The following is a 64,985-nucleotide window of genomic DNA, read 5'->3' as shown; positions in this document are numbered from 1 at the left end:
CCTCTGCCACTCCCTGCCATTCCTCCACCTTCAGTTTTTGGTATGACCAGAGAAGAATACAAGGCTAAGATATTTGAATGGCTTCGTGAACGGGACGGGAAGGCACCAGCTCAGGAAGCTTTTGACAAGCTATTTTCAGAGTACGGCTCAGCTCAGGTGTTTCCTTCATCCCAGAACAAGGCTTCTGGTTCAGGCAAAGGCAAAGGCAAAGGCAAAGCTCCAGTTCATGTTGATGACGATTCTGATTAGAGGACCCTTTTATGATGAAGGGGGAGAAATTATGAGATGTTTTTAAGACGTTTGTTGTTTTTAAGACGTTTGTTTCATTTTGGTTTCTTTGATGGGCGTTTTGTTTTTAAGACTATGGGTTGGTTGTGTTGTTTGGGTTTTTAAGACTTTGATTGTTGATTGTGTTGGTTTTGAACTTTGATTTTGGATGTGCTTTATGTGTTTAATCGTTATTCTGGATTCTGTTTAGATTGCAACTGGACATCCTGGTTTAGGGATGGGTTGTTATGTTTTAAGTATTTATTGATTGAGACTGTTTCTTTTATGCATATTGATCTCGTGTCTCATTCAGTCTTTAGTTGTCTCATTATCATATTGATTGCATGTATTATAAACTGCAATATATTCTGTTGGTTCTAACTTTGTTTTACAGGCCTTTAGTGTTTTATGTGCTTTATGTGTTTAATCGTTATTCTGGATTCTGTTTAGATTGCAACTGGACATCCTGGTTTAGGGATGGGTTGTTATGTTTTAAGTATTTATTGATTGAGACTGTTTCTTTTATACATATTGATCTCGTGTCTCATTCAGTCTTTAGTTGTCTCATTATCATATTGATTGCATGTATTATAAACTGTAATATATTCTGTTGGTTCTAACTTTGTTTTACAGGCCTTTAGTGTTTTTGATAGGGGGAGCATTTATGCTTTCTTTGTCATCATCATAAAAGGGGGAGAATGTTAATCTACGAGTTTATGATGATATTCAGATTGCAACATATCAGACAGCAGTTTAGAGTCCAGAGTTTGCAGTTTGTTCAGAAGTTCCAGCAGAGGCTATTTCTCAGGATTAGGTTTGTTAGGGTTTTGTGTAAATCTTGTTTATCTGGATAAACCTTATCTCAAACAAACTCATCACCTTATCTTATAAATCAAGTTTAAATCTCTCAAGCCTTATCTCTTTACTTGATTTATCTCTTTTTCAAACGTACTAACAGATTAGTTTCAAAGCTTCATTCAAATATTTTCAAACAAACTTATCTTCCAACCTTATCTTGTGTTTGAAAATAAATCTGTTAGAACTTTGCTTATAAATACAACTCTTCATTTCAGATTTGCAGCTAACACTTTCACGAGAATCCTTCATCATCTGAAATCATTTTCTTGTTTCATACCCGAGATATTCATATCCAGAAAAACAAGAAACTTAGTTTGAGTTGTAATCAATTTGTTTATTCTTGTAACTGAATAGTGTATTCATATCAACTTTGTGCCGGGTTGTGGCAAGCTTGATTTCAAAGTATAGCAAGGTAGCTAGAAGGCTAAGGAATAGCAGTGGGCTAGGTAGCAAGGTTGCTTGGGAAAGGGTTTCTTTCAGGTGCTATATTTGTAATCAAGGAAAAGACTGTAAGTTCTTTTATTAAAGTTGATATAATACATTCTCTATGCTAGTTGGCATGGGGACTTGGATGTAGGCCATAGACTAGGTGTAGGGGCCGAACCAAGTCAAAACTTATGGTGTTTTTACTTTTCAGTTTTCAGCATTCTGCATTTTATTTCTGTTATTTATTTTCTGCAGTGTAATTGAGACTGTTCCATACCCTGTCTCATTTGTAAAGGGACTGTCCCATTTGCATAAGAGACTGTCCCATTTGCCTTGACAGTTAGTATATTATTTTATCTATCGAGCCATCGAATTTCATTTGAATGGTAATCTACGAGTTTATGATGATATTCAGATTGCAACATATCAGACAGCAGTTTAGAGTCCAGAGTTTGCAGTTTGTTCAGAAGTTCCAGCAGAGGCTATTTCTCAGGATTAGGTTTGTTAGGGTTTTGTGTAAATCTTGTTTATCTGGATAAACCTTATCTCAAACAAACTCATCACCTTATCTTATAAATCAAGTTTAAATCTCTCAAGCCTTATCTCTTTACTTGATTTATCTCTTTTTCAAACGTACTAACAGATTAGTTTCAAAGCTTCATTCAAATATTTTCAAACAAACTTATCTTCCAACCTTATCTTGTGTTTGAAAATAAATCTGTTAGAACTTTGCTTATAAATACAACTCTTCATTTCAGATTTGCAGCTAACACTTTCATGAGAATCCTTCATCATCTGAAATCATTTTCTTGTTTCATACCCGAGATATTCATATCCAGAAAAACAAGAAACTTAGTTTGAGTTGTAATCAATTTGTTTATTCTTGTAACTGAATAGTGTATTCATATCAACTTTGTGACGGGTTGTGGCAAGCTTGATTTCAAAGTATAGCAAGGTAGCTAGAAGGCTAAGGAATAGCAGTGGGCTAGGTAGCAAGGTAGCTTGGGAAAGGGTTTCTTTCAGGTGCTATATTTGTAATCAAGGAAAAGACTGTAAGTTCTTTTATTAAAGTTGATATAATACATTCTCTATGCTAGTTGGCATGGGGACTTGGATGTAGGCCATAGACTAGGTGTAGGGGCCGAACCAAGTGAAAACTTATGGTGTTTTTACTTTTCAGTTTTCAGCATTCTGCATTTTATTTCTGTTATTTATTTTCTGCAGTGTAATTGAGACTGTCCCATACCCTGTCTCATTTGTAAAGGGACTGTCCCATTTGCATAAGAGACTGTCCCATTTGCCTTGACAGTTAGTATATTATTTTATCTATCGAGCTATCGAATACTATACTATAAATAATATACTAACTATAAATAATCCCCCTTTTATGATGATGACAAAGAAAGCATAAATGCTCCCCCTATCAAAAACACTAAAGGCCTGTAAAACAAAGTTAGAACCAACAGAATATATTGCAGTTTATAATACATGCAATCAATATGATAATGAGACAACTAAAGACTGAATGAGACACGATTAAGACGTTTGTTGTTTTTAAGACGTTTGTTTCATTTTGGTTTCTTTGATGGGCGTTTCGTTTTTAAGACTATGGTTTGGTTGTGTTGTTTGGGTTTTTAAGACTTTGATTGTTGATTGTGTTGGTTTTGAACTTTGATTTTGGATGTGCTTTATGTGTTTAATCGTTATTCTGGATTCTGTTTAGATTGCAACTGGACATCCTGGTTTAGGGATGGGTTGTTATGTTTTAAGTATTTATTGATTGAGACTGTTTCTTTTATGCATATTGATCTCGTGTCTCATTCAGTCTTTAGTTGTCTCATTATCATATTGATTGCATGTATTATAAACTGCAATATATTCTGTTGGTTCTAACTTTGTTTTACAGGCCTTTAGTATTTTTGATAGGGGGAGCATTTATGCTTTCTTTGTCATTATCATAAAAGGGGGAGAATGTTAATCTACGAGTTTATGATGATATTCAGATTGCAACATATCAGACAGCAGTTTAGAGTCCAGAGTTTGCAGTTTGTTCAGAAGTTCCAGCAGAGGCTATTTCTCAGGATTAGGTTTGTTAGGGTTTTGTGTAAATCTTGTTTATGTGGATAAACCTTATCTCAAACAAACTCATCACCTTATCTTATAAATCAAGTTTAAATCTCTCAAGCCTTATCTCTTTACTTGATTTATCTCTTTTTCAAACGTACTAACAGATTAGTTTCAAAGCTTCATTCAAATATTTTCAAACAAACTTATCTTCCAACCTTATCTTGTGTTTGAAAATAAATCTGTTAGAACTTTGCTTATAAATACAACTCTTCATTTCAGATTTGCAGCTAACACTTTCACGAGAATCCTTCATCATCTGAAATCATTTTCTTGTTTCATACCCGAGATATTCATATCCAGAAAAACAAGAAACTTAGTTTGAGTTGTAATCAATTTGTTTATTCTTGTAACTGAATAGTGTATTCATATCAACTTTGTGCCGGGTTGTGGCAAGCTTGATTTCAAAGTATAGCAAGGTAGCTAGAAGGCTAAGGAATAGCAGTGGGCTAGGTAGCAAGGTAGCTTGGGAAAGGGTTTCTTTCAGGTGCTATATTTGTAATCAAGGAAAAGACTGTAAGTTCTTTTATTAAAGTTGATATAATACATTCTCTATGCTAGTTGGCATGGGGACTTGGATGTAGGCCATAGACTAGGTGTAGGGGCCGAACCAAGTGAAAACTTATGGTGTTTTTACTTTTCAGTTTTCAGCATTCTGCATTTTATTTCTGTTATTTATTTTCTGCAGTGTAATTGAGACTGTCCCATACCCTGTCTCATTTGTAAAGGGACTGTCCCATTTGCATAAGAGACTGTCCCATTTTCCTTGACAGTTAGTATATTATTTTATCTATCGAGCCATCGAATTTCATTTGGTATCAGAGCAGGTGCATTTAATTCTCTTTTTAGTGTTTATTTTGCTAGTGATCCATGGCTCAACCAGATAGGTATTCAAACAATTATCCACCACTGCTTCATGGTGCTGAAAACTACAATGACTGGAAGTTTCGAATGAAAATCTTTCTCCAGCGTGATGCATTTGAATGGGATGCTGTAGAAAATGGTTTCACAATTCCTATGAAAGAAGGAAAGCCAAAATCTCTCAAGGATCTCTCTCCCGAAGAAGTGAACGCAATGAATTCCAATGCTAAAGCTATGAACTCACTTCTCAATGGCATGGTAGCTACAGAATTAAGAAAAGTTTCAGCATGTACTACTGCCAAGCAGATTTGGGATACGATCAAAGTCAGCCACGAAGGCACGTCTAAGGTACGTGAAGTAAAATTAAGTATGCTAATGAGTGACTATGAAGGTTTCAGGTTGGAAAGAGATGAAAGCATGCGAGATGCTCAAGGGAGGTTTCTGACATTGATGAATTCCATCTCACTTCTGGAAAGGATCATTCCTCAATCTGAGATAAATAGGAAAATCCTCAGAGCAATGCCAAAGAAGTTTGCTCCAAAGGTTACCATTCTGCAGGATTCAACACTGCTTTCGACTATGGATACTCTAACACTGTTCAGTGAATTGGAGGAATTCGAAAATCAGCTACGTAGATATGATGAAGAAGATGAAGCTCCTCGTAAGAAAACTCTTGCACTTAATGCAGATGCAGATGAGTCTCCTGACGATTCTGATGAAGATATTGCTCTTCTAACAAAGAAGTTTCATAAATTTCTTGCCAAACGGAATGCTTCCAAACGACCTATGAAGTCACAGTTTCCAAAGAAGGACTTCAAATCTAATCCGAGCAAGGAGAGCAAAACAAATCAAAGCAAGGATACCTGTTTTGAGTGTGGAAAGAAAGGGCACTTCAAAAAGGACTGCTACAAGCTGAAGAACAAAAAGAAGGCATTAATTACCTGGAGTGATGATGAATCTGATGTGGAGATCGATTCAGACGATGAAGTTGCTCAACTTTGCTTTGCTGGACTAGAGGACAACTCCAGTGATAATGATGAGGTACAGAATATTAAGTATAATTCAAATATATCTTCGTCTATTTTAAATTTGCAGGTCCAGATTAAGAAGTTGAAAGAAAATAATGCTTATTTAAAGCAAGCTTTAAGTGAAGTTCTTAGTGAAATGGATGACCCCATGAAGGAAGAAGCCCTAGTTGCTGAGAACAAATTATTGCTTGAAAGGATTTCAAAACTTACTGAAGAAAATCTATATCTCAAAAATGAGATTGAGATGAAAGATGTATGCCTTGAAGCCTTGAAGAAAGAGTCAATATCTGTTGATTCAGAAACCGTTAAAGAAGACAGTGTTCCTGATCCCCTGGTTCCTGAATTAAAGCAGAAAGTCGAACAGCTTGAAAAGGATTTAGCTAAATGTTTTCATGGAGAAGGAACTTTGAATGCTCTTCTTGGTGAACAAAAATCTTCTCTTGATAAAGGAGGTTTAGGATGTGAGTCAATCAAGAAACGTGCATTTCAAGGCGGTTATAAGCGAGCTCCTATGAAATATAAGATGCCTTATGAGAAATGTCGAGATTGTGGCAAAGCTGGCCATCCTACATCTGAATCTAGATTATGTGGTATCAAGGGCCACTCCTCTAACTCATCTTATAAATCTTCTACTAGATATAAATCTGCTAATACTTCTGTTAATATTGTTCAGATGTGGATTAAGAAATCAGATAGACATTTATATAAGATTTGTGATACTAACCAACCAGGACCCAAGGTTAAGTGGGTACCTAAGACATAAAGCAATTCTTGCAGGTTTGTTTGAAGGTCCATGTTCCGCGAAATAAATGGATCATCGACAGTGGCTGTTCACGTCACATGACAGGTGATAAATCCAAGTTTCTATCTCTAGTTGCCAAGGAAGGTGGCTTAGTTACTCTTGGAGATTCAAACACCGTCAGAATTATTGGAAAAGGCACCATTGGTAATGACAGGTTTGCCATTTCTAATGTTCGTTTAGTTGATGGTTTGAAATATAATCTCATTAGTGTAAGTCAACTTACTGATGCTGGTCATAAGGTTAAGTTCGATAAAGATGTATGCTATATTGGTACTCATTCTAACGAGTTTGCTTTAGTTGCCAAAAGAAAAGGAAATATTTTCGTGTTAGATTTTGATGAACAGCAGGAGGAAATTTGTCTTGCTACTGTTCAAGATCAACAGTATCTTTGGCATCGACGTCTTGGCCATGTTCACATGGATCTTCTTCGGAAGATATCTTCTCATGATCTGGTTCGAGGTCTACCAAAGCTGAAGTACAAGAAAATAGAACCTTGTTCAGCTTGCCAGCTTGGAAAACAGGTGAAAACTTCCTTTACTGCTAAGAATAAAGTATCAACTTCTGTTCCTTTGCAGCTCCTTCATCTAGATCTTTTTGGTCCAGAAAGGTATGTAAGCCTAGGAGGTAAGAATTATGCTTTTGTTATAGTTGATGATTATTCTCGTTTCACTTGGGTATTATTTTTACGAACTAAGGATGAAGCTTTTGTTGAGTTTAAGGATCTTATTACTAACCTTGAGACTAAGTATTCATTTAAGCTCAAGACTATTCGTAGTGATCATGGAGGTGAATTCGAAAAGGATTTTATAACCTTCTGTAAATCAAGAGGAATCACTCATGAATTCTCAGCTCCTCGAACTCCTCAGCAGAACGGAGTAGTAGAACGCAAGAACAGGACTCTACAGGAAACTGCCAGAACTCTACTGCATGAGAGTAAGCTTCCAAGAAAATTTTGGGCTGAAGCGGTACACACTTCCTGTTATGTTTTAAATAGAGTACTTATTCGTCCTATTTTGCTTAAAACTCCGTATGAATTGCTTAAGAAAAGGACTCCTAACATTAGTTATTTTCGAGTATTTGGTTCCAAGTGTTTTATTTTAGATACTCAAAATAATCGAGGCAAGTTCGATGCGAAATCTACGGAAGGAATCTTCTTGGGATATTCTACTACAAGCAAAGCTTATCGTGTTTATAATTCTGTCAAGAACAAAGTAGAAGAATCCATCAATATTACATTCAATGAATCCTCAAGGAATATATCTCAAATTGATGAAGACACTGCGGATCTATCGTCTCATTCCCAAATGAGACAGTCTCATTCTGAAAAGAGTCAGTCTCATTCTGACAAATCAAACAGTCAAGACTCTCCAGGTCCATCTCAGTCTTCTGATAATTCTGCAGGATCTACTCAAGCTTCAGATGAATCTTCTGGCTCTCCAAAGACTCCCGATAGTGTTTCAAATGTGAATTCTGTTACTCCTCCGGATAAATCTTCACAAGCGGAAATGAGGCAGTCTCTTTTGAATGAGACAACTCCTATTCATTTCCAGGCAGACAATTCTAATGAGGAAGAAATGAGTAATATTCAACTTCCTAAGTCTTCTAGGACTGTGAAGAATCATCCACCAGATAATCTTCTTACTGATTTAGATCAAGGGATTTCTACTCGAAGCAGACTTCATAATCTATGTGCATTCTGTGCTTTTGTTGCTGAATTCGAACCAAAGAATGCTCAAGAAGCAGTTGCAGACGAACACTGGTCTGTTGCAATGCAGGAGGAATTGAACCAGTTCGAGCGTTGTGATGTTTGGGAACTTGTCCCACTTCCTCAGGATGCCAAGATCATTGATACTCGCTGGGTTTTCAAGAATAAGAAGGATGAAGATGGCAACATTATTCGAAATAAAGCTCGTTTGGTTGCTCAGGGATACAACCAACAAGAAGGAATCGATTACGACGAGACATATGCTCCAGTAGCTCGTTTAGAAGCTATTCGAATCTTAATGGCTTTTGCAGCTCACAAGAAGTTCAAGCTCTATCAGATGGACGTCAAAAGCGCATTTCTAAATGGCTATCTCAAGGAAGAAGTCTACGTGAAGCAGCCTCCAGGTTTCATTCACGAGAAGTACCCTAACTATGTTTACAAGCTCAAGAAATCTGTCTATGGATTGAGACAGTCCCCTCGTTGTTGGTACGAGCGTCTCAGTCAGTTTCTTGTGAACAATGGTTTCATTCGTGGTACACTCGATCCAACTCTCTTTATTTTTCATAAACGTGATAACTTTCTTTTAGTACAAGTTTATGTTGATGATATAGTATTTGGATCTTCTAACGAATATTTGTGTAAATGGTTTTCTGATTGCATGCATAAGGAATTCGATATGAGTTTGATGGGTGAATTGCAGTACTTTCTAGGTTTGCAAATTAATCAGTCTAATGCAGGAATATTTATTCACCAAGGCAAGTACATAAAGGATCTACTCAAAAGATTTGCACTTGATCATGTCACACCTAAATCAACTCCGATGAGTACTTCAGTTAAGCTTACTAAGGATGAACAAGGTACACCTGTAGATGTCACTAAATTTCGAGGTATGATTGGTTCATTGTTATATTTAACTGCCTCACGACCTGACATTATGTATAGTGTATGCTTGTGTGCTCGTTTTCAATCTCAACCTAAAGAATCTCATTTGAATGCCGTTAAACGTATTTTTAAATATTTGAAAGGTACGAGTGACTTGGGATTATTTTATCCAAGCTCTTCTTCCTTTGACTTAATCGGTTTTTCAGATGCTGACTATGCAGGGTCACAGGTTGATAGAAAAAGCACAAGTGGTGCTTGTGAATTTTTAGGAGATTGTTTAGTTGCATGGCATAGTAAAAAGCAAACTTCAGTAGCTCTCTCTACAGCTGAAGGAGAGTACATTGCAGCTGGAAGTTGCTGTGCTCAAATTTTATGGATGCAACAAACATTGCAGGATTTTGGTATTTCTTACTCAAATATTCCTATTTATTGTGATAATACCTCTGCAATTAATGTCTCTAAAAATCCTGTTATGCATTCTCGTACTAAGCATATTGATGTTCGTCACCATTTTCTTCGAGATAATGTTTCTAAAGGTAATATTGAGCTTATTTATATTTCTACTGAGAAACAGCGTGCAGATATCTTCACTAAGCCTTTAGCTGAAGATAGATTTTGTAAAATGCGTCGTGAATTAGGTATGTGTTCTCTGTAATTTATTACGTGATTTTATGTAATTTATGTTATAATATTTGAATATTTGTTGTGTATTTATTAGGTTCCGTGTTAATTTCACCTTGCGTTTCTGTTTCTGAATTTGTGTTTTATTTTTTTTTATATTTTTTTTTCCGTGTGTTTATGCGTGTAAAGAGTGTTAGATTTTGTAAATCTTTTAATTAGACTTTTCATATCCGTGAAACTCGTGCATGTATTACTCTTTCAGTACATAACTTCTGTCATGCATCTCTTCGACTTCTTTTCAATCTCTATCTCTTCAATTCTCATTTTTTTTATTTAACCTAATCTTCTTAACCCTTTCAGTTTCCTATTCATCTTCTCTCTCTCAAACACAATCGAAAACCTTTCTCCATTTCTTTTCTATTTTCTCGCCTCTATCCATGGCACGTAAATCTACCCCTTTCACCCGTTCTCGATCTACCGCTCAACGTACCCCAACTGATGCGGCTTCAGGTTCCAAGCGTCAACGGGTCGGTAATTTTGAACCGGAAGTATCAAGCGGAATGTCTGATAGTTCTTTTGAGCGACATGCAAAGGAGACTACTTCGACGAAAGTGATGTCAAAGTTGATTCTGAAGGAATGCCTGTGTGATCTGGATCTTCTGAAGAAAATCGGTATTGCGGATTTGTTTGATTCAGTTGGTTGTTCGTCATTGTTGTCGCCCCCGGAGATTATTTATCCCGAGTTAGTGAAAGAATTCTACGCCAAGCTTCGTATTTTGGATGGAAATATTGTGTTCTCAGAAGTCCAAGGGAATCCTGTTTGTTTTAAAGCGGATCTTCTGGCACGACTTACTGGTGTTTCTGACAAGGGAGTTTGTCCGTCGACAACTCATCAAGCGTTTCAAGACATTCCTGGTCTCCAGTACGAGGAACAGCTCAAGGTCATTCTTGGTGACAATTTTGTTTCGGTGTCAGTCAAACCTTCGGTAAATGATTTAACCCCAGTTTCTCTTGTTTTGTTTCGTTTATTTCATACGAATGTTATGCCTCGTAAATCCGGTCGTGGTAGAGTCACTTTCCAAGATTGTATTCTTATGTCTGTTTTTGTTAAAAAGATTCAGTGCAATGTTGCTTCTTTGATTATATCCAATATGGGTCACTGTGCCAAGCATGGTTCTATGCACTTACCATACCCTGGCCTTTTGTCTCGAGTATTTGAATATTTTTGTGCCTTGACCCCTGCTTCTGTGTCTGATAAGATTTTCGTAATCTTTGACTTGTCAGTATTAACCTTAAATGGTTTAGTTGTTTCTGAGTCCAATGAGTTAGTTTTTGATGATGCTTCTAGGAATGTTGGTGGACTTCCTAAGTCTCCTAATTATGCCTCAGACCCCTTTGATCAGCCTACCAATACTCTTCTTAATTCTCTGTTGATCAAATTAAATGAAAATTCTGTTGCTTTGGCTAATCTTAATCAGCATTTTGCTTCTGTCAAAACTCTTGGATCACTAACTTCTGAAGTTAGTATTCTAAATGCTTCTTTTGAGTTGTTTAGAAAGTATGTTTGTTCGTCTTTGGATGATATCAATGCCAAACTCTCTGTATTGCATACTTCTGATGTCAAGTTGTCTAAGACCATAGATTTTGAGTTTGGGACTCTGCAGGAAGGGATGGTTTCTTCTGCTAAGGCATGGGAAAAGGAATTTGTTAAGTTATTTTTTAAGCTTGGGTCAGAGACTAAGTTTTTATCTCAGCAGTTGTCCGCCATGCAAGACAAGAGCAAGATGTATTGGCACAAGAAAAGAGACTGGATTGGAGATTGTACTTTAGAAGAAATCACTGCTCCTCTACCACTCCCTGCCATTCCTCCACCTTCAGTTTTTGGTATGACCAGAGAAGAATACAAGGCTAAGATATTTGAATGGCTTCGTGAACGGGACGGGAAGGCACCAGCTCAGGAAGCTTTTGACAAGCTATTTTCAGAGTACGGCTCAGCTCAGGTGTTTCCTTCATCCCAGAACAAGGCTTCTGGTTCAGGCAAAGGCAAAGGCAAAGGCAAAGCTCCAGTTCATGTTGATGACGATTCTGATTAGAGGACCCTTTTATGATGAAGGGGGAGAAATTATGAGATGTTTTTAAGACGTTTGTTGTTTTTAAGACGTTTGTTTCATTTTGGTTTCTTTGATGGGCGTTTCGTTTTTAAGACTATGGGTTGGTTGTGTTGTTTGGGTTTTTAAGACTTTGATTGTTGATTGTGTTGGTTTTGAACTTTGATTTTGGATGTGCTTTATGTGTTTAATCGTTATTCTGGATTCTGTTTAGATTGCAACTGGACATCCTGGTTTAGGGATGGGTTGTTATGTTTTAAGTATTTATTGATTGAGACTGTTTCTTTTATGCATATTGATCTCGTGTCTCATTCAGTCTTTAGTTGTCTCATTATCATATTGATTGCATGTATTATAAACTGCAATATATTCTGTTGGTTCTAACTTTGTTTTACAGGCCTTTAGTGTTTTTGATAGGGGGAGCATTTATGCTTTCTTTGTCATCATCATAAAAGGGGGAGAATGTTAATCTACGAGTTTATGATGATATTCAGATTGCAACATATCAGACAGCAGTTTAGAGTCCAGAGTTTGCAGTTTGTTCAGAAGTTCCAGCAGAGGCTATTTCTCAGGATTAGGTTTGTTAGGGTTTTGTGTAAATCTTGTTTATCTGGATAAACCTTATCTCAAACAAACTCATCACTTTATCTTATAAATCAAGTTTAAATCTCTCAAGCCTTATCTCTTTACTTGATTTATCTCTTTTTCAAACGTACTAACAGATTAGTTTCAAAGCTTCATTCAAATATTTTCAAACAAACTTATCTTCCAACCTTATCTTGTGTTTGAAAATAAATCTGTTAGAACTTTGCTTATAAATACAACTCTTCATTTCAGATTTGCAGCTAACACTTTTACGAGAATCCTTCATCATCTGAAATCATTTTCTTGTTTCATACCCGAGATATTCATATCCAGAAAAACAAGAAACTTAGTTTGAGTTGTAATCAATTTGTTTATTCTTGTAACTGAATAGTGTATTCATATCAACTTTGTGCCGGGTTGTGGCAAGCTTGATTTCAAAGTATAGCAAGGTAGCTAGAAGGCTAAGGAATAGCAGTGGGCTAGGTAGCAAGGTAGCTTGGGAAAGGGTTTCTTTCAGGTGCTATATTTGTAATCAAGGAAAAGACTGTAAGTTCTTTTATTAAAGTTGATATAATACATTCTCTATGCTAGTTGGCATGGGGACTTGGATGTAGGCCATAGACTAGGTGTAGGGGCCGAACCAAGTGAAAACTTATGATGTTTTTACTTTTCAGTTTTCAGCATTCTGCATTTTATTTCTGATATTTATTTTCTGCAGTGTAATTGAGACTGTCCCATACCCTGTCTCATTTGTAAAGGGACTGTCCCATTTGCATAAGAGACTGTCCCATTTGCCTTGACAGTTAGTATATTATTTTATCTATCGAGCCATCGAATTTCAGAACCTACAACTGGTTCTGTTGTTATTGATGGTATTGATATCTCATCTATTGGACTGCAAGATTTGAGATCAAGACTTAATATTATTCCTCAAGATCCAACCATGTTTCAAGGAACTATACGGAGCAATTTAGACCCACTTGAGCAGTACACCGATGCACAAATATGGGATGTGAGTGTCTGTCTTTTCCTTTTAGTTTGTGATTGAATGATAACATATACATGCTAACTCAAACATTTTACTCTTCACTCGACTTTGGATAAATGTCAACTTGGAGAGCAAGTCAGGAAGATGGAAAGGAAGTTGGATTCTAATGGTTTGTATATATTTTATTCCAAACTCACATCTATCTTTATTTATTTAAGGTTTTTTACTAATGTACATTATATTGATGTGAATGCCTGTTTTGTTAAAACTATGCATATAGTTCATGAGAATGGAGAAAACTGAATCATGGATCAAAGACAACTTGTTTGTCTTGGGCGAGTACTACTCAAGAAAAGTAAGGTGTTGATCCTTGATGAAGCAACCGCTTCAGTTGATACAGACACGGATAATCTTATTCAACAAACTCTTAAATGCCGCTTTTCTGATTGTACTGTTGTCACCATTGCACATCGTGTCACTTCTGTTCTTGACAGCGACATGTTCTTGCTTCTCAGTAATGGTATATTCAATTACTCTTCTTCACAAAAACGCAGACACGTTTATTTTCATATCTGCTTAACTTTAAACTTAGTTAATAAATCTTAATTCTTCCCTGCTATTGATGGTATTCACTATTTTTTTTGAAGGCCTCGTAGAGGAATATGATTCTCCTTCAAGGTTATTACAATGCAAGTCGTCTTCATTCTCAAAGTTAGTAGCAGAGTATACATCAAGGTCCTCTAAAGATTAGTTATCTTCTATGATGAACTGAGTTGTAATTTCTGGACCTTTCGTTTTCTTATAAATTTGTTCTTAGTTGTAATTTCAGGCTCTATACATGGTTAAACATAAAAGTATCTACATCTATACTCCTTTCAAGTAAAACTAAATTGCAAAAGTCTTTTCAGTCTTTCAGGATATGTAGGCAGTTCCTTTTTAGTGTTTTATTTTCTTAATTACTTGTAGTGTAAATGTTAATTAGTTCCTTCTGTTAAGGTTAATTTTCAGCTTATACTTGCATTTGATTATAACAGAATTTGTGCAATTCTGGTATTTGTACAAATTGCAGTTGATCAAATCCTGCAGTCAAGAAAACAGAATTTTAAGCCCCAACTCAAACTGCAGTCAGTTGATTGTCGGAAATGGCCATAATTTCAGTTCAACAATGCTCAAATCGCAAATTGGAAGCAAAAGAGTCGCATTATGAGTATGAAATTGTTTATTTCCGGTTACAGTTAGATTGTGCCATTTTCGGAGAAATCTTGATCAGTGTTAAAGTGTACTGTTTTACTCAACTGCATGTAGATTGTGGCTTAGCAGTACTAGTTGAATATAGGGTGTTACAATTTCATGTCTCTTAGTCTGGAAATTGAAGCCATGAGTAAGTAAAAACTACTTGGCATTTGCGCAAATATACTAAAGTCCTACTGTTACAAGTTACTGCTTCTAATTTCTTGTATGGAGATAGAGGTTATGCTTGATTAAAACAAAGTGTTTTACTACTGCAACCATTTCATCTGTCCAGATTCTACATTGCATACTATAACACATCTTGACGTAGTTACTTGAGTATCGTGTATACAAGGAAGATAGCAGCCAAAATTGATATATGTATTTTGAAATTGACATAGTCTTAGCTGATGCGAATTGAGGAAGGGGTGAATCCCTGGAAATGCGATTTCAGGCTATTTCTTAGATAGAGCAACAGCCACTCAATGCCATTTTTATTTCAACTTCTCGCGTCATCAGGGGTATATTTCCAGCTGACACTGGCTTCTCCTTCAGCAGCCAATCATCAAGGGTATTTTTCAAATTTATTTCGTTTTATAAAGAAGATGCCTTTAGTAATATATTTTGCGCGAGTGCAAACTGAAAATGGACCTTGCTATACTGATTAAACACACCTGGGCTGGTTATAATTAGTTTGATCATCATTCTGATTATAGCAATATGGTTGCTGCAAACCGAGAATGTTGCTTTTATCTTATCGGATTTTTTGTGGTGTGCCCATAGGCACACAATAAGAAGTGATGTGTCAAATTTTGATTGGTCTTTCCATCATAAATGTTGATGAACCCCCTGCATTTACATCAATTCCACCAATAAAAACACTCCAAATTCATAAAAGTGCTTAAGCACACACTAGCCAAACCCTTATCTTATTAGTCTGCTTGTATTCGTGAGAGTTGTGAGTCTAAAGAGTTGTAATATTCCGGAAGCTAGCACTGTAATGGCCGTAAGTTACAATATTTATTTTGTACAAAACATATTTCATAGGAGGTAGCTTACAATCTTTAAATATTTCCTGCACAGGATATTAGTTCCGGCAGAGAGTTGGGCAACCAAATAATATCATCAGTAGCGAGAAAATGACATACTGGAATTCCGGGTTTGGCTTTTAGAATGCGAAAAGAAATGTAGTGAGGATTACATGATGAGGTATCGATGTGGCAGATTGTGACGGCTTGTACTTCCACGCCATCCTCTCCAAGTAGTGAGACAATACGAGCTACGCTATGAGGAACACTGTGATACTCGTAAACGGCAAATTGTAGATAATAAGTTTTGTGGCATCCTACCATCTTTTGACCTAAAAACTTTGGCATATAAGTAATTGTACATTGCTGCCATTTTCCGGGCAAAGCAGAAACAGGTTTAATATTTTCCCCCAAGTGTTGGATCACAAATTTTATCATTGCGTGCTCGCCTGAAACAGCTGAACCGCATAATATCTGACTGTGATCTAAGAACATTGGTTGAATGTTTTTTACTAAAACAGCTGATGGAGACCCTAGATTAGTAAAAAGTAACGGCACCCTCTTGCCAACTTCATTAACATCTTCATACCAGTGGTACAATGTGAGATTAATATTATCATAGTTTATTTTTTCTAGCAGAGAATCAGATGCACGATCATATTTAGCTTTCCCGTTAATGTTATGATACACTTGACTAATGAGTTTTAAGCTTACCTCTTTCTCAAAGTTCTCTATTTCAGAAAGATACTGAATGAGTTGGCTCAAGCAAGTCAAGTATTTTAGCACGATATGGGCATTTCTGGAGTTTTGCTGAAGTCTGATCAAGAATTGCATCATAATTTTTTTCGAGATTAGACTGAGGAATGATAGTAGAGTTTCCGGAAAGGAAGTAGAAGGCAATCAGAAAAATTGATACATGATGAACAGGAGAGTGTTTTGAGATTTTGTGTTTTGAAATGGGATTGTAAGGGTATTTGTAGATGAATTTCATAATACTAGTTCATAGCCCATGCCATAAGCATGGTTTTTAGAAATTATTTTTTTTATTTTTTAAAATTTATTTTTATAACTTTTAATGTATAAATATATTGTTAATTATGATGTTGCAATATTTATTTTTATTTTTGATAGTTTATTGTAATATTATTGTAACAAATATGCAAATATTGATACAGATGTGTAATTGAATTATTATAGCTATATATAATAGAATATATAATCAAATTTTATCTACTGTTATATTATTGTATCATATTTTGGTGTTTGAATATTAGTAGAATAATTTAATATTTATGATTTGTTAAATCTCTAATCATATTATATTTAGGATTGTATTAGAATATTGCATCACAATTGGTGTTTAAATAGTAGTAGAATAATATAATTATTTTTCTATGATTGTATTAAGAATATATATTCTAAAAAGATGTAATTTTAATGGTCTATTTTTAATTATACAGATTATTTTCGTGAGACCACGATAATAAGTCCCTTTGCTTATTATGTATAAAGATATAATATTTGGTCACCATAACAACATTTTAGCCTTGTAACCTAAATGTACCCAGGGAGTCTCTATAATTTTTTTGGAAAATGCCTGGTGTACAGAATTATGTACAAAATTTTGTACATAATGATATGTGGTGGATTTTAATTGAAATGGGCCACTGCATTTATATCAACAACACCCATTAAAACATCCCACATCAAGTGTCATGCTATTCTATACAATTTTTTTGTACAAAATTGTGTACACCTGACACGACTCAATTTTTTTTTTCTGTTTTCTATATTTGATCAACCTTTACTCATGCAAATTACATGCAGAAAAGGTCATGCAAAAGAGCACATCTTTTTTGTCAGTAAATTCATTGATGAATTGTATAGATAATACAATAAATAAAGATAGAACATATCTTTCATTCAAAAGGTGCTTATCATCTAACTAAAAGTCATGCAAAGATGTCCCCGGAAAGTTAGATAATAATACCTTAATGTATGAAGAGATAACCTACAAAAAGACGCCGTTAAAATCTCCAAGAGTAAAACCAAATGGGAAAAAAGGCTCGGGGAGGAAAAAGAGTGCCCTCATCAAAGAACATTCTATACACAACTAATAAAAAACTAGTGTCCACAGCTAATAAAAAACTAGTGTCTTCCGATAGAGGTAAAAATCGCTCGTGTCATCAAAATTTATGGTTAAGTTGCATTGTACTCTGAATTCCTTGGATATATGAATGTGCTTTAAAATCTGGTACTCTTCCAATTATCGAGAAGAAAACCATATCATTAAAATTATAGCAAAGTTGTCTTGTACTGCGTGTTTCATTATAGCTAATCACTTTACAGTCTTAACAAATGCAGAAAACTTTCATTAACTTCAATATAATACAGTCGGGACAAACCCCCAACTGTCGATACAACCAGGTGGTAAAACAAATATCATACTAAAAATAATTAGATGATTTGTTTCCTGATCGTTTAACACATAGAATTTAAAAATTCTTGAAATTAAAAACAAAATCAAAGACATCCCGAGCAATACAAATTGTACCAACATCTCTGAAAATAGTGACATCGCAATTGACCATATCACATAAAAATCATTGTTAGCCCAATGTTCAAAAACACCAATCACTGAGATTGGAGAAACGACACCACAGCTATCTACTTGCCGGACACCGGCTATAGACATGCCGAAAACACCCCAGCTATCTACATGCCGGATACCAGCTATAGACATGCCGAAAGTGTAAACACGTGAAAGATGAACAATCTTTGGTTGTGAAAGGTGAGCTCTTGCAATAATCAACACCGCTCCAGATTCGACGCAGGCTTTGCAGATCACCAAGAATATCAATAAACTCGTTCTCAACCGATTCAACACGAAATAAACCCAACCATAATTAAACAAAAATATAACAAAGCACTCAAAAAGGAGAGACAAAACACACACTCCAAAAGGAGAGACACACAAACACCCAAAAAATTGGGTTTTATTGAAGGGAAATTAATAAGGACAAAAGAGAATGAAGGGTTGAGACTTTCCACCGGAGAAAACCTGTGGAAGCCCCTTGATTTACTTGAAAATAAACAAACCCTAGGAGAGGAGAGGAGGGAGGCGGCTAGGTTTTTAGTTGAATCCTTTACAGTCTTATAATAGAACACTCATTTATGTTTTTCTAAACATCCTGAAAATGAGAACAAAATAAATAAGAAGAATATTTTAGAATAAAAGAAAAAATAATATTTGCTCAAACGTATAATCTAACCAAAGAAAATCTTTAGTAAACACAAAAAGACAACAAATTGGCACACGATTGATTTTAAAGGCCAAAATTATGTCATCAATAAGTCACTCATAAAAGGTATAATAACAAACCATTAATGGCACAAAACCTCTTTAAGGTGGCAAAATCACTTTTTATGATCCTAGAAAGGTACACAAATAATTAAGAATAAAAGTTTTAAAAATATATTGCATAATTTTAAAATTTGAATTAAAGAATTAAAAGATATAATATAAAATCGTTTAAAATTTAAATTTTAACAATGGACAAAAAAAGATCAGCAATTATGACAATAATAAAAGACAATTAAAGTTCTTAGGATAGCACAAAATTATATAATCTAACTATTTATTAGTCATAAAAAGAAAATAGGCCATCAATCATAGCCTCCAAAAATGGTACAAATTTCCTTATAAATTAAGGCACAAAGTCATCAATCATAATCCCCAGTAATAATAAAATTATCTTAAACAAAAAGGTAACATAAAATTCAAATATCTATGTTAATATATTAGTGTAAACTATTAGTGTTGGTAAAATTTCGCTTGTTGAATTTTAATTGATTGCATTATAATATATTTTGGGTTAACTGTTTAAAATGATTTAGCTGCAGGTAATAGTTGTTCATGCCTATGCGGAGTTTTTCTGGTGCACTTGTTAGTGGTGGATAGAATTTTTGCTTCAACAACTATTAAATATCAATGAATTCCATGTGGATTTTTTGATTAATTTGTGGGTTTTGGTGAAAGTCATGGTCTCCTAATTGGAAAGTTGTGAAATTTGGATTGGTAAATTACATTTGTATTAATTTGAATTGATATATTTTGTAACGGCCGCATTAATGGTTGATTTGTGATTTATAAACTCCCTTGTACATTTTAAATATGAATTAATTGTGTCATCTTAGGATAAGTATTTTAAAATTTTCATGCTATTATTTGACTGTGAATTGATTATGATTAGCAGTTTTTTAGTAATTATTTTTCCTGTGATTTAGTTTTAAAAAAAGTATGTGATATGTTTTAAAATCAATATCTGATAGAATTATGTCGTTCTCTAATCATTTTAGGATTTCAGGTTTGTTCAATTTCAGAAGCTAGCACCGTAAGGGTGATTGCCCAAATGTCACTTTTGGGGCACAAATGGCCCACAATGTCACTTTCTGAATAATTGGCCCCAAATATCACTCCAAAACGAAGTTTTTTGTTTTTAATGAAAAATGGTGTTACGCCATTTTGATTTTTTTTTTTCAAAAAAAAAATTGAAAACGCAACTTCAATTCCTGTTTACGGGGGCAAAACGCAATCTCAGTTTTTCATATTAATTCATTTTGGATCTGCGTTTTTTTTGCATCCCGAGAAAAACTCGGTTAGAAACTGCGTTTTTACGAAAAACTCATTTTGAAACGCCGTTTTTATATATATAAACTCAAGACGAGACTGCGTTTTTTACCGAAACAATTTCTGAAATTGCGTTTTCAGCAAAAACTCGGTTTGAAACCACGTTTTTCAAGAAAAACACGAAACGAAGCTGTGTTTTTCTTTTATTTAAAGAAATATAAAAAAAATTGTTATAGAAAAACTCAACACGAGACTGCGTTTTTCGTCTATTTTTAAAACTTTCACCCAAAACGCCGTTTTCAAGTGACATTTGGGCCAAAAATTCAAAAAGTGACATTGAGGGTGATTTGACCCCAAATAGTGACATTTGGGGCCTTAATTCCACTGTAATGACCTTAAGTTACAATATTTATTTTGTACTAAACATATTTCATACGAGGTAGCTTACAATCTTTAAATATTTCCTGCACGGGATATTAGTTCCGGACAGGGAGTTGGGCAACCAAATTATATCATCAGTAGTGAGAAAATGACATACTGGAATTCCGGGTTTGGCTTTTAGAATGCGAAAAGAAATGTAGTGAGGATAACATTGATGGAGTGTTTTTTACTATAACTCCTGACGAAGGCCCTAGATTAGTAAAAAGTAACGTCATCCAAAAAATGAAGACCACTTAAAAAGAAAAGATATGAAACTAAAGTGCACAAGAATTGTACTGGAAGTGCACGAAAAAATCACGAAAAGAAAACAAATGAAATGTGCAGATAGCTATGTTGCTTGTCAATTGATTATTGATAAGAGTATATATGTTTTAAGTGTATGATATCATTTAACATGTCTGGTTTAGTGTTACTAATTGTCCCTTTTTTTCCTTTCTCTGTAAACCAACCATGATCCAGCTCAAATCTATACTGCCTTGAATTACCAAGCGAAAATCAGTTGCAGTCTTAACAGCAAGTCCGTTCAATTGTTTCAGGCACTCTGCTTCACCAAGCTGATACGAAGCTACGTCAATTGTTTTAGGCTAATACTTAAAGAAAACCTGAGATGAAACTGAATCACAAGAATGTACTCGTAATGACTAAAACAGAAAGAATAGCATGAACGCCAATTTTGCATGTCCTCGGCCTCCCTCTCGTCGAAGAAAAGGATTATGTAACAATCAGGTACAACTACACATGCACTAACTTAGCCAACTACACATGATCATGCTCTTTCTGTGAAAAATAATATCTAGGTATAGATCAGCTCCTTGTGTTGTGCAAATCAGCGATTTCAAGTGAGCGAGGCACTTCTGTTAGCTCTCCTTGGAAGCAATGATGGAATTTGTGTTGAATGTATAGATGGGAGAAAATGTTATGCCCGTGTTGGCTCTCCCGGAAAATGCAAACAGTGGTGGTACAAAGGATATTAGTCATCACTCATCAGGATGTCACAAAGTGAAATTTGCTCAATTTGCCATGTACAGGTGTCATAATATTCCCGGGACAATTGCTCGTATTATACCTCTACTGGGAGATGATAGCGTGAAACTAGAAGCAATCACAATCTGTCACATGAATACGTCTTTGTGGAATTCACGCTTTATTTCCTTTCTCCTTTTAAAGGCCAAGCCTGGAATTCCCGTATGCCATTTCCTCGCAACTGACAACATCGTTTGTCGTGTCGTTTAGCTGACTAATTCACGACAAACGATTTCGTCTGTTGCCAGGAAATGGCACACTGAAATCCAGGTTTGGCCTCTAAAAGGCGAAAGCAAAATAAAGTTTGAATTCCACAAAAACGTATCCATGTGACAAATGGTGATTGCTTCCATTTTCATGCCATCAACTCCCAGGTACAATACAATCAAATGTACCGTAAATATCATGAGACTTGTACATGTCAAATTGAGTAAATTTCACCTCGTCACATCTCAATACCTGATGACTAATATCCTTTGTTATACCAACTGTCTTGACCATATTCTGAAACGATGTTAATCATCCATCTTATGCAGCAATTTTATATGCCTGCATGAAGACAACTATCAACAATATGCTTTGCTTCCTTTGCAGCTAATTTTACAAGTGTTTATTTTATAAGTGAAGTAATTGCAGGGTTAGGTGACATATGGAAACTGTGAATCAACAACTCTCCAAATGCAGAAGACATGCTGCAAGGTCAGGCAAACAACACAGAGGGGGTGTTGCACATTCTCTAGATGCACGCATAACACATTACAAATGCTTATTAGATTAAAATTTTTGATCAAAATTTTTAAAATTAATATTTATGTTATTTAATAAAAAACAGTATTTTTTATAGTTACCTCGTATAGAAAAGTCACATATTCCAACTGTGAAATCATTTTTTCAATAGAACGTACGTGTCCCCCTAACTTATCCTTCTCATCTAGCCTAATTCTAACTAAGGAACGTGCCTCCCCTTCCGAAAATCCTGAAAGATGATTCATCCCTAGAAGTGAATAATACTCAAAAAAGGAAGAGATTGAAAGAATCAGACACAAAAACACACAGACAAAAATACCTGAGAAAAATCTCCTGATAATGGTTACGAGCGCTATGGTTTTGTAAGCAAGATTTCCCCGGCCATCTACTTGATACTTAAAATTATCTCTTTTGAAATTTCTTTTTATGAATGAAAATGTTAAATCGATACTTCAATTCACAATTAAAAGTAATACTTTAAAATATGCAGTCAAAACTCCTAAACTATGTCACCAAAAATCAAGCGTCAAATAAACAGAGGGACCAAGGGAAAAATGAGATCCTTGACGCTCTATAAACCTCTGTTTCATTTTGCTTCACAGATTCACTCAGTTGTATTTGCCTTTGCCATCATTTTCCAAGAGAATCGAACATTGACATTAATAATGCATCATAAGAAAGTTGGGGGAAAATATTTATGATTAGTAAAAAAAGCTCTATTGTACAAAATACACATGACACTTCAGAAGCTGGCAAAAGCAATAGGTCTCTCTCTTATTTTGGACATCCTACTAGGACCTGGGACTAAACCAGCATTGCCTTCAAACCCCGGCCCTGGCTCCTGCCCCCTGCCCCCGCAATTGATTATCATGATTCATGAAGAGGGCATTTTGCAAAGATATTCGATTCAACCTTTGAAACTACAACAAAGAAAAAAGGAAATGCAACAACAACGTATACATTTTACAAGGGCAGACCACAGGGCCGGCCTTGAGATTCCAGGGGCCCTAGTCGGAATTAGTTTATGGGGCCCTAATATACATATATGATGTAAAATTCATATATATTTTCTTAAAGGATTCATATATCATGTAAAATTCATATATATTTTCTTAAGGGATTCATATATATTTACGGGAGTTGAAATTTTTGGGGCCCTTAAGTGTAGAGGGTCCTAGTCGCAAGTCTTGCTCGCCTATAGTCGTCGCCACCCGTGACGGACCAACTCAACGTTAGAAATTTGCTGAATCACGGATGGCTTCACAAAGAGGCTATTCATCATAAAATATCAACCTTAACTTTTCAAACAAAGATTGAAGCAATGTACACAAGAAAATGAAACCTAAAATACAAACAAAAGTGATTCATTGAAACACTAAGTAAATAATAATTGATTTGTAACAAGTCACCTTCAATATGAACCAATTAGAATATCTCTGCCTTGTTCCCCGCTGCTCAAGCACACTTTCAAGTGACTTCTACTAGGATCTTGCATTTTTTGCCTTCTACAAGCTGTCTACGTGTACCACCCCTTTCAGCCTTGAACTTGACAGTGCCTTCAAAGATATGATTCTCATCTCCGGTCAGCAGGTGAATGTCCACAATAAGCTCAGTTTCTAAAGGCACGGCTACTATGGACCTGGACAACGGTAATAGCCTACGACGCCTTACTTTTATCTTGTCATCAGGTTTCTTCAAAAAGAGCATACTTATATGTTCAAAGCTATCCAATTTGGTTGTGCTAGCAGCAACAACTCCATAAACCTCCAAAGTAAAGTTATCATCTGCTAACAATTTAATCTCTAGTTGGGCTTCTATAGCATTATCGTATATTGCATATAGAATAACGATCTCTCCTCTACCATCTTTCGATATGATTCTTCTTTGTAAAGGGTAACATATCTTAACCGAATCATCATTGAGGATATCTTTAATATAAAACGTGTCCTTGTAAGCACCCCTAAAGAGATCAACATCGATAGTAAGGGAATTCTCAGTTGAGATTGATGATATACGAGGTCCGGTAAGCATAACCTCATCCATATGTCGAATTGATGGCTTACGCTTATCTGTTCTACCTACTTTGTACAAGTAATGCTCATTTAATTCATCGTTAACTTTGATGGTGCCAATCTGTCTATGCGGCGTTAACTCCTCATGTCCATGGTATACTACCTTGAACACCTCTGCTAGCCAGAGTCCCTGTTTCTTAGACAAAAATCACTGTCACCCTGTTAGCACAGTGGCATATCAATCTTTACCAAAACAAACCAACACCCACTAATTTAGTAACTTGGAACTCAAATATTCGGAGATCTTAACCTTAGACGAAATTACTTAAATCTTCCATAGGCACAAGCAAAAACAAATAGTGCAGGCAAAAAATAAAAAAACATAAGGGGTATTAAGCATCTAATGGTAGATATAAAGGTACTCCCTATATCCCACCATTTATCCCACCGGATGTAGCATTTTAAGGCTATAATAAAATATAGTTCTATAATATTTTTTCAAAATTTTCTTTTTCAGTATAAAAATTTAAACATTATATTTTTATGGGAAAATTAAATGATAGGTCCCTGAACTATTCCTGTTTTATTCGATAGGTCCCTCAACAAAAGATTTCGTAAATCAAGTCCTTTAACTTTCAATATTTTTTGAATCACGTCATTCCGTTAAAAAGATTCTGAGTTAACTTTAAAACACCGTGAGCTGACGTGTAAATTGACAGAAAAACGTAATTAAATAAAAAAAACATACTAGTTTATATACAGACTTTAACATAATCCACTATCCATATACATACACATAACATATTATCAGTGCGGGCTACTTTTAATATTAAGATTTTATTTTTATATAACATTTATTTTTTATTATGAAACAAATAAACTATAAAAGATAATAAAATACAATATATATAAATATTTATGAAGTTAATGACATGAATGGATTTCATACTATGAACTGGTTAAAAAATCTAGATAGTTATGATCTTAAATTGAAAATAAATCTGTATAATGCGTCTAATGATATATAATTATTTAAAATTTAATAATGATATAACACATCTATATTATATTATTAAAACAACGATTGGTAGGACGGTACTCATATTTTAATATTAATACTTTAGTTCGTTTGTTTTAAAAATAGAATTTTATTGTAATTTTTGGTTAATGGAAATTTGACACTTAACTGATTTATTAATCTTATTATAATTAAATGGATTTTAATTGTTTATTTAAAGATATCTCAATTTTGTAATACTATTTTTTCATTGAAATTATACATATCAATTCACTTATAATGATATAGTATTTGAATTTTAGATTATTGGAATAGATTTCACGCTGTATTTATGTTAGACCTAACATTTTAGTATAAATTAAATTAAATTAATTAATAAAAATAATAAATTTTTAGGTTAAAAAATTATATTGATTTTGACATTATATTGATTTTAAGTTACAAGATATCGTTTTAAAAGTCGTGCATGGCATGTAATGTTATTTTTTATGTCATTTTATTTTTTTGTGTCTAATTTCATTTTTTTTGTTGAATTTTAGTCAAATTCACTGCCACCTCAGCAAGATTATGACGGCGTCAGAATCTTTTTAACCGAAGGACCTGATCCAAAAAAAATTGAAAGTTAAAGGACCCGATTTACGGAATCTTTTATTCACGGACCTATCGAATAAAACAGGAATAGTTCAAGGACTTATCAATTTATTTTCCCTATTTTTATTTAAAAGAAAAAAATATTTAAAATTATTTAGGAAATAAGGGAACCATATTTTACGTGAGCCTTAAAATGCGTGCTGATCCCCCATCCCAGATTTAAATATCCCACTGGGACGGAGTGGGACGGAGGGAGTATACATTTAAGGTAGATGGTCTAGATCCGGATAAAACAATTGTTGCAGCATATCGTACTGTAAGGTATACAAGAAAAAGACACATTAAGTGTCTTCACATAGTAAAATTGATTTAGAGTTGCATCATCCTCAAACAAAACAAATATGCATAGACAGCAGGCGATTATTAGAAGATATAGAGACATAGAGAGAGTGAGTTTACCATTCTGTAGACTATCGATGGATTTGGCTTGTCAGGAGAGAATTTAGAGAGCCCAGAGAGCGGGGAGCCAATTTACCTAAATCAAAATATCTTTGTTCTAATAATCACCTTTTTTTTACAGACCCCATTAATCATTCTAATATGCTTAGCTAATTTGATTTTATAATCCGATTAATCACTGTACTTTTTTCTTAAATTTATATATTTAGTTTAATAAATTAATTATTTTTATATTTTATTAAATACATCTGATTAATCAATCGATTATCCGATTAATCATTGATAACTAAAATGTTGCTCAACCGAATAATTGTCGATTTCTGATTTTTAGAATAATACAAAATATCCCTTTGCATGACTTAGAGGTGTTTTAGTGTTTTTTACGTCTATTCTACCAACAACCTAATTTTTAACGTTTATTTTTTAATATAATTTTACAAAAAAAAAATTCGTATGTGTTACTCTGAGCAATTTTTTTTAATCTTTTACTTATGTTCAAACCCGCAATTAATTATATACAAAAATTAATTCAGAATTATTCGACAAAGTAGATGTTAAGAGCGTTATATTCAAAAATGGTCTTTAATTAAAGTTACTATTACTGTTACAACGTTGTGATAAAAATTGTCAAAATAACAAAGGAATTTTTTTTTACTATTTGAGCTAATTGAAAGAGCTAAAATTTGAGCAGGGCTAATTGGGCCGAAAGAATTAAATTTGGTTGGACCATTCTATTGGACCAACATAACAGGATACTTTCACATTGGACTGAATGAGACCATTCCATTTCTCATAAATCCAGATCCAGTCAGAAATTTTAAAGCCCTCTTAATTATTATTTTTTGACTAATACGAGTCTTATAAATAAGTATCTATTCTCAATTCTCGGGTGAGCGTGAGTCGAATCCAGGACCTGGGACGACAGAAGATAAGTTAAGAGGATAAACCCTCTTAATAATTAATCACACACGCACATGAGTCGAACTCGTGAACTCCCGTAAGGGGAACACGTGCTCAACCACTGCACCAACACTTTGTTGGCGATTTAACTTCTTCTTTACCATGGCTATTCATAATGTTGTCTTTCACAACAAAAACAGATCAACAAATTTCAGAAAGACCTCTAGAATCAAGAAAACTACACCAACTCTCATGAAGCTTTTAAAGGGTGTCAAAACTCGAAAGCACCGATTGTTCAATTTGCTTGGCTGATTACCAAGTTCAAGAAAAGTTTTCTTGCTCAACTGCAGCTTTTCTTGCTCAACTGCAGCCATACTTTTCGCAAAGTTGCACTGTCAGATGGTTTCATCAAGAAAATACACGTCCCTTCTCCCTTCTGCCACTGCAAATTTTACGACCACTGGAAACCTATTGCGGGTTGGCTTGCTCAGATAGCAACGGTAACAACAATTGCCTACAATCTACCATATGTCCAGGATTCGCCTAGGTTGCCCACAATTTTATGAATGCTCTTTTTGGCGCCAATATTGAACTAACTCTATTTCTAATACACAATGTATAATGTAAACAACTCAAGTTTTCAACTTGATTCACCCTCTAAAGATATTTTCAAACTTCCTCAACTCACAATCTGCAATGCACATAATAATGACAACTTCTAATACGTTCAGTGATTAATTTCAAACATATTTTGCTATTACTCATAGTGAACAGGAAAAATACTATAATAGAGAATCATAATACTATTCATATATTTATCTCATTCAGACATTCAGTTATGAATTCAAGATAATTTCTGTTATTTCGTTATTTCCTTGTAAAGGTACAACAAGTACTTTCTCAAGTATCAGCTAGCTAGCTATGTGGTCATCTTTTAATTCAAAGCTCAAACACAAAGGTGCGAACCTCTTTCCAAGCTTAATTGTAGCAGCTGAACCAAATCTCTCAGAAACTTCAGGTGCAGTTTCTCAGCTTTCTTCTCGGCCTTTGCAGTAACTTGATTGTGTCATCAATAATTCCGGTGCTAACCACGGAACACAGATTGAACATCGTCCAAACATTAATACTTGCTCGATGGAGATGCATTATTATTGTCATCATCGAGAATTAGTTTTACACCATTGTTCTTGAGAGCATTGACAATGCCCCATACCTTGGTACGACTCACCAACCCTTTCTTGGCAATTTCCTTGTTCACGTCAACATGAATCCCTCTTTCTTGTCCCTGATCAAGACCCTCAACCTTCAGTCTCATTGCCAACACTTCTCCAACAACCACCGCTGCTTTAGCATTACAAGATCGACCACATTCAAGATTTTCCTTGATAGAATGTTCTACTGTTGATGCTGATGCAACGATCCGTCCATTATTTCTATCCACAACATTTGCTGTGATGTACTTTAACGATATAAATAGTCTCAAAACATACCTCTTCAACACTGTCATCCTTCGAAATATCAATGCTGTACTCACTCTGAAAATTGATAAGGCTTCAAACATCAATTCTTCACTAAAAGGATTACAATTCAAAAACTTTGGTACTATTAAGGTGCGGAAATGTATCCAATTACATTTAGTAGCTAGCCAGAAACGACTAAATAATACTAATAATCTCCAATATCCTAATAACTTCCAATAAACGAAATGTCAAATGTTCCTACTTCTCCGGCACGAGAAATTCATCCCTTAAAACATTAAAATTAATAGATTGCGATAAAAACAAACTGCCGGACCAAACTATAGCTATCCATTACTAATTAAAAAACTAAAACAACAGCTGGAGCTGGATACAGAGCATCATTCTAAGCCTGGAGATTTAAAATCCACATTTTTTTGCTAATCGATTACACACGCACACGCAGGAGATTTAAAATCCACATTTTTTTGTTAATTGATTACACACGCACAAGCATGAGTCGAACTCTCCTGACCTCCTGCAAGGTGTACAAGAACTCAACCGCAGCACCAACACTTCTTTAACTCAAAATCCACATTTGTTTCGATATTTACGAGAGCTTTTCACAAAAATCTTATACCAAAACATTCACAACTATCAATCGGAATTAAAAAGAACTGCAACACAAGTACAATTTACATACAATATATAAGTGTATAATTATAAACCCTAAAATACAAACATGACTAACTGAATGAAATATACATACATATATAATAAGTGTATAATTATGAGTAATAATAAATTAGAATAAGTTACCTTTGAAGTTTGAACCAATTTGAAGCTTTGCAGATTGTTAAAGCAACGATGAGTATGAATTATGAACAGAGAATATGACTAAGGGTCTGTTTGGCTTGTAAATTTATTTTTCTTGATTTCATAATGATATTCGAAAGAGTTTGATATTCACAAGTTTTTTAATTTTAATGTAGTGGTACATATGTAACTATATACTTTAATTAAAAATTTATATAAATTCTATCATTAAATTACACTATGCACGTAGTTAATAAGGGAAATCTTTCTCTATTGAAATACATTAAAAGAAAAATAAAATTGATTTTTTTATGAGAGCTTAATGGACCTAAATACGTAAGAAATTTTATAATTTGAATATAGGAATATTTTTGTAATTAAGAATTTGAATAAAAAATTAAAACTCTACAATAAAAATATGTTATACTCTTAGGGACATTTTTTTCATTCTTATAATAATCTTCAGTTTCACGTATTCTTAGTTGCTTTTATAATGTTATCCTCCTAAATTTAGGAGCAAAGTAGTAAATGAGAAAAAAGATTGAAAGTAGCTGGTTTTAAAATTGTTACTCTAATTTAAATTTAGAATAAAATAAAACCCAAATCCAAGTCTAAAATAAATTAAATTCGTGTTTGATGCTTAAATAATAATTAAATCATTTGTTCAGTAATTCCTTTTAACAGAATCTATACTGCTAATAAATTTCTGCCACATAAAAAAATGTACACATCTATTTTATTTTATTTTATTTTTAAAGTTTTATTGCATCCCTTAAGCTTAAGATTGATGCTTGAGAATAATTCGCATAGGGCAGTATTTGGTACATTATAATTTATAAATTTTTTTAAGAAAACATTTAATTGCAGATTAATAATTTTATTACATGAATATAAAATTAAAAAGGAAAAAAATAAAAACAACAATTTTGTAATACAAATTACTAAAAACAACCAAGTTAAGTAACCATCATAATTCAGAAAAAAATAAGAAGTGGGCTCGGAGGAGAATGAAAATTAAAAACTGATTTTTAAGAATTGTCAATTTCAGAAAATGACCCAAAATCCAAAAAATATAATCGATCATTTATTCTACCAAAGACTTCACCCAAAAATGGAACGGAGTCTTTACTTATATAAGCTGTTTTTTTGAGTCCCCAAACAGCCACCTATACCCATAATTCATAAAGCTAATCTCTGGATAAATCATTATTGATTTCATGCCAACAAAGGCATTACCAAACCAAAATTTAAAACAGAGCAAAAATACAGCAGACATTTGAATAGAATTGCTTCTTCATCTGAAACTTTCAAAATAGGCAACTGTTCAGTCTGTTGTAGTTTATGTTCCTTTCTCCGAGAGGGTATGAGTGAAAATGTCAGGGTTTACGAGAAGCAGCACAAGAATTTGATTCCAATTAAGCCAGTAACATAACTGCAGCATCATGGTCTGTGAACCTTGAATCCAAATACTCTTGGGATGTAGCTTGTCAATCTCTTCTGCGGTTTAAGATGCTCGTAAGTCATTAAAAACAGGTGCGGAAATGTGGTCCCAAAATAGGCTCCATCGAGGTCTAGATACAGTTAAAGAAAATTTGTGGGAAAATATAACGAGTAATCATCGACTGATGTCTGTTCCAAGTCCCCAGAAATCTTGTGGTTAGCAAATATCAACTAACACAAGTGAGGAACTAATAAGTCTAACTGCAAAAACTAGCTACAGGTATCATATTAAACTGATAACGTGTGTTTCCTCCTGACGCAAATATGAACGGAGCAGGGATATTAAAAATATACTAAAACTAGTCAGTTTATAAGAACATTGAGGGATAAGTGTGAGTATATGTAAACCCAAGGATACTATCTTGATGTCTGGATCGAGGGGCATATATATCTTCGCACTTGGGACAATAAATCTTTACAGTGGACTGGCGAGGAATATCTGATTGGCCAACAGGTAAGCAGGGTTGTCCAGAGCAGCAAACTCTTGGGCATCGACCAAACTCGGCATTCTTGTACTTCTCTAGCTGAAATTAGCCAGACAATGCCTCATACTGATATATAATGTATTATAGTATAAATCAACTACTCTAAAATTTGGACATGATGCTTACCATAGCAGCCTGCCCTTTAGTTGTCAATACATATCTAACATGTATCAGACCATATAGCATCTCAGCTGCGGTTTCAACTAAATCATGTTGTTCCTCTGTAAAAAATTCACCTACATATTGCACAGCAATGATTTACATGTAAATACATCATCTACAAGCTACCTTACATGCGACACAGAAATAATTTATATGTATAGATGTTTTAAATTACATTGTCAATACAGTTGTCAAATATTTTAATTATATTTTCGATGCCCTAGTACCTAACCAAGCATAAAAGAACTGATTGCCAAAACAATTGTCTAATATGGAATGAATAATTTTGAAATAAGCTGTTGGAAGAAAATGTAAACAAAATTTATTCATGTACATGCATTGCAATCGATTAATAAATCTGTCTAGCTGGGAGTTACCAGGAGAGGACTCGAGATCTAAAATTAGATCAAGAGCATGATCATAGTATGGAACTTGGCTGCTTAATCCGCACAAATTAAAATCATCCTGAATGTAATCCTCATCAACTTCACAAAAGAATTCATTTCCTCGCAAATTGCAAAACCAAGAAATCCATGATGAGTCTACCCCAACAAAACCGCTAACATATGATTCCTCACTGTCAGTTTCAGATTCCTCTAATGTATATGCATATATAAAGAAAAAAGAATACTTTAATGATTGATGATATTTCTAAAATATCTAAGAAATGAAGAGGCTGCAAAACATACACACACATCATAACGATGAAAAAAATATTGATTTTTTTACTGTCTTGTCCTGAAAATTGAGAAGGCCACGGATACAACAATTAAAGCATTGTGCAAGGAACTTAATTGTAATGGAGTGCGAAATTAGATCCTTAACAAAAACATAGTAGAAGACAACAATAAACATGAAGTATCACATAACAGCTTGCATCATTTTTACAGTTAAATATCAAGCTAACAAAGTTTTCAGGCTAGTAAGTAATTGCAAAACAAAATGACACCTCTAGCTTTTATCAGTCTGTTAATTAGAAGCCACTAAGGAACCAACTTTATGATGCATCACATATTAGCAGCCACTCTATGACTATGAGCCAAGTCATGAGGACTCATAGTTATACGACAATAAGCAGATACATGTCACCTAATTTACTTTAAAAGTGCTTGCTTGTTTCAAACATATTGCATGCGTAAATTACAGGCATTGGTAGAAAATTACCTAGTACATTTGTTTTAAGGTGTCAACCGTCAACATTAGATAATGGACCTCGAAGTTATCTTAACAGTAAAAGCATCCTAGTAATCTCAAATTATATGCATCACATTTATCACTAGCATAAGAAAATCTCAAGCCTGCAGAATGTACACAAAATAATGGTATATATCCGAAATTCTAAACGGCACCTCCACCCAAAAAACCAAGGATTGACATTCAATTTATAACAAAATCAACAACTTAATAGCTTTCATTAGGTTTAACAGGACACCTGACAACAAATTGTGACTCAATAATCTCCATTCTCGAAAAATGTAGAGCAGATCAACATTATTATAGCAGACGCATTCCATTAAAATCATACATAAAAAGTCTAAGAACAGAGCTGACTCAACTCTTTCATGTCCACCCAAATTCAAGATTCAATTTAAACAGCAATCCAATTTAAATATCATTAAACACAAATACATGATTCACTAAAAATACAAATATGATTACCATATAATCCAAACACAGATCTAAAAACTGCACGTAACTACAGATCATCTTTATTTTCTTATAATGTATTTTTCATAATTAAATATAGTGTCATATAAGCTTTTTCTAACCGCGGATAGGGTTTTTCCCTTTCCACGGATATATAACATGCGTAATTTGAATTACAAAATTCATCAATTTAACCAAAATCAAATAAGTCAACTAAATTGGGACGGAGGCAAGATCACATATAATAAATAAATAAATAATTTACTTTCTGAAAAATTTACAGGCTAAAATAATTTGTAGTAGAACATAAACATAAAATTACCAATAAGCTTTTTCTGAAGCAAAGCCTTCTCGTTCTCGCTACCAGAAAACACCGAAAACCAATCCTTATTCTTTAAAACGAATCCTCCAGCTCCACCTCCGCCTCGAGATGAAGATCGCTCCAAATGTTTATCAAGAGCATCATTAATCTGTTTCATCCTGTTATCTTCCATCGTTTCCGCTTTCGATTCCCCACCACCTCCTCTCCTATGCATTTTACTTGGTTATCAATAACTAACCATCCAAAATCTAGTAATATGGATAGGTATCTATCCGTACATATACGTAGAGGTATATGTAAGTATAGATAAAAGGAGAAGAGGATTGGGGGAGAGTGATCGTTGGTGCCGGGGAGATTTGCATATGTATCTACTGGTGGCGTGGCGGGCACAAGTAGTAAGACTGTAACTAGGTTTTTACGACATCTCAAGAATCAAGATCTTTATCCAAGATTCTAGTTAATGTATCAAAATGATAATAATTACTAATATAATAAAAAGAAAAAAGTATTCTTTTTGGATTTGTTAAATATAAAAAAAATCTATTAAATTATAAGATATTAATATGTTTACAGAAAAATTGAAATAATGTGATATGACAATTTGAGTTGTTTTTATTGACAAAATTTACGTGAATGCGGATGGTCCACTATTACAAATTGAGTTATAGCAACATGACATGTGTTATTTGGATCTTCAGACCTTTTGCATTTTCCTATAACAAAACTTCAGTTACAAATTTTTGGAGAATGTTTTGTTCTATATAGTCGAGAAAAGACCGCGGAAAACATATTCTTGGTTTCTTATAATTGACCACGGAACACAGATTAAACATCGTCCAAAAATTAATACTTGCTAGATGGCTATGCATTTTTATTGTCATCATCAAGAATTAGTTTGACTCCATTGTTCTTAAGAGCATTGACAATGCCCCATACCTTGGTGCAACTTACCAACCCTTTCTTGGCAATTTCCTTGTTCACGACAACATGAATCCCTCTTTCTTGTCCCTGATCAAGACCCTCAACCTTTAGTCGCATTGCCAACACTTCCCCAACAACCACCGCTGCTTTAGCATTGCAAGATCGACCACATTCAAGATTTTCCTTGATACAATGTTCTACTGTTGATGCTGATGCAACGATTCGTCCATTATTTCTATCGACAACATTTGCTGTGATGTACTTTAACGATATAAATAGCCTAAGCACATACCTCTTCAACACGTGTCATGACTCTGAAAATTGATAAGGTTTCAAACATCAAATCTTCACTAAGAGGGTGAGAATTCAAAAACTTGATAGTAGAAATTAAGGTGCGAAAAAGTGTCCAATTAACATTTAAAACCTAGCCAGAATCTATTAGGCAATACTGATCCCCTACCTCCTAATAACTTCTATAACGAAATGTACTTTGGTAGTAAATAAGGTGTGAAAACGTGTCTAATTACATTTAAAAGCTAGCCAGAAATAATTAAATAACAATGATCTCCCAAATCCTAATACCTTCAATTACGAAATGTCAAATGTTCGTACTCCCTAGGCATCAGAAAAATTCATCCTCAAAAAGGCTTAAATTAAAAGGCTTAAACAATAGGTATCCATTACTTATCAAACAGGTAACACAACAGCATATTAAAGATACAAGACACCTATTTGTTCTAGAGATTTTCGCGAACATCATGTATTAAAACACTCACAACTATCAATTCAAATTGAAAAATTTGCGAAATATGAACTAATTTACAAGAGTAAAAGCAATTCAATAAATTAGGTTAATTGCAAATGCATTCACAGAAAGGCTAAAAGCAAGCAGCGAAATCAGGTAAACAGATACATACACAAGATAATTCAATGATAGATACAAGTATGTAAGTAATATAATACTGTGAGAAGTTACCTGGAAATTTTGAAGTAATGGAACAGATAGTTGAATCGCAGAAAGGACATTTATATTACATACGCGCAAATACTGGCCTTATATGTCACTAAAATGGTCCAAATCGTCATTTTCGAAAAGGACGGACCTATATGTCACTTCTTAACAGAAAATCGTGTTATGTTTGGAATTTTTTTTAAAGGTAAAATAGAATTTCGTCTGCCGTTTTGGGGTTTAAAAAAAATATTACTAAATACTATTAAAATATTGTTAATTTTTAAAATGATTTTAAAACAGAACACGAAATGATGTTTCATATTATTTAATTTTTGAAAATTGTAAATAAAGGCAAAACGGCACATGAAGAGCCGTTATGCTTTTGAACATATAAAACGGGTTTAAAAAAACGTTTTAATTCATTTGTTTTTTATAGAGGCAAAACGTTTTATAAAATAACGTTTTATTACTTTGGTCTTAAAAGAGTTAAAACGGAAGACGAACTACCGTTTTGTTTATATAAACCAAAATGTAGTTTAATCTTCCGTTTTTGCTTTTTGAACTTCAGCAGCTTCTGTTCTTTTAAGCAGCTACTGAAATTTTTTAAAATTTTTACTAAAATACATAAAAATATTATAAAAACTTTCTATTTCATGGAATTAAAACATATAATTTAAATTGACAATAAAAAAACACACGAATACATTAAAACAAGTAATAAAAATCTTCTAATTCAATACAATTTTTTAGGAAACATTATTACTAAACAAATCACTAATACAACTCATCTTTTCCCTTGGGTGCTTGAAAATCCATCGCATTTTGATACCCCGTCGACTTCCTTCTTCCTTTTTTTTTTCTCAACACCTTTGTCCTATCACGGTTGGGAAATTAATACCCGTCGGCCAACGAGAATCGCCTTTGCTCGGAATGGGTTCGAAAATACCATTATAAACCATCGATGCATTGTCTAACCTATAGATTTCGTCAACCAACGATTCATGACTCAATTTCAAATGCGCGCAACATGCTATAACTTGAGAACATGGAATACGATACGTTTATCATTTCCCACAAGAACACAAGTACTCGGGAATCCTAACGGTATGCTTATTCCCCCCCCCCCCGGTAAACCTTTCTAGTGACTACTTCAAGCAACAATGAATTTCGATCATAAACTTTAACACTATGACCCCTAGCACGCACAATGGAACGACTCAGCCTCTTGCTTGCATGATTAGTAAATAATCGACCTTTAGATAATTCGGTTGTAATTTCCAAACGCCTTTCATCAAAATACTCAACCGTCTTCAAAAATAGTACTCTAACCAATGAATTAATCGGGAGTTTTCTAGCATCAAAGATCGCGTTGTTCCAACTTTTCGCATGGTTGGTGGTCATCATGCCACAACGTTTCCCTCCATCATATGCTAAAGACCATTTACTTAATGGTTTAACCTCAAACCATTCTGCCGTCCTAGACTCCACAATCAACAATTGTTCCCATAAAAATTCAAACTTCTTCTCTTGCACCTGAGAAGCCAACTCAACTAACCTATTTTTCAAACCCTTTCTCCTATGTGTAGTACAAAAATTTACAGCCAAATGTCTAATGCAAAACCTATGATGGTCAAGGGGCTCGCACCATCCTATCTGTTGCATAGCAGCAATAATACCAGCATGTCTATCAGAAATGACATAAATCCCATGTCTCCTACCTACCACAAACCTCCTCAATCTATCCATGAACCACCCCCAACTAGAAACATTCTCGGATTCGACAATAAAAAATGCAAGTGGAAGAATATGACTAAACCCATCCACTGCCACATCACTCAATAGTACACCCGAATATGGACCGTATAGGTGAGTCCCATCTATATGTATGACAGGCATACAATGCTCAAATCCATCAATGCATGGTTTGAAAGCCCAGAAGAGTCTCTTGAATGTCACTTCATGTTCCAAATAAGACATAATATACTCGTTAACTACAAAAACATTACACAAATATGGAAAATCATTTAAAAATGTATGTGATACTAGTATAAAGAGATAGAATACCTCTAAACTTCCACGATCTTCTATCTCATCCTCCTTAAAAAACCAATCAACCTTGGTTCCCATATTAAAACATTGAAACGCTTCCATCAAAAAGGGGAGATCCTCATATGAACATTCCCAAGAACCATGTTCTTCATCCATTGCTAGCTTTTTCGCATCTCTAATCTTCTTTCTTCCCGGTTGGTAACCAAAAATACTTTTCACCGTGGCCATCAACACTTTTTCCTTAACCATGGGATCGACAACGATTTGATCCTTAACTAGTTCAAGAATATCATGAGATGTCAAATTAGGATGGTCTTGAGTAACGATGATGCGCAAACATGTGTGTGGCGCCGAAGTTTCCATAATTTGAAATTTTCCAAGTGATTTTCGTAACCTAGCTTTTAAACTCTATTCACAACCATTATCCTTATTCTTACAAACAACAATCCAATACACATCACTTGATCTAACCACCTTAATCTCTTGATGATTCCAGATATGAAAGTCTCTAACCGTATGCATCAACATTTTTTTTGAGTCGAATATCATCCCCTCCCTCAACTACATTGGCTCCAATGTATCATCCCGTGTAATCAAAGCCGAATCAACAACATCATAAGCATTCAAACTTCTACTACTAACCGTATCACCACCAACATACATACTACTAGTAGTTTGACAATCAAAACCCCTACTACCACTCCTCTCGGAAACTCTCGAACTAGTTTCCACAACTCTTGTACTTGTTTCAATCAATGGACAAGTTGAATTTTTTTGTAAATAAATTTCAACAAAGAAAGGAGGTCCATTCGAAACAATAATTCCAAACATCATCTCAACATCATCATCATCATCAACCGGAATAATACCAAATTTCATATCATTGAAATTTTTCCATCAATAACACAACTTAAAATCATACAAACTCTTATCAATTTTCAATTTCAAAAATAATACGTCACGCAAATTATTAAAATTCATACTAGAATCGAGTCTTACTTGCTTAGAAATCGGTTTATCATATACGTAACCCTCTAATTGCGTTTATCGTATATTACCATCGGTATAAATCCACGCAATCACCGTCACTGATTGTGCTCCAGATCACGAACCCAAAGCCAATAATAAATCTGTAAGAATTTTATTAAATATATATATATATATATATATAATTTTATCTTGATATTTGAATTTTAGGTTTGCAAAGTAAGAAGCAGAAGACACTTGTGTTTGCAAAGTGAGAGACACAACAGACAGTTGTGTGCGTCTGTTACATTTGCAATAATAATGCAAAACGGAACTTCGTCCACCATTATGCTATTTTTTTAAACAAATAAAACGGCACACAATGAGACGTTAGAGTATGCTTTTTAAAAACGGTTAAACGGAACATGAACTTCCGTTTTATATCTAAAACATGTAAAACATGTAAAACGGAGGACGATCAACCGTTTTGTTTTTTATACATAAAAACGTTTTTTAGTGTCCTATTATTGGTAGATGTATGGCAAAACGGAACATGATGAAACAGTTTAGTATAATTTTTTTTAAAAGAGGTAAAACGGAATGTGATGTTCCGTTTTGCCATACATCTACCAAAACGTGGTTTTATCTGCCGTTTTTTTTTATATTGTTCTATTTAAAAAAATCGGAAAGCCCTATTTTGTTAAAATAAAATTGCTTAATAAAATTTCTTAACCAAATACAACCTACAACACGAACTACAATACAAAGTACATTACGAAATACAGTAATATAACACAATCAATAAAATTTAATACAAATGAAATACAAAACAAACTAAAATCAATATAAAATTTGAGCCAAATAAACAACACAGTATCTCCAAGTCTTTGTTTTTACAAGATTTCAAAAGTAAAGTCCTACAAATAGTGAAAATAAGCACAAGGAACTACATCATCTGCATTTTTCAATATCCGCATAGTAGCTATGATCCACAATCCAGTCCATCATCTACATAAAAAATGAATTTTATAAATATACAGTATAAAATAGAAGTTACATTCGACAAATAACACACAATTCAACACTTAAAGTTACAATTAAGATGCATACTAAACATACACAATTAAACACACACACTTAAGAACTTAAAGTTAAGCTTACCCTCATTTCTTCGAGCACTTCTACCCATCTGTTCCACAGTTTGGAGGATTAACAGTTCTCTTTGAACATCGTTTATCCTAGAAGTGTAGAAATGATCATACTTCCCGGGATAGTCCTGGGAACTCTGGTCCTGGGTACTCTGTGAAGAAGTGACATTCGTACCGGCATCAGGATCAGTTGGAGGTGTAGGTGTAACATGGAGACTGAATGATGGAATTTCTCCATAGATACATGCTCAGTAGGCATGTGAGAACGATGCAGAGGAGGAGGCTGCTCAGTGGAAGGATCCTCGGTATGAGCCTGCTCTGTGGAAGGGTCCTCGGTACGAGGCTGCTCGGGAGTAGAAGTCAAGCCAGGATAAAAAAGAAGAACATATCCATACCTATCCAGAATCTGAGAATCATGCTGGACACGAGTAGATGATCTCGGCACATGAACAGAAATAGTTTGAGCAACAGAATCACGTATAGGAGGATCCCGATCATCGCCAAGATCCGTAGCCATAGGATCAGTACGAACATGAGTAGATGACTCGGGCACATCATGAGAATCAGAATGTAATGGAATACCGTCAGCTCCAAGCTCTGCAGCAACAGGATCATCGTCAACCAAAACCCTAGCTCGCCTACCACCAGCAGCTCGTCCACCGCCGCGTCTACCTCGACAGGCCGGTTGTTGCCTCTCCTCCAACTGCCTAGCTCTACGAACCTCCACAGGCATCTCATCAAAGCCATGTAATGTGTAGGCTCTGACAAAATCACAACACTGGTCAGTATAACGGGAAACATCAGGAAGAACATCCTGTGTCCGCTCAGATATTTGCCTGAACATAAGATCCTGAATAAACAAACAAAGAAAAGACACACATGTTACAAGATTCTTGTTTGAAATAAAGAAACTACTAAAGCATTTGTAATGAAACTACGAAAGTAAAACAACCTACTCAATAAATTAAATGAACAAGAAGAAAACTTACAATGCGATGATTAAATGCACCAACACGTGAAATGAATCTAACAGTCCTCTCCAAATACCAAGGATGGTACTCAGGCACTGAACTCTCAGCAACAATCACATCTCCAATAAACAAATGATCTAAACGATGCGCCCAGATAGATGTGCTAGCTGCATGTTTCTGAATCCATCTGATTTTGTCATTGCCCCTCAAGTTTGTACTATGCTCTGCCTCCGAGTAAACAACATCAATTGGTATAGTCTGCACGAGCCCAAACTGTCTAGCAACTCTATTAGGGCAGTGAAGCTCGACTATGAAAATACAAATCAAAGGCCCGTAGTAGCACCGAATACGCTCACCAGTGAAATAATATGCAGGAAGCTCAGAAATGACATCAGCAGAGTATGGCTGCCATATACACTGAGATGGTCCAAGCACATCCAATAGCGTCCGAATAGCTGAAAGGGTACGACCACCCGTACTAGTGTAGGAATGATCATGAAGCCACCTATAACAACATTACTATAACAGTCAGTTTCATATTTAAATTAAAAGCCCGTATCAGATCAAGTTCATTTAAGCGCATCTAAAACCCAATTTGGGGATAGTGAACCCTAAAACATTAAAAAGTGTTTAATTGTAATCTAACATGAAAACAAATTCTGGTTCCTAGGGTTTAGGTCCTAACGACCCTAAACCCTAGCAACAATTAGGGTTTATGCTCCATGGTTTAGGGCCTTTAGGCCCTAAACCAAGAACCATAAACCCTAACCCGTTCAATATCATATCAACTACATTTTAATGCTAACTCGTTCCGTATCATATCAGCTTCATTTGAAACGCTTCTAAAACCCAGTTTGGGGATTAATGAACCCTAAAAAAATTAAAAAATGTTAAATTGTAATCTAACATGAAAATAAATTCTGGTTCATAGGGTTTAGGGCCGATAAACCCTAGCAACAACTAGGGTTTATGCTCCATGGTTTAGGGCCTTTAGGCCCTAAACCACGAAACATAAATCCTAACTCGTTAAATATCATATTAAGTTCACTTAAACGCTTCTAAAACCCAGTTTGGGGATTAATGAACCCTAATAAAAAGTGATAAATTCTAATCTGACATGAAAATAAAGTATAACCCTAAACCTCAACCTTTCCGTTACATATGAAGTTCTTTAAACGATTATAAAACACAAAGAATTTAATAAATGCTAAGTATCTCAGTCCACGTGGAACTGCAACATGACCCTCCCAGAAACGAGCATCAAACAAGATAGAAGATGTGCGAAGGGGAGCAAGAGTGGACAATCTCTCCCACGCCCATAATTGCAACAATAGCAAACAACCAGCTACCTCATCAACGTCCTTCTTGCTTGTCTTGCATAACTCCCTATACAAATATGTAAGAACTACAGCACCCCAGGCATAATCTCCGCATCTGTCTAGATCACGAATGAAATGTAGAAATATGGGAAGGAAGAGACCTCCCGAATGATCAGTGAAGAGTACACCACCAAACAGATGAACAAGATAACACAAGACCTGAAAGCGAATATCATCTGCTGATGCATCCTGCGGTAAATATGATGGAGCACATGAAGCAATAAAGGACAACCGAACTCTAGATCCATTCATGTCTCTCTTCGGATCAGAATCTCTACCAAAAAGCTCAGCAACATAAGAATGCAAACTCATATCAGGGCCCGGGATAACATCAGAAATAACAACATCACCATCAACAGGAAGCCCTAAAAGAACACCTACATCCTGTAGAGTAATAGTGACCTCTCCCATAGGCAAGTGAAAAGTATGAGTCTCTGGCCGCCATCTCTCAACAAGAGCTGATATGAGACTTCAATCGAGATGTAAAGATGCCACTCGAGCAACGCCTTAGAAACCAGTAGACTGCAGTAAAGGTACCATACGAAGATCTAGCGGTGGAAAATCATCTTCATTATTAGGGTTTTTTCGGCGACACTTTAACATATCACCACCACCTAACCTCCAAATATCTAAAGATCTGTGTGTATGCTGAAAATAAAGAAGGCTAGGGTTAACAGGGCCCTGATGCACATCCTACAAACATATAGAAGAACAAGTTAAAAAATAAACAATCAGTTTATATCTATTACTAGTCCAATGACAAACATATTATATATCAAGACATACACAAAAACAGTGATAGTGATAAGTTGCCTTATTGAATTGATGTTACAGTGCATCATTATTTATTAATTATAGTGCATCATTAATAACTATTTCACTTATTCTTTCTCTTGTCGATGTACTCTAGAAATATACAGCTCGTATGATCAACTGAATTCTCGTGCATGCAACTCGTATTAATAGCTACGGACTTGTATCATGTGTGACTGTGATTAGGATAATGCACCTCTATTGAATATCCAGATCATGAAGGTCTGAGTGCAAATTGTCTGAAAGAATTTGCATTATTGAATAACATATATTTCCGGAGCAATGACTGCAGAGTTATACAATTTCTAGGACAACAAATTTAATTCGCTCACGAGTTTTAAAAAGGAAAGAAAACAAGTGGAGGGTAAGTAAAACTCGGAAGTAATACTAATTTCACCAATATCCTAATTTATATCTAACATAATCACTACAGTACAACACGATCCGAGTCAATAATCCAGTATTGAAAGATTGCACGAATGGAAGCAATATTAAACAAGTAATACATTCAGTTTACCCATTTAAATACTCAATAGATGGTAATCAATTTACTGCACTGGGATGCGACAGTTTTGCTCTTATGACTCAAAATGGTTCCAACATCGGACGATGCACACCAATTTGCAGCAATACTGGGAACATAATGTCTATACCATAATATAGTAAACAAATTACTATACACATATGTTATCGTACTACTAAATTACTTAATTACTTAGTAATTAAACAGATAACAACACATACCCAAAAATAGTGATAGATACAAATTTGTTAACTAATAAAAAACACAAAACCTCTATGAGTAATTTAATCAAATACTTAGTATGCAATACCTAAAAACTCAAAAATTATAAACATACAGTTAATTACTTCAATATTCATGGACATGATTGTTGTAGGGAGTAATGCGGATTGTTCTGTGATATGATTTATGTGTTTTTTTCACTTAACTCAGTTTCCTGTTTGCTCAACCTCGCTCATTTGTCTAACTTCTGTAGGAATGTGTTCAACTGTGTTGCTGTTTATATATATTTTTTTTAAAATTTAAAAATTAAAAAACGGAAGACGGTGTGCCATTTTGTAGATTAAAAAAATGATAGAATCTGTGTTGTGCGCTGTTTGTTTATTTTTTTTAAATATAAAAAGGGAAAACGGAAGACGATGTTCCGTTTTGCTTGAATTAAAAAAACGGAACTTTATACGACGTTATGAGCTGACATTTTGGGTCTTTCCACCCATAAGTGACAATTTGAGCATTATTAAGTAAAATATTGACAATCTGGGCCTTTGTTCCAAATAGCAGGAGTTGAACTCGAATGTTCGTTAAAATAAAAAATAAACTCCGTTCGTTAAAATAAAAAATAATTTTTGTTTTGTTATGTTTTGGAGTTCTAAATTAAAAGGATACGATATTTTATTATTAGATCAGGATTAAAAAAATAGAATTATTATTACTGTAAATTGAATTTTTTAAGAAAGTCAAAATAAAAATATTAAATAACTTTTTGTGACTTTGGTCAAAATGAAAATTAAATAATTTGTTAAATTGTTCTCCTTGACAAAATTTTCACTACTAAATATTTAATATTCAATTAGGGCTACTTATCCCAAAAATTTTAATTTTTTCTCAAAAACAAAAATTACATTCAAAATTTAGGGACATTTTTTTTGGGATCCATGACAAATTTTTTATTATATTGCTTAATTTTTTTTGTTCCTTAGATGAAATAATTCTAAGGCCTTATTGCATTCAATAAGATACATGCTTGAGAAGAATATAAATACTCTCTCTAGTCTCTGCAGACTGCAGCTAATCTTAACAAATCCATTATCAAACCAAACTTTATAAGAAGGTAAACTATAGCAGACATTTGAATATAATTGAACTGCTCTTCACCAAATACTTTCAAACTAGGAAACTGTTCTAGTCTATGATCTGCTATCCAAGGGGGTTTGTATGAAAGTGTCAGAAATTTTGAGCAGCAACACAAATTTAATCCCATGCAAGGGAGTAACAACTATGGCATCATGGTTTGTGAACCTTGAAACCGAATACTCTTGGGATATAGCTCGGCAATCTCTTCTGTGGCTTAAGATGCCCGTAAGTCATAAGAAACAGGTGAGGAAAAGTCGTTCCAAAATAGGCTCCGTCGAGGTCTAGATACTGTTAAAGAAAAGCTTGAGAGGGGATGGGGGATAATTAGTAATTATAAACTGAAATGAATTGTCTGCATCACAAGCTACCAGAAATCTTGTGGCTTACCAATATTCACCAGCATAAGCGGAGAACTAATCAATTTAACTGCAAAATAGCTCAAATAAAAAGAAAAGATATGTGCCAGAATGCAGTCAATTGATTTAGGCTAAAGGAATTGAATTAAATGATAGTGTGTGCCTCCTCCTGATGCAAATATGAACTAAGAAGAAATATAAATGATTTTTTCCCAAGAACCCGTCAACTTGCATGCACACTGAGGTACCCCAACTCCCCAATTGATGAGTGTGTGAAAACTTAAATCAAAGGATACTATCTTGATTCCTGGATTGCGGGGCATATATATCTTCGCACTTGGGACAATATATCTTTACAGTGGATTGGCGAGGAATATCTGATTGACCAACAGGTAAGCAGGGTTGTCCAGAGCAGCAAACTCTAGGGCATCGACCAAACTCAGCATTCTTGTACTTCTCCAACTGAATAAATCCAGAAAATGCCTCCTATTGTTAAATCTACAGAAGTACAAATCAATTAATTTAGGATTAAGACATGATGCTTACCATAGCAGCCTGTCCTTTAGTTGTCAATATATATCGAACATGTATCAGACCATATAACATCTCTGCTGCTGTTTCGACTAAATCATGTTGTTCTTCTGTAAATACATCACCTACATATTACACAGCCATAATTTAGATATAACAGCTGTAGTAAATTACACGGCATCTATTCCAACACCCTGCTACCTAAGTAAGCATTAAAAGAACTAATTGCCAAAACAATTGTCTAATATTGGAATGCAGAACTTTAAGATAAGTTGTTGAAAGAAAAAAATAGACCAAATTTTATCATAATTAATACGTATATAGAGATAGAATAAATCTGTCCAGGAGGGAGTTACCAGCAGAGGACTCGAGATCTAAAATCAGATCAAGAGCATGATCATAGTACGGAACTTGGCTGCCTAATCCACACAAATTAAAATCATCTTGAATGTAATCCTCATCAACTTCACATAAGAACTCATTTCCCCGCAAATTGCAAAACCAAGAAATCCATGACGAGTCCACCCCATCAGAACCGCTAACATCTGATTCCTCGCTGTCGGTTTCAGATTCCTCTAATGGATATGCATATAAAAAGCAAAAGAATACTTTAATGGTTGATATTTCTGCATTATCTAAGAAATGAGGAGATTGCAAAACATAAACACACACACATCATAACAACGAATAAATTGAGAATGCTAGATATACAACAGCCAAAGAATTGTATCACAAAGCATAGTAATGGAGTAAGCAATTAGATCCTTATCATTACACAAAAAAGACAACAACAAACATATAACACATAACAGCTCTAGTCATGATTATAATTATAAATCAAACCACCTAGCTTTCAGGTAGTCTGTAATTGCACAACAAAATGACATATATGGACTCCATCAGTCTATTTATCGAAAGCCATTGAGGAACCAACTTTGTAATGCAACATGGCAGACACCCAATATGACTATGAGCCAAGTCAGATGGCTCATAGTTATTGACAAATAATAGATACATGTCACATAGAGTCTCTTAGAGTGGTTGTTTCAAACATATAGCACGCATGAATTACAGGTTATGGTAGAAGTTAACTATATATGCTTCCTCTTGTCAACAATACATGAAATACAGGCCTCAAAGCTATCTTTACAGTAAAAGCATCCTAGTAATCTCAAATCATATGCATAAGAAAATCTTAAGGCCCGCAGAATGCGCACACACGAAAAAAAACTGGCTAAAAGGCACTTCCACCTGTAGTAGTCTGACTCTGCTAACATTCAATTTATAACAAAAGCAACAACTAAAAACTAACAAATGACCACTCAAAACCCAACTGTAGACTTCCATTTCGAAAAATATAGAGCATATCAACAAAATTGTAGCAGATATGATCCATTAAAATCTTATACATTCAAAGCCAGAACACAAAAAGGCCAAGATCAGAACCAACTCTGTTTCACTTTTTCATGTTCACCCAAATTCAAGATTCAACCGCAACCTATTTTACACTACAAATCACTTAACACATAAACACGATCCACTAAATACAAATATGATTACCATACAATCCAAACACAAATCTAAATTTTGTAGGTAGTTAACTAATCATAGATTATGTGTATTCTTTCATAATGTTTTTTATATACCATGCACAATTTGAATTACAAAATTCGTCTATTTAACAGAATTCAGACTCATAACTGTATCCCACGGAGAAACTGAATAGAAAATGTGAATGAGCGTCTCAATTAAATACTAAACATCGTTGTGTTAATAATATAACAGCGAAATCTTCCTAAAAAAATGGATGAATTACAGGTATTGGTAGAAGTTAACTATATATGTTTCCTCTTGTCAACAATACATGAAATACAGGCCTCAAAGTTATCTTTACAGTAAAGGCATCCTAGTAATCTCAAATCATATGCATAAGAAAATATTAAGGCCTGCAGAATGCGCACACACGAAAAAAAAACTGGCTAAAAGGCACATCCACCTGTAGTAGTATGACTCTGCTAAAATTCAATTTATAACAAAATCAACAACTAAAAACTAACAAATGACTACTCAAAATCCCAACTGCAGGCTTCCTTTTCGAAAAACGTAAAGTATATCAACAAAATTGAAGCAGATATGGTCCATTAAAATCTTATACATTCAAAGCTCACAAAAAGTTCAAGATCAGAACTAACTCTGTTTCACTTTTTCATGTTCACCCAAATTCAAGATTCAACCGCAACCCATTTTACAGTACAAATCACTAAACACATATACACAATCCACTATATACAAATATGATTACCCTACAATCCAAACAAAAATCTAAATTTTGTAGGTAGTCAACTAATAATAGATTATGTTTATTCTTTCATAATGTTTTTTCCCGAATGTAGATTTAAGATATACCATGCACAATTCGAATTACAAAATTCGTCTATTTAACCAAATCAAACAAGTCAAATAAATTGGGACGGAGGCAGTAATACGCAAAATGAATAAATTAAAAATTACATTCACAAAAATTTAAAATAATTTGTAGTCGAAAATAAACATAAATTACCAACAAGCTTCTTCTTCTGAAGCAAAGCCTTCCCGTTCCCGTTACCAGAAAACATCGAAAACCGATCATTATCCTTCAAAACCAATCCTCCAGCTCCTCCTCCGCCTCGAGATGAAGATCGCTCCAAATGCTTATCAAGAGCATCATTAATCTGTTTCGTCTTATTATTATTTATCATTTCCGATTTCGATCCTCCCCCACCTCCTCCTCTCCTGCTTTGCATTTCAGTAACTAACTTCGTTCTCAATAACTAACCGTATTTTGGATAGGTATCTATACGTACATATACATACGTAGATATGTACGTATAGATATAAGGAGAGGAGGATTGAGGGAGAGTGATCGTTGGTGCCGGGGAGATTTGTGTATGTATTTACCGGCGTGGCGGGCACAAGTAGCAAGACTGTGACAGCGTTTTCATGAATCAAGATCTTTATATCTTTATTCAAGATTTTATTTTTTGTGTCAAAATAATAATAATAACTAATTTAATAAAATAAAAAGTATTCTTTCTGGATTTGTTAAATTGAAAAAAAAAATCATTTCTTTTGATATACAAGATTTTAATACATTTATTTGAAATTTAAATGACGTAATAATTTAAGAAAGAGAAAAATGTCCGTGAGTACGTATATAGGACTTACGTAGTGTATTTTTAGGGGTCTGGTTGTAATTTTGTAAATAAATTTAGTAATTACCGTGATACCCCTCTTGCATTCACATTGAAAAACTCTTTGCACGTATTTAGGAGTATCAAGCTCTCTAAGATATTGGTAAAATTTATGTGAAAGCAAATGGTCATTATTTTATTATGTTGAATTATAGCCAATCAGAGGATGACAAGTGAGGAAAATTTGGATCAGTTACGGAAACAAATTCGAATTTTTCGCATTTTCCTAACAAAAACTTCCATACTATTGACTTATAGCCAATCAGATCGGTTTCGGAACTTTGCATTTTCCTATGACAAAACTTCAATTATAAATTTTCGAAAAAATTCTTATGAAAAAAATTTCAAATTTTTTTGTTGAAGTATAATTGTTCTTTTAGGGTGCTTGAGTATTTGGTGACCAAAGGGCTGTTCTTTTTTTTTTTCTTGTTCTTTTTTGTTTTCGACTCTTATGCATTGTGCATTGCAACTCAGTATATAATTTACCTAAACAGATGCTCAGCAGTCAGGAATGGGGGATCTTTTGCCCATGATTTGGCTATATAAATTCATGATATGATAATGTTTGATCAACAATGGGACTAGCTGTAAAGCAAAATGAGGTTTTAGTATTTAGCAAAAAAAAAAAAAAAAAAAAAAAATGAGGTTTTAGTGAATGACCCCAGTGGCCAACACTGGATTCTTTATATTGGTAGAAAGGGATCGGCATACATTTTAAGATTCGAGTAAAACATGGTTCTCTAAATAATTTTAAATATATATTTTTTTAAAATAAAATTTTTTAAAATAAATTATAAAAATATATTTTATAATAGTCTTAAAATGTATGTCAAATATGAGTGAAAAATATGTAAAGAATCAGCGGAACGTAGAGAGTAGTACGTAGTTGGATACTATTGTATATCACAGTACAAAGAAATTGATTTCCACTAAGCTGCGCATGCTGTAACATTGGTTACCAGAACAAAGAAAAGCACCTGCATAACTCACACTCTGGGAATCAAAGAACAAAATATATGGCAAATATCATAACTTGTTAATTTTTCGAGTATTCGACGGGAAGCACCTTATATATTCCTGGGATTGACTGATTTGAGAACCGAAGCAGTTGGATGCTGTTGACGGCGGAATCTGGTAACAATAAAGATTAAGGTTTCTCGCCGGAACTCAGATCTGTGACGGTGGTTCTTTACCGAAAACTTAAGCGGTGTGTGGTGGTTTGTGACTGTTTGAGGCTGAGATTGATCAGAGTAAGTGGTGACTCTCTTATCAGCTCTCAACTTCTTACCCTCTCAATGTGCCTACGTACCATTTATATAGGGATCAAGCCTGACGTAGTTCTCGTAGAACAAGAAATCTAACGGGCTTAGACTTCTTATTCCTAGGTCCAGTAGGTACCCATCCAAAATCCGTCTTTCGCTAGCTTTAGGAATGTCCAACTATTAGGTCCAACCGCGAAGGCCCAAGACTCGTCCGTAATCGCAGGACTTCACGGATAGTGCATCTCCCTGCGCAAGGATAACACTCCATTATAGCTATCTCCCTTGATGTACAGACGCGGGTATAGCCACGGTTCACCCCAAGTGCCAGACGCGTCCCTGTCCCCCGAATGAGGATAACCCACCAGATAACAGGACAGGTGATCCCGAGCTCTTGGGTGCAAAGTGCAGGATGACTCCAAAGTTCTCCAACGAGGACACCCATTGAATACAAGAACAGAGCTCCCAAAGCACACACCAAAGTTAACCCCGCATCCCCAATGAGGACACCCGTTGAATACATGAGGAGACCTTCAATCATCAGGCATACCCCTGGAGGCCTTCAAGCTTTTCACGGACATCCCCCTCCTTGACCGTCTCAAGGAGGGAATTCTTCAAAAAGTACCTACAACAAATACATTAGTAAAAATAACCTCCATTACTCTTCTTCATACAAGCTTTTCCTTGAAGTCACCATTGAGAGCACATAAACCAATCACAGGACGCGTCCTAATCTATTGGGCGCGTCCTCTCCTTCATAAATCCAACCTTGTTTCTTCATCAACCGTTCCTTATAGCGTGCCAAAGCTACAGGACGCATCCTAGTGGAGACAAGCGCGTCCTCCAACTTCCATTGCCACAAGATCACATTTACCAAGTAATTTTCCCTATGTTGACGTGTCTACCACAAGTGGGCGCGTCCATATCCAAGCTTCGCCATTACCAGAGCATAAAGCATCAAATCAAGTATAGGCGCGTCCTATGGGATAGGACGCAACCTATCCTTCCACAACGCAGTACCGGGTTTGACCGTATGTAATCCGCATTTGACCTGAATCAACTCAATGCCAAATTTCGGGTATAACAACTACCCCCCAAATTCCACTTACAGTTGAAAACAAAATTGGAATTTCTTTCCATAAAACCAAAAAGCGAAATTTGGCTCACAGGATGCGTCATTGGCGGAGGACGCGCCTTGCCTTCATTTCATATCCGTGGTGTACAGCTGTCGCCCACGTAAGCCGACTATCCTCTATAAATATCTTCCTTCAACCCACAATTGCACCTTACTCATTTTCTCTCCGGAAACCACCATTGCCGCCACTCTCAAGCTTTTGGTTCAAAATCCCGACAATTTAACTGCCCATTACTTGATTTCTTTTGCTCAATCAACTCCCCAACTCAAAAGGTACGCAAATCTCCTCTTATTTCTTTATTTGGCCTAGTACATTGGTTTTAATGAGCAAGAAACCGTTTGTATGCTTCATGTTCATATCAACTGCTCTTCATGTTCTTTTGTATGTATATGTGTATGTATATGCGAATATACCATATTTAGCTTCCCTGATTTTTCAATTACATGTTTCTAGGATTTTATTGTATTTCCCCCAAATTGCTAACAGCCGACTAACATTCCACCGCATTGTAACCACGTAGGACGCGTCTACCTGTCAAGGCGCGTCTTATTTTCCTTTGTTTAAGGCATATGTTTAAGCCGTTTTAACTAAAGGTCGCATATGTGCAACACCTTACTAAGACGCGTCTTCGTAGTGCATTTCGCACGTTAGATTCTTAGGACGCGTCCTCGAATGTCTCTAGTATCTTCCTTCATCATAATTCATTCATTTTCCTTTATTTTATTTTATTTTTTATTTATTTTTGTGGACGCGTCCTCAAGTGTTTATTCCTTCTTTTGCAGCTGGAGGACGCGTCATCTTATTCCCCTTTCCATCCATTCAAGATTCTCAATAAACACCTTGGGATCTACTCCCCACACTTAATAACTTTCAAACCCGATTTTCCCGAAATTCACAGGACGAGTTCCTTCCTTAGAGCAGAAAGACGCGTCTTTGGTTCCCTTAAATCAAGAAGCTCTATAATGTCTGATTCCAACTCTGACTCCATGGATCATGTCCCCATAAGCTCTAGAATGAAAAAGAAGGGAATTAAAAGGCAAAGAACTCTAATTCTCCATACTAGGGCCGCTATCGAAGATTGGACAGATGATGAAATTATACCCACCACCAGCAAACGGCCCCAAGGAATAGCTGTTTCAGACGAGGACGCGTCCTACTCTCAGGACGCATCAGCTTCCCAAGACGCGGCTCCTTCTCATGACGCGTCACCTCTCAACGTAAGTGAATTTGAAAGGAGGGTTCCTGACCCCGAGACATATCCCGTATCCCCTCAGAAATCTGATTCTCCCCTGGAACATTGGGAACCTTCAGATGTTGAAGTGGATTGTGACTGGGCCTGGCTTGGTGCTCTAACTGAGGCAGAGAAAAATGCCAGAAGGAAGAAAGAAGGTAAGCTAGCCTGTGTAGCCCTTGACTCGACTGCGACTGACTGGGAAATCCAATGGCATATGAAATACTATGACATGGAGGGCATCTGGGCGCGCCCTCTTCGAACCATGAGGCCGCACATCTTCAACGTTGGGAACCAAAGGATCCCAAGAATGGTGCTTACACCAAAGTTAATTTCCTTGGGTGTGGGCACGCCCTTACATCCATACATTAAGAAAATTTTGAAATGGTACGACGTGGCTCCAGTCCAACTATCACCAAATTCGTACAAGCTAGCCTGGGCTCTGTTCATTATGTACCATAACCTGAGATTGGGCGCGCCCTCGATGAAAGAATTTAGCTTCTTCTACAGCATCAGGAAATCAATTCCCGGGTACCACTTCTTGGTTGTCAATAAATGGTTGAACAACAAAGGATTTAATAAAGGTAAAATCAGCCATGAACGGGACTGGAAGGAGCCATTTTTCTACATTTATGATGTCAAAAGGACGCGCGTTCGCTTCAACTTCGAACCAAGTAAGTTCAATGTTTTGGACGTGTCCTCTCTATCAGGGCGCGCCTTATCTTTTATAACCTTCTTTCTTTCCTTTTTGTAACATATTCTCCCTTCTCTAGATAAAAGGACTCAGAAAGAGCTAACAGGAAGGAAGAAGAAGAGAGCAGAGAAGGTATTGAAGTATGCTGAGAAACATTTCAACCTCAAGGACATGATTACTGAAGAGAATTTGAAGAAAATAGGAGCTTTGTCCCCACGAGTGGGTTCTCTCTGCAAATTTCGAGATTTCCATAGTGGGAAACCCATTCTCACTGCTTCCGAAAAATCCAAAGGGCTCCAAGCCACAGAAATTATTCAGCCAGACGTTAACAAAAAGGTGGATTTAGAGCAAGGTAAAAAATTATTATACGTAAGACGCGTCACGGCTTTAGGACGCGTCACATTTATGCTCACCTTTTCCCTTTAATTTTAGCCTGATTTATAAACGTTACTTTACATATGCGCTATCACCTTGGGCGCGCCCTACCCCCCGGGCGCGTCTTTTTATAAAATTCTGTGATTGCTGTTATTTATGCCTTTACAAAAAGCGTCTTAGGTAAGACGCGTCACTTCTTTAAGACGCGTCATCCTCGCACTCATTTATATATCTTTGCATTCATTTTACTTGACACATTCCCTATACTTACACGTCTTTATCTGCATGCATGTAGAATTTTATATCATAATATGGGCGCGTCTTGTACTCAGGACGCGTCTTCTTGCACTTAACTAATACCTTTTCATGTTTATATCACAGATATGGCCTCTCTTCCCAAAGGATTCGCAATTGGGGCCTCCAAAAAGCTAAGGGCCAGGAAACAGGCCCCTACAAAGGTTGATCCGAAGGCAAAGACCCCAACTCCTGTTGCAACTCCTTCTCCTCCACCAAAGATAATTGACACTACTGTGTTAGACATTCCCGAGAAGGCTGAGGACGCACCCTCTAAGCGTCAAAAAGTAGTGCCAGACGATCAATCCTTCGTGCTTCGATACCTGGGCGCGTCCTCAGCTGAAGATTTCACCGAGGACGAAGTCAGAGGCTGGACCTTCAGGACAGAGCAGCAGACAGAAAAGGTTATGGTTAGGGCTGCAGCTGAGCTTCACTTGCATGCCAGACAGAGTGCTAACATGTCTGCAAGGCTCAGGGTGCGTCTTGCCGCCACTGATACTGCTAAAAGCCAAGCCGAAGATAAGGTAAAATCTTTGGAAAAATATATCAATTTGCTTGCACAAGAAAAAGATGCTGAGATCAAACGCCTGGAGGGGGAGAGGGCGCGTCTTGAAGCAGAAAAAGCTGTGCTAGAAGGGAATGTCTCCTCTTTGGAGAAAACAATGGACAACGTTATCACACTGAATTCCACCATGCAGCTGGAGCTTGACACTCTGAACGATGACAGCCTGCATGGATGGACAGAGGAGAAAAAGTTGGTTTACCAGCATGACTTCCAGGCTGGGTTTGAAGAGTGGTGCTCTGGGTTTATTGCCAACGACCCAGGGTATACATTTTCAAAGTTTGATGCAGACACCCAGATATGGGTCAATGATTTCAGGATTAGGGTCGCAGATTCTATCAAGAACAAGAGGATTTTTCTGGGCTTAGAGGAAGAGGACGCGCCCCCTTCTCCTGCTCCGCTTCAGACTCAACCTCCCCCTGCGGATGACAAAGACAAGCCTCAGGACGCGCCTCCTGCCTAGGACGCGTCCTTCGCTTTTTTATGAAGTTATTTTTTGAACTACTTTAAGGGTACGGGCCCCTTGAAGCCTTGAAAGTTGTAATGACTATTGCTAAACTCCATTCGCTTGTACTTTTATGAAGCTTTTATGCATTAACCATGCAGATTTTTACTTGAGCATCCTATTCTGTCATTTGTATGGGCGCCTCTTGTTTTGTGCACTCGTCATCTTTGTAATATTGTGGACTATCACAGGTCAAGCAAATACACGTTGTGGGCGCGTCATATCTATTTGAACGCGTCTTGGTTTGCTTTGGAAATTATATGAGCGTGGCACTATGCCGTACTTGTGTATTTTAGTCAAGGCACAATGGGGCGTGTCCTAACATTTTGACGCGCCTAACCTTTATCTCAAAGAAATACTATCCCTCAAGCAGGACGCGTCCTTTGTAAGGACCTGTCTTTTTTAGTTATGTCTTGACAAAATTAAGGAAACATTCAACTGAAAGAGCATCAACCCAGATAGCTTGGGCGCGTCCTCGAAAATAGTACACTTCCTAGTTCCATTTTACTTGAGTTTTATTGTTCCTTTTGACATCCCCTACTTCAGTTATCATTCGTATAGAACTCTCACTTAGGGCGCGCCCTATGTCTAGGACGCGTCATGCGACCAAGAAAACCAAGCAAATAACTTTTTGGAAGATTTCAAAATTTTATTTATAATGCGCTCTGGTGTCAAAAGTGCACCAGTCCCACGGCTACTATGCTCTGTGGGGAAATTATTTCGAAAAATGACCCTTCAACTAGTTCTAAGGTAAGTAGTACATGCACTACCCCCTAGGCTAGGAGGAATTTATTTAATTCTAGCCTATAATCCAGGCATAGCCCCCAAATATATAATAAAAGAGGTATGTAAGGGGACAAAGCCGCACCTTACTAGTAATACTTTCGGAGATGTTCCGCGTTCCAAGCTCGCGGAACCAGCTTCCCTTCCATATCTTCAAGGTGATAAGTCCCCTTCCACAGGATGGACTTTATTCTGTACGGTCCTTCCCAATTAGCTCCAAACACTCCATGTTGGGGGTTATTTGTGTTGGGCATCACTTTCCTAAGTACCAAATCTCCCACCTTCAGCAATTGTCCCTTTACCTTCTTGTTATAATACCTTGCGGCGCGTTGCTGATACGCTGCTAGCCTTAGCTGAGAATTTTCCCTCGTCTCCTCTAAGAGATCTAAATGAAGCCTTTGATTAACCTCAACATCTTCTTTCCTGTAACAATCTCTGCGAAGCGATCCCGATCCAACTTCCACGGGGACCATAGCTTCATAGCCGTAAGTCAGCATGAACGACCTTTCTCCCATAGTAGATCGTGGTGTAGTGTTGTATGACCACATAACCTTCGGGAGTTCTTCAGGCCAATTTCCTTTGCGTTCCTCTAGTTTGGTTTTGAGGGTATGCTTTATTATTTTGTTAACAGCTTCTGTCTGTCCATTGCTTTGAGGATGATAGACCGCTGCAAACTCCTTCTTGATTTTCAACTCCTCACATAGTTGTCGCAACTCCTTGCTATCAAACTGCTTTCCATTGTCGGAGACAAGCTTGTAAGGGATTCCAAACCTGCACACGATGGAGTTGAAAACAAAATCCCTGATTTTCTTTGCGGTGATAGTAGCCAGTGGCATAGCTTCCACCCATTTAGTAAAGTAGTCGACCGCAACCACTGCATACTTGACGTCCCCTTTAGCTTTAGGTAATTCTCCGATAAGATCGATTCCCCACATGGCGAAGGGCCATGGGCTTACCATAGGCGTCAAGAGCGTTGCCGGCATAGACGAGTAATTTGCAAAACGTTGACAGCGATCGCATGCCCTGACAAAGTTTGTAGCATCCTCTTTCATCGTAGGCCAATAATACCCTTGTCGCAAAACTTTCATTGCCAACGAGCTACCCCCCGAGTGATTGCCACAGATTCCTTCATGTACTTCTCTTAGGATGTAATTTCCTTTTTCTTCTTCGACACATCTAAGCAGAGGTTGATTGAACCCTCTCTTGTATAGAACTTCGTCGTATATCACATACCTTGCAGCCTGATAGCGAAGTCGACGAGTCTTAAACTTATCCCCGAGGAGTGTTCCCTCGCGAATGTAAGCCAGAATGGGCGTCATCCATGTTTCCTTGGGAGCCTCATCCACTTGCATAGTTTCCATCTCTGGGATACTAGGAATCTCCTAGATTTCAAGATGGATGGATCCTAACAACACAGCCTCTTGTTGCGACCCCATTTTTTCCAGAGCATCCGCGTTACTGTTCTTCTCCCGCGGGACACATTCCAATCTAACTTTTTTGAACATTCCAATCAGGCGCTGTGTACATCTCAAGTACAATTCTGTTCGCGGGCCTCTTGCTTGAAATCCCCCGTTCACCTGATTCACCACCAGCTCTGAGTCACTTCTTGCAATTAGGTTTCGCACCCCCATTTCCAAAGCAATCTTCAGGCCATTAATCAACGCTTCATACTCCGCATCATTATTTGTTGCATAAAACTTGAAATGAATTGCACTCATCAGATGATGACCTTCGGGAGACACAAGTACTATACCCGCGCCTGCTCCCCCATTGTTAACTGCCCCATCCACATGCAAGATCCACCAAGGATGTGGAAATTCCTCCAACGACTCATCAGCATGAGGTGGATGTAACATTATCAAAGCTTTGTCGTCAATTTCAGAATCAAATTCCAACAAGAAATCGGCTAAGGTTTGCCCCTTGATCGCTGTCTGGGGCACATATTCCAAATCAAACTGTCCCAATTCCACAGCCCATTTCAGTATTCTTCCCGATGACTTTGGTTTATGAAGGACCTGCCGTAGCGGGTATGTCGTACGGACTTCAATTCTATGGGCTTGAAAATACGGCCGCAACTTTCTTGATGCAAGAATCAGGGCGTAAACCAGTTTCTCCATGCTTGTGTAGCGAGTTTCAGCGTCGTGCAACCGCTTGCTTACGTAGTACACTGGTGACTGCTGCCCATCTTCCTCTCTTACCAGAACTGCACTGATCGAATATTCAGACACCGCGAGGTACAGTATTAGAGATTCTCCATCCAACGGCTTTGACAGCATGAGAGGGTTTCCCAGTTGCTCCTTGATTCTTTTGAAAGCCTCTTCGCATTCTGATGTCCACACAAAGTCTTTCCCCGCTAACTTAATCGCTTTGAAAAATTCCTTACATCTATCGGACGACTTGGAGACAAATCGATTTAATGCGGAAATCCTCCCAGTCAAGCTCTGCACCTGCTTCACATTGGTCGGTGACTTCATATCCAACAATGCCCTGATCTTTGCGGGGTTGGCCTCAATTCCCCTGTGGTTGACAATGAACCCGAGAAACTTGCCCGACTCCATGCCGAACACACACTTTTGCGGATTTAATTTCATGCGAAACCTCCTTAGAATGCTAAACATTTCCATCAGGTGCTTGATGTGGTCATTCGCCACCTTGGACTTTACCAGCATATCATCCACATACACTTCCATGGTTCTCCCGATTTGATCCTTGAACATCATGTTTACCAACCGCTGGTAGGTTGCGCCAGCATTAATCAAACCAAACGGCATTCCTATGTAACAGTATAACCCACTGTCAGTAATGAAGGACGTATGTTCTTGATCAGGGCCATACATCGGAATTTAATTGTAACCGGAGTATGCATCCATAAAACTCAGCAGCGCATGTCCTGCCGTCGCATTAACCAACTGATCGATTCTTGGGAGTGGGAAGCTATCCTTTGGACAGGCCTTATTGAGATCTGTGAAATCCACACATGTCCTCCACTTCCCATTCGGCTTCTTCACCAGCACTGGATTTGTAAGCCATTCTGGGTAGAACGATTCTTTGATTAGCCCCACCTCCAATAACCGGTCTACTTCTTCTTTTAATGCTATCGCCCTTTTCCCACTCACCGGGCGGCATTTTTGACGTATGCCTGTACAATTCAGGAAGATATTCAACCGGTGACACATTACTTCTGGGTCGATTCCTACCATGTCTGAATGACTCCATGCAAAGACATCAAGATTCACAATTAAGAAGCGGGTAAGACTTCCCCTCGTTTCATCATCCAACTGGAATCCCACTTTTAAAACCTTATTCGGGTCATCTTTGTCAACCGGAATAGATATTGTGTCTTCGGCCGGTCCCGTCTTTTCGGCGGGCATAGGGATCCTGGGATCCAAATCTAAATCAAAGTCTCGGGGATCTTCGACTTCCACTGTTGCATCTGAGGGCGCGTCCTCATGAGTGGGAGCATCTACCTCAAGACAAGGCATAGTTTTGTGCAACGCAGGTGAAGAGGGCGCGTCCTCATTTGGAGGAGCATCAACCTCAATTCCATTTTTATTCTTCAAGGCCGCGTCCTTCTTTTGAGGAGCATCCACCTTGAAGTTATTTCCTAGACCTTGCGAAATCTCACTTCTTCCTTCCAATTTTTCCCCGTCAACTTCCTTCTATATGATCTCTTTTGCATGGTTCACCACCACTTCTTCCACGCTACGGATCTTCGAAATATGCCCCAGCGTCCAAAAAGAGTTCCTAGAGACATAGGTTTCTTCCTCTTCGGGGCTTTTAGTGGGCATGAACCTCTCCGTTTGGTTTTGTATGAATTTCTTCTACATCCTCAAATGGGAGACCTTTTCATTCATACCTTCTCCTGCAGAATTCTTTAATATCCTTATGATAGCAGTCACGTGACTCATACTGCGACCCTCTCAGACTGCCCACTCCGTTTGGCGTTGAGAACTTTATCATTAAGTGATGTATCGAGGTTATCACCATGAACGCTCGCAACCAAGGTCTGCCGACCAACACATTGTGCGCAGAATCTTGATCCAGCACTTTGAAGTCTATCATTTGAGTAACTGACAAAGCTCCTTCCCCGAGCGTGACGGGAAGCCTGACCGAACCCATAACTCTCACTGCTTTCCCAGTAAAACCATAGACGTGCGCATCTTCAAAATACATGTCGCTGTCCGGGAAACCCGATTTTTTGTAAGTGCTGTAGTACAAGATGTTCGTAGAACTCCCATTGTCCAAGAAGACTCGATGTACGTTCATTGCCCCAATAAGCATGGTAATCACCAGCGCGTCATTGTGGGGATGATGCACCCACCTTGATTCTTTTTCCTTGAACGTAATATCAGCGGACTCTCCCTTAAAGACTTTCGGAGGTCTGTCTTCTAAGCTGTGAATGTTGGTGAGCGGTGGATGTCGCACTTCTCTCGCGTTTCTTTCCAGTGCTCGATTACTATCACCAACAAAAGGGTGTCCTCCAAAAATTGCCCTGATACTGCCAGCCCTTTGAAACTTAACTTCTGCTGTTTTTTCAACATCTTCCGCCCGCGGGGGCTGTCTTTCATCCTTACCCTTGTCATTGGTTCCCCTGCGTCGCTTCACCTTGTCAATCCATTCTCCCAGGTATCCAGCCTTAATCAATTCCTCAATTTCATCTCTCAGGTTGTGACACTCATGGGTGTCATGGCCGGTAGACTCGTGGTAGTCACAATACTTCTTTTTGTCTCTGCTCTGCCATGAAGTTAGACGGTCGGGCTTCTTGAAGATTCCTCTATCCTTATTTACCTCAAAGATATGATCAATGGATGCCGCCAACAGCGTATAATTGCTGACCCTCCTCTCGTAGTTCGATGGCGGGCTCCATTCTCTCCACGTATTCACGGTGTTCACTCTATTGGGGCTTCTGTCATTCCGCCGATAATCTGGGCTCAAGGATCTATCTCTTCTATTGTATCGCCCCTTGGAGTTATGTGTATTGTCATTCTTTTTTGTTTCTGCAAGTGACTGTTCATTTGCTTTGAATGATTCCGCCTGCGCAAGCACATCAGCTAGTGACACAGTCTTTCCCTTGCAGGTGCTTCCAGAAATCCGTTCCCACACGCAATCCAGCTATAAGAAGTATTTTTAGTGTCTCATCAGTTACACCCCTCACCAAAGTGGATCCTGCATTAAACCTCTTGAAATATGAAGTCAAACTTTCTCCTTCCTTTTGTTTTACATTAGCCAGTGTGGTAACAGGTGGTGTGTACTTCACAGCGGCTTGAAATTGTGTCAAAAACAAAGTTTTCATCTGTTCCCAGGATGTGACCACACCTGGACCAAGTTTTTGGAACCACTGCTGAGCGCCTTCTCTAAAAGTGGCTGCCAGGAGACGGCATCGAGCCAAATCAGGTACTTGATATACGTCCATTTCAATGTTAAAACGCCCCAGGAATTCCATAGGATCAGAGTTCCCATGAAAACGCAAGTCATTGGTTGTGTTCTTGTAATTCCCCTTGATTACCCCCCGGGTGTGGCGGTGGATCTCGCCGCCCCTCGCCCTGAGGCTGTGGCTGTGGCATGTTACCATCTTGGTTTTGAATATTTTTCCGCACGCGAGTTCCTCTTGACCGCGTCGCGGAATTTCATCATTGTTTTGCATTCTTACTTGAATTCGCCCGCCGTCTTGATCATGAGGACGCGCCCAGGACCCATTACCTGTAGAACTGTGGGAAGTTACGGGAATAACGGCAGGGGCTTCTTCAGCGTAGGGTGCTCCATCTCTCCTACCATTGTAGGGTGTTCTTCCGTATCGATATCTCATCCTTCCTCGTCCATTCTTCTGATATCCCCGGTAGTAATTCCCGGGCCTTCCATGCGGAGGGGTACCCTCGTGCTCGCGGTGCCGCGCCCCGTCATCCCTTTGGAATGCAGGGGGCACACGCGTTGTGTCACGGGGCCTCGCTTCTCCGGCGTTTCCTTCTTTTTGTCATTCTACCAGCAACATCCTCAAATCGTCGTCTTCCAACCTTATGCCAAGCCTCCTTTTCAAGGCCGAAAGATCCCTTCCTTCCTCATCTTGATTTTGAGTGTTCTCCGCATGACGACGCTCGTCCATCGTACGCCCAGACCTATGCGGGTGTGGCACCACCTGGTTACCAAGGCGAGGCCTTTCCCTACCATCGGTGTCCTCATCAACAAGCTCCACAATAGGCTCTACATCATCAGAATATTCCAAGCACCGTGGAGTGATTCGCGGGTTTTCCCCGCTGCCCTGGGTATCTCCTTAAACTACAGGGGCTTTCCCCAAGGCATGACCGTGACGAGGGAAACGACGAACGAGGGAAACGACGACCTCTCCTCGTCCTTCGACGCTCCACCGTGTTCAGTCTTGAGTGAAAACTGTTAAGAGTATCCCCCATCCGATACAACTGCTCCAAGATATCAGCGTTGCTGATGAGAACTGGAGGTGTCCCCCCCACATTCGGAGCTCTTGGTGGATCCGCCATGTTTCTGGGAACGTAAGGCTCATGGCGAGTGTAGCGTCCCCCGCCTTCTCCTTCAGACCTGCTGTCACTTCCATCATAAGAACTTCCATCACGATTGTAAGACATTTTTTCCTCCTAAGATTACGACCTTAATTAGCACCCCTCCTTCTAGCGCCAATTTGTTGACGGAGGAATCTGGTAACAACAAAGATTGAGGTTTTTTGCCGGAACTAAGATCTGTGACGGTGGTTCTTTACCGGAAACTTAAGCGGTGTGTGGTGGTTTGTGACTGTTTTAGGCTGAGATTGATCAGAGTAAGTGGTGGCTCTCTTATCAGCTCTCAACTTCTTACCCTCTCAATGTGCCTACGTACCCTTTATATAGGGATCAAGCCTGACGTAGTTCTCGTAGAACAAGAAATCTAACGGGCTTAGACTTCTTATTCCTAGGTCCAGTAGAAGCCCATCCAAAATCCGTCTTTCGTTAGCTTTAGGAATGTCCAACTATGAGGCCCAACCGCGAAGGCCCAAGGCTCGTCCGTAATCGCAGGACTTCACGGATAGTGCATCTCTTTGCGCAAGGATAACACTCCGCTACAGTTATCTCCCTTGATGTATGGACGCAGGTATAGCCACGGTTCACCCCAAGTGTCAGACGCGTCCCTGTCCCCCGAATGAGGATAACCCACCAGATAACATGACAGGTGATCCCAAACTCTTGGGTGCAAAGTGCAGGATGACTCCAAAGTTCTCCAACGAGGACACCCGTTGAATACAAGAACAGAGTTCCCAAAGCAAACACCAAAGTTAACCCCGCATCCCCAACGAGGACACCCGTTGAATACAGGAGGAGGCCTTCAATCATTAGGCATACCCCTGGAGGCATTCAAGCTTTTCACGGACATCCCCCTCCTTGACCGTCTCAAGGAGGGAATTCTTCAAAAAGTACCTACAACAAATACGTTAGTAAAAATAACCTTCATTGCTCCTCTTTATACAAGCTTTTCCTTGAAGTCACCATTGAGAGCACATAAACCAATCACAGGACGCGTCCTAATCTATTGGGCGCGTCCTCTCCTTCATAAATCCAACCCTGTTTCTTCATCAACCGTTCCTTATAGCGTGCCAAAGCTATAGGACGCGTCCTAGTGGAGACAAGCGCGTCCTTCAACTTCCATTGCCACAAGATCACATTTACCAAGTAATTTTCCCTATATTGACGCGTCTACCACAAGTGGGCGCGTCCATATCCAAGCTTCGCCATTACCAGAGCATAAAGCATCAAATCAAGTATAGGCGCGTCCTATGGGATAGGACGCGTCCTATCCTTCCACAACGCAGTACCGGGTTTGACCGTATATAATTCGCATTTGAGCCGAATCAACTCAATGCCAAATTTCGGGTATAACAGATGCTAATTGTGCAGGAGATTTCCAGGATTTTTTCTATCGTGTTCAGACATTATGTCGAATGTACATTTCATTGATCACTTAGGTTTCTGTGTTTCTGGAGATGTTAACATCAGATGAGAATTTAAAATAATTGTTTACCTGAATATAATTGCCAATAGCATTTCCATTTTCATACAGAACTCTAGAGCATTAGATTGCTAAAGATTATAGAACAGTGTAGTCGCCCTACTCAGGGTAATCGCGCTTCCCAGTCAGACCTTGTAAGCAATCCTAATCTCCTATGGAAAAAATACTGAGATAAAAGAAATTTTAAGATGCTACAGACATGCATAATAAGAGCTAGATGTCCTTCAGTTGCTTTTCTGTAATGTACGTAAATATAATAATAATAATAATAATAATAATAATAATAATAATAATAATAATAATAATAATATAAGGATTAATTTACTAATAAGAGAAGAGCTAGGAATATATTCTGAGAATCCTAAGCATAATGGGGGACTTATTATGTCATTATATATACTTATTATACTTGTGTTATATCAAATTATAAATCTATCAATAAACCCTATTCTTGAGAGGCGCTGAGTGGGAGGAACATAGGTAGAGGAAAACAAAAATAAACAGAGCCGCAGACATTCAACTGAAGCAGTCTAGAAAATTTGCACGGACAAGTAAGACAATTTCTTTAACTATTATTATATCATTAGTGATTGATTATAAAAGTTGTGCAAATTACCTACTGATGTGGTAGATTCCTGGTTGAGGGTTTATTTTGTTCACGTGTTAATTGAATTAATTAGATCTAGTTCAAAGTGAATTTAATAATATTATTACTTATGATACATTCTTGTCTAAATATTTATGGTTATGTAGTATTACGTGTTAATTACTTATTATATTTAAGGCTCCTGCGTTAACATGTTAGTATAATATTTGTATTTATTTAAATTGTAGTTATAGAATTTAGGTAGCCTGACGTTGATTTAGTTTAAGGTGCCAAGTTATTTACTATTCCATTACCAAACATGTAATCAACAGTTGTGCCTAGAATGTGTTAACATGATACAGGAAGTGTAAAGATTTTAAATAACAACTGTTAGTTTTATATATAAAAAAAATTGTAAGTTGAGTTAGTATAATTGGTCAAGTTCAGGGACTTGATTTTTGGTGTCCGGTTTGGTTAGTTCTATTGATTCGATCATGTGTTAAGGGCAATATATATATATATATATATAATTTATAAATAGTAATAATTAACTAACAAATCAATATATAAATGTATATAATTGATAAATTTAAATTTTGTATTTAGATCGCGGGTCAGGGAGTTAGCGGATCGTTTCA

The 64,985-nt window shown here is 36.7% G+C and overlaps 7 protein-coding genes and 1 long non-coding RNA gene across 9 annotated transcripts; 1 reads left to right on the top strand and 7 right to left on the bottom strand.

Annotated features, from left to right (window-relative positions):
* Positions 1-15,549: 15,549 nt before the first annotated feature.
* LOC141686505 (BURP domain protein USPL1-like) lies at positions 15,550-16,350 on the bottom strand. The gene has a single exon (XM_074491538.1). It carries the CDS (start codon positions 16,348-16,350, stop codon positions 15,550-15,552), a length of 801 nt encoding a protein of 266 aa, XP_074347639.1.
* A 4,348-nt stretch (positions 16,351-20,698) lies between these two features.
* Positions 20,699-22,454, top strand: LOC141686803 (uncharacterized). Its single transcript, XR_012560810.1, has 2 exons — positions 20,699-21,310; positions 22,244-22,454. It is a non-coding gene; the product is annotated as an uncharacterized LOC141686803 (long non-coding RNA).
* Positions 22,455-23,821: 1,367 nt separating this feature from the next.
* On the bottom strand, positions 23,822-27,498 carry LOC141686504 (uncharacterized). Its single transcript, XM_074491537.1, has 2 exons — positions 27,409-27,498; positions 23,822-24,556 (listed from the first exon to the last, which is right to left on the bottom strand). The coding sequence occupies exons 1-2, from the start codon at positions 27,496-27,498 to the stop codon at positions 23,822-23,824; spliced, it is 825 nt and encodes a 274-aa protein (XP_074347638.1).
* A 616-nt stretch (positions 27,499-28,114) lies between these two features.
* On the bottom strand, positions 28,115-29,750 carry LOC141684356 (uncharacterized). The gene is made up of 2 exons (XM_074489281.1): positions 29,611-29,750; positions 28,115-28,869 (listed from the first exon to the last, which is right to left on the bottom strand). Exon 2 carries the CDS (start codon positions 28,839-28,841, stop codon positions 28,455-28,457), a length of 387 nt encoding a protein of 128 aa, XP_074345382.1. The 5' UTR covers positions 28,842-28,869; positions 29,611-29,750; the 3' UTR covers positions 28,115-28,454.
* An 856-nt stretch (positions 29,751-30,606) lies between these two features.
* Positions 30,607-35,709, bottom strand: LOC141683427 (putative casein kinase II subunit beta-4). 2 transcript variants are annotated; one of them, XM_074488145.1, is made up of 7 exons: positions 35,621-35,709; positions 34,675-34,958; positions 33,724-33,929; positions 32,132-32,350; positions 31,719-31,828; positions 31,466-31,631; positions 30,607-31,178 (listed from the first exon to the last, which is right to left on the bottom strand). In XM_074488145.1, exons 3-7 carry the CDS (start codon positions 33,893-33,895, stop codon positions 31,048-31,050), a joined length of 798 nt encoding a protein of 265 aa, XP_074344246.1. In that variant the 5' UTR covers positions 33,896-33,929; positions 34,675-34,958; positions 35,621-35,709; the 3' UTR covers positions 30,607-31,047. The 2 variants fall into 2 exon arrangements, with proteins under 2 accessions (XP_074344246.1, XP_074344245.1); XM_074488144.1 differs by lacking the exon at positions 35,621-35,709 and having other exon boundaries at positions 34,660-34,853; positions 34,937-35,545.
* On the bottom strand, positions 34,585-38,008 carry LOC141686503 (uncharacterized). The gene is made up of 2 exons (XM_074491536.1): positions 36,731-38,008; positions 34,585-34,905 (listed from the first exon to the last, which is right to left on the bottom strand). The coding sequence occupies exons 1-2, from the start codon at positions 38,006-38,008 to the stop codon at positions 34,585-34,587; spliced, it is 1,599 nt and encodes a 532-aa protein (XP_074347637.1).
* Positions 38,009-44,727: 6,719 nt separating this feature from the next.
* On the bottom strand, positions 44,728-48,658 carry LOC141686811 (putative casein kinase II subunit beta-4). The gene is made up of 5 exons (XM_074491890.1): positions 48,246-48,658; positions 46,042-46,260; positions 45,701-45,810; positions 45,451-45,616; positions 44,728-45,079 (listed from the first exon to the last, which is right to left on the bottom strand). The coding sequence occupies exons 1-5, from the start codon at positions 48,466-48,468 to the stop codon at positions 44,949-44,951; spliced, it is 849 nt and encodes a 282-aa protein (XP_074347991.1). The 5' UTR covers positions 48,469-48,658; the 3' UTR covers positions 44,728-44,948.
* A 6,439-nt stretch (positions 48,659-55,097) lies between these two features.
* On the bottom strand, positions 55,098-56,842 carry LOC141686502 (uncharacterized). The gene is made up of 3 exons (XM_074491535.1): positions 56,582-56,842; positions 56,057-56,392; positions 55,098-55,136 (listed from the first exon to the last, which is right to left on the bottom strand). Exons 1-3 carry the CDS (start codon positions 56,840-56,842, stop codon positions 55,098-55,100), a joined length of 636 nt encoding a protein of 211 aa, XP_074347636.1.
* Between the last annotated feature and the right edge of the window lie 8,143 nt (positions 56,843-64,985).

This window comes from Apium graveolens, chromosome 9 (assembly GCF_009905375.1).
Source record: "Apium graveolens cultivar Ventura chromosome 9, ASM990537v1, whole genome shotgun sequence".
NCBI classification, from domain to species: Eukaryota; Viridiplantae; Streptophyta; class Magnoliopsida; order Apiales; family Apiaceae; genus Apium; species Apium graveolens.
This window is presented reverse-complemented; position numbering and strand designations above follow the sequence as displayed.

Coding starts and splice junctions, on each gene's coding strand:
- LOC141684356 (XM_074489281.1), bottom strand. CDS start 28,841: ATGACAGTGTTGAAGAGGTATGTTTTGAGACTATTTATATCGTTAAAG.
- LOC141686504 (XM_074491537.1), bottom strand. CDS start 27,498: ATGGTAAAGAAGAAGTTAAATCGCCAACAAAGTGTTGGTGCAGTGGTT. Junction 24,557..27,408: donor AGTTCACGAGTTCGACTCAT/GTGCGTGTGTGA, acceptor TCTAAGAAACAG/GGACTCTGGCTAGCAGAGGT.
- LOC141686502 (XM_074491535.1), bottom strand. CDS start 56,842: ATGAAAGTTTTGCGACAAGGGTATTATTGGCCTACGATGAAAGAGGAT. Junction 56,393..56,581: donor GGGTGGAAGCTATGCCACTG/GCTACTATCACC, acceptor AGCAATGGACAG/ACAGAAGCTGTTAACAAAAT. Junction 55,137..56,056: donor CAAGGTATTATAACAAGAAG/GTAAAGGGACAA, acceptor AATATTACAAAG/ATGACGAGTGCACAAAACAA.
- LOC141686811 (XM_074491890.1), bottom strand. CDS start 48,468: ATGCAAAGCAGGAGAGGAGGAGGTGGGGGAGGATCGAAATCGGAAATG. Junction 46,261..48,245: donor TCAGAAGAAGAAGCTTGTTG/GTAATTTATGTT, acceptor CATATCCATTAG/AGGAATCTGAAACCGACAGC. Junction 45,617..45,700: donor CTAAAGGACAGGCTGCTATG/GTAAGCATCATG, acceptor GGATTTATTCAG/TTGGAGAAGTACAAGAATGC.
- LOC141683427 (XM_074488145.1), bottom strand. CDS start 33,895: ATGGAAGATAACAGGATGAAACAGATTAATGATGCTCTTGATAAACAT. Junction 32,351..33,723: donor GCTTCAGAAAAAGCTTATTG/GTAATTTTATGT, acceptor CATATACATTAG/AGGAATCTGAAACTGACAGT. Junction 31,179..31,465: donor TCGATCCAGACATCAAGATA/GTATCCTTGGGT, acceptor AACTGTATCTAG/ACCTCGATGGAGCCTATTTT.
- LOC141686503 (XM_074491536.1), bottom strand. CDS start 38,008: ATGGAAACTTCGGCGCCACACACATGTTTGCGCATCATCGTTACTCAA. Junction 34,906..36,730: donor TTGAAGTAGTCACTAGAAAG/GTTTACCGGGGG, acceptor ATATCGTTAAAG/TACATCACAGCAAATGTTGT.
- LOC141686505 (XM_074491538.1), bottom strand. CDS start 16,350: ATGATGCAATTCTTGATCAGACTTCAGCAAAACTCCAGAAATGCCCAT.